The sequence below is a fragment of the Notothenia rossii genome (genome assembly GCF_949606895.1).
Source record: "Notothenia rossii genome assembly, chromosome: 7".
Lineage (NCBI taxonomy): Eukaryota > Metazoa > Chordata > Actinopteri > Perciformes > Nototheniidae > Notothenia > Notothenia rossii.
In genome coordinates this window covers 69138265-69210353 of record NC_136905.1, presented here as the reverse complement: position 1 = coordinate 69210353, position 72089 = coordinate 69138265, and the positions used below count along the sequence as shown (strand labels likewise).

Below are 72089 nucleotides of genomic sequence, written 5' to 3'. Positions count from 1 at the left end.
TATATTGATGCTGATCCCGATCCAGTAGTAAACCCTGGACTAGACTACAAACTAAAGAAGACTACAGGAAACAGTTTTCTTATGTTCGCTCTCTGCTTGCAGGTTGAGCGTTTCTGGCTTCAGAGCGATGCTGCAGTGTGTGTGCTGGCAGGCCTCGGCTTGAGCCGGACACACACCGAGCTGGAGAGGAGGCTGGGCCGGGGGGGGTTGTGGAAGACCACAGGCTGGGTCTTCACCATGGCTCTGCTGGCACATATGGTGCACACCAATCACAAGTGAGTATTGTTAGTGTAACAAATTCCTGTTTGGGTGTGAAAAAACATACATTTGTAGTCCATTAACATCAGAACATTGTTAGAGTGTAGAGATTAGAAACACAAGTTCAATTAAAAGCAGAGCATTCATACACTTACAAAGACAATTATAAAAATCTATTTCTACATTACACTCAAAATGGTCACACATTGTAGCTGCATTGTTATGAACTTCTATAGGCTGTTTTTGATTTCAACCTCTATTAGTTTTTCAAACTGCTCTTGTTTTGGAGTTTGAATTTATAAGTATAATAGGTTTTACTTTACAGCATCCCTATTGTAGTAACTTCACTAGAGCCAAATGTTTCCTAAAATAAATACTTCTGCTATAAAGTTAAAGTGGAATAAAAACTCCTTCTAAAATCCCCATGCATAAGTTTCCCCTGAGTCAACCTGATTTGTTTCTCCTCTGCGCTTCATACCGCAGGTCTGAACTCCACATGTCAGGTTTTTCCCTGCTCACCCCATGGTAGGGGCTAAAGAGAGGCACGGTTAGCACATAGATTCCACTCACAGAGCTCAGTCTGAGATGTTAGCTGTCCGAGGAGGCAGATTACACCAGCGTAGTGCTGGGAGTGCCAGACAGCCATCACTGAGCGGCTTTGATCAAGAGGGGAGCATGGCCTGTGCTGTCAGACCCATCCTACCTGTCTCCCCACGATTAGATAGGCAGCCGGAGCGCTCTGCAGAGGGGAAGGGGCGGGGGCACTGACAACTTCCCCTCAGAGCACCTTGAAAGCTAACCTACAAACACTCACGTACGCACATTTGTACAGATCCCTCACAATTCTAAGCTGGGGTAAAGATGTACTCAAGCCTCTTTTTAAGTTCCAGTAAACACAACTTGTGTTTTGATTATACTTTACAGTGTGATTGTGTATGTGCTGATAATCCTCAGGGAGTGCGATCAGAGCAGAAACAGCGTGGTGGAGAGGTTCGGCAGGGAGCTTCTGGCCTCCGTCCCAAACAACGCAATCATCCTGACCAGAGGGGATCTGCCCGGAAACTCCCTGCGCTACTTACACTACTGCCAAGGCGTGCGGCCCGACGCACGTCTGGTCGACCAGGAGGTCAGAGCTTTCATTTCTCCACTGTTTTGTCTTTGCTGAGCAGTTCTCATTTAAGTTTTAATGTTATATACGTCAAGTAAGAATTTAGTATCATCAAGAACAGCTTTATTTTAAAACCAAAATCCAATGAATTTTAAAAGTTCCCTTTAAACACAGTTAAGTTCAAGAAGAATTACACATGTATGTGTTAAAATAGCAATATATAATAAAACATAGTTTCATTGCGTGTATTGTTTTGAAAAGGAAAGTTCCTGCATTTCTTTTAATTAATGGAAACATTGCTTTAGTTTCTTTTGGTTGTCAATTAAGAAGGATTCAATTGAGAAAAGGATGATGTCTTTATTCTAAAAAATAAAGCAAGGAAGATATTTTTGACACTGATATTTGTCGGATACAATTAATATCTCTTTAAAATCATAATTTTCTGGATGGATCGATTGAATATGGACGTTATGTAAAAATAAGTTATTTGAGATTTAGTCTCTTCTGGGAAAAAAGAAAAACCCCAGAACCACAAATAAAAGCCACTAAGATTGTGTTTAAAGCCTTTCATTAGTAAATTGATCACATCACATGGATTCAAAGACTTGAACTGAGTTGGTGGTTCTCTATCTTCTTTTCAGATGATGACGTACGCTTGGTATGTGGCCAAGCTGGCGCAGCACCACCCTGGGGTGAACTTTCCTGGTCGCTGGTGGGACCCGCTCCACCCTGTGGGGAAAGACACCTTCAGTCTAGAAGAGTTTCTGTCCTACAACATACAGTGAGTCACCGAGACGCAGTGAGAGCGCCTGGAGAGAATGAAAGGGTGGTCTGAACGGTTGAATAGAAGAGTGTAAAATTAAGAGAGAGTGAATTGGGATGGCAACAATGGTCCAAATGAACAAGTGTGTGATCAAATGAGGCAGAGATCATGGTCCACTCAGCTGTGAGTGCAGAGAGGAGATAAGCCCGTACAGCTGTTCAGGCCATAAAAGGAGTTTGATGAACTACAGAAGTCGTCTAATCTTTTTGATTTGGTTAAACTGTCTCTGGCGGACTCATCACTGCTTCCTGCTCCCATCACTCCAAGAGGAATTGAGAACCAGGAACCGGCTGGAGACCTGTTAATACCAAGCCCACCAGGGGGCAGTGTTTGCCAGGCCAACATGCGTCTCTCAGTGGGGCAACACTGACCTGTGGGATTAACCCTGCGGGCCTGACCATTTTGTTGCAGGACTGGAGGGGAGCTAGATAGTGAACAAAGGTCTATATGATGTCTCTGTGTCTCATCTTCATTAGTTACCTGGTTAAAGGGGGGTGTTTGTATGGATGATAGTTGAGGATGTTTCTGAGGTCTCTTCCTGTTTGTTTTTCTGCAGTAGGCATGTGGTTGCCTGCATTGGGCTGCCTGATGGAGACCACAGCTGGGAGCATAGCTTCTCTCGTTGGCCCCTGGGTGTGTGTGACTACCTGGTGCCGGTTCAGAGGCACTTCCACCCTGAAAAGTGGGCCAACAGCACGCGCAACATCTACAACTGGAGTGAACCACACAACAGGTACATACACTCATACACAGACTCATTAAGGTCTGCTCACAGGTATGTGTTTAACCCCTAAACATACCCTTTTCCCTTTCCCTCCTCTTAAGTAGCTTTATTTGACCTATTCCACACTGTTTGAAAATAATATAGATTAAATCAACTTGTCAGATCTTTGAACTCTAATAACACAAAAATGCATTGCTTTTTTTTTCTTTATTGCAGCACCAAATGGAAATTGAAAATCTTATACATATTGTTCTAAAGTTCAGTTGGGCATATTTTGTTATCCTTTGGGACTAGAATTTAAAATAAAGTCCCGGGGTTTGAACCTGGTTTAGCTCCACACTGAGTTCTCAAAGGCTGAATTCAGCTGGTTTTAAGAGGTTAAAATAGCAGGATGTTGTACTTAAATTGCGTATTGTTCCAAACAACGAGTGAGTCCTCACCACGTTATTTCATTTCCAACATCTCGTCATCTCCCGTCTCTCTGTGGTCTTCTCACTCACTCTTCCTTAGACTCCACAGAGCTTCCCTCAGTGAGGTTGTCCTCTGTTCTCCATGCTGTGATCCAGCCTTTTGTGTATTCAACCAGAGAAAGACATTAGGCCTTCAGCAATCTGAAATGAGGCTGAAGATGAAAAATAATGAGTTTCTTATTGCACTTTGTCAATAACTGTGTCAAAAGTGGAATTAGTCAAAGCTCCATATTCTGTTGCTGTAGCCAGCAGCCCTTCATTCACTCAGATATCCACGACTGAATACTGTGACATTATTTCCCGCACCCTCTCGACAAGCGTGTCCACCGATGCCCGCAAGCCAAATATTAGTTTGGAAACCCTGCTAAAATATTCTTTTGAAGAAGAGGTCAAGTGTTTACAGTCAACAAAGTGAAGAAAGGGAGATGTGGTTTTACTCCATGTCTAATGTGCTAGCTGGTATTGTTGTGCAGTCATTTAATGTTTATGCAGCAAACATTGATGTTTAGTGTATCAAAACCTGCACAGTCGAGGGGAACAATATATTCACATACATAATCATTTAAAGTTAGTGGAACTGTGCACAAGCCAACGCCTCAAGCTGTTTACATAAAGATTTTTTGAATTTGTTTTATCTGTAAACAGTTTCCATCCTGCGTCCTGGGAGCATGTCGCTAATGAAGAGATGTGGCAAGCCAGGTACAGTGCAGTTTCTTTTTTAAATACGTTGGTTTTTCTCCTTGGATAGGTTGTATACTTTAGTGTTCTGAGAAAAAAGCTGCGTCACGATGCATACTAGCTCTCTAGGACATCTCCATAAACCAGTCTTGTGTGGTAGAGCATTTACATGTACATTCTATTTGGTGGCAGCATCTACATAAATCACTCCATTGGAGTGGTGTGTCTGTGAGTGTGGATCTGCATGGCTCATCCATCCAGCACTTAGCCCTGAGCCTGCGTGCTTTGTTTCAGGATGAAGACGGCTTTCTTTCTGTTTGACCTGGCAGAAGGGATGCAGGGAGAGGGGAAAGCTCGCCTCTATGAGCTGTCTTACACTGTGAGTCTGACCTCAACAAACATGCAACAATTCTCTCATTTACCATAATGGGGCAGATTTAAGTGCTGCACAAGAAAAAGCTTTTTAACATCTGCTTCTGTGTGTGTCTCTGTGTGTATATGTATGTGTGTTTTGCTGTGCAGCTGTATAAGGCGATTGTGGAGGCCCACTCAGACTACCCTCCAAACTGGGACAAGAACTTGGCACTGGCCTGCGAGAGACTGCTCCGCTCAGGTCACCAGGGATACAGTCCAGACAGCCTGCTGACCTTAGGTGCCCAGCACTTTAGTCTCTACTTAGAGAAGGAACCCACAGATCCCCAGACCTCAGCCATACGCTCGGCCATTACTAGTTTAGTTGAAGAAAGAGACGAGCTTCGCCAGAGCCGCGGGCAAACTCCATAACGAGATCCAGAGACCTACACGGAGCTGGAACAATGAGTGTGCCGCGAGCCCAGCCGAAGTGCAAGGTACTGGGGACGGAGTCTGAGCCATTGTGCTCTTCTCCTGGTTTGAAGATGGTGCTGTGGAAGGATAAAATGTTGGCTTAAAAGACTGGGCCCTATTGGAGTTGCGAGTCAGAAGTTGCTTACGCAGGACTATGGGACGTAGTTATCAAGCAGCACAATGGACGGAGAACTACAACTCGGCAATGCTTCATTTAAAGAACGTTTGCATTTGAGCCTGCTTTCAAGGAGCCTTAACTGACCCAAATCAAACTGTGCGTGCTCCCCTTAAAATCACCCGTTCGATTGCTTCATCGTTACATCTCTCACAGCTTTTTAACGTGCTGATTATATTGCCTCAGCTCTACTTCTCTTTTTCTCACATTAGGATGGTAAGGCTGAGATTGAGGGAAAACCAATTTGGGGGCAGAAATGGGGGATTAGAGTGGCTTTTTAATCTAGGACAGACTTGTGCTGTGCCACACAGTCCCCACTTCGCATGACTGGCACTACCCACCCACCCAACCCTCTATCCGCCCATCAGTCTATCTTAGATGGTCTTTTAAATGTTCAAAACTAATGGATTCGATGAGTGCTTTTTCCCCTCTCTTCCTTCCTAACAGGAGGGATGTAATCCCTCATGGATTTAAATGAAATGTAAAATGTCACGATGCCAGGGACCCTTTTAGAGGTGCGTTTCTGTGTGCATGCTTGTTTGCATGTCGTCGTGTGTGTGAACATGCTTAAATCTCCACCCAAGCCTTTCCCCTGCCGGGTCAATAAACAGATCGGCACATTCAAAAGGAAAGTACTTTGATCATCCTGCAGGCACAAAGTCATGCAAACTCCAGGGACACACAAAAACACGCATGACCGTCAGCCCCACAGTGTACCAGAACATTAGCCCTGTGAGGGTTGCTTGAGAGACATCGTAGCGTTCAACAGCAAGACGACCAGAAACTCAGCTACACACTGTTTCCCTAAATGCTGTTGCCAAGGTTAATGAACATTGTTTCACAGCAGTCAAACCTTTTCTATAAGGCTAATAAACACTGCTGGATGAGCCTGCTCTTTGAGACACCACTAGAAAGCGAAGGACAGTAAAGCATGTGTGGTTTTCTCAGAATGTCTGAACAGGCCTGGTTAGCCGCTGTCAGCTGGTCGGATGATGGGATTCGACCTGCTGTAGCACAGATGGTTTGGTTACCCAGAAAAAGGGAAAATTGTCCCTCTGCTTTCTAAATATTCAAGTATTTTAATAAAGATTCCGATTTTTAAACATTTTGGAGCATTTTTCCCACATTAGAACTTTTAATGTTGATAATATATCCTCAAACATTTTTTATTACATTCATACTATTATTTTTACTTTACTTTCTTCCCATCCTCTCCTCCCTCATCCCTCTCTTGTCTTCCACCCTCTCATCCCCTCTCACCCTGTCTTTCCCTAACCCCTCTGTTCCTCCCCTCTCCCCTGTCTCTGAGAGTCAGTTGCCCACCCTAAATCAGCAAGCTGCCGAGGATTGTGGGAACCCGTGGAATCGCCGTGACCAGGGATGCAGGCAGGGAGCCACGGCAACGCTGGAATGTGGGGCGGCTGAGGAGATAAGAGCTGTGAGCCCAGCCAGGGAGAGGGGAGGGATGCAGCGAGAAAGGAGCGGGGGGGGGGGGAAGCAGAGTAAGGAGGGTGAGACGGAAACAGGGAGAGCAGCAAGTCTGTGAATGGGGAAACAGGAACACAACACCATAAACAGTGAGACAGAGAAAGAGGGGAGGAGGACTTAGGGGGGCACACACTGGAGATGGGAAGCCAGCCTTATTCCTCTTTGCATTTCATTTACATCCCTGGCCGTATCGACCAATCGGATTGGGAGCAAAGCCCAGGGCTTAGGAGGGGAATAAAAAGACAAAATGCCTTTGCTGCTCTCATCCCTCCCTGATAATACCCCTTCTGTTTTTCTTTTCTCTTTTTCTCCCGTCTATAAGTAGATACTGTCCGAAATGCCAGCGGAAAAGCGACACCTCCGCTTGCTGTGTATCTCAGATAGACCGAGCGGGAGCAGGGGCTGAAAAGACAGCTTTAGCAACTGGGCCTATCTTCTCTCCTCTCCTCTCCCTGGCTGGATGGAAGCTTGGAGTGGAGGGAGGCGGAGGGCCGGGTGTGTTGGTTAGTGTTTGGGAAGAGAATAGAGGGTGTGAGAGGCATGATATACTGAGCTGGCTGCAGATTTTGCAGAATCTTGCACTCTGAAAAACTTTGCCTGCAGATCCCTTTCCTAAGCATGAGAAACCTGTTTCAAGGATGTTTACTAGGTGCCACCTATCTTTTGTAGAGGTTGTCAATGCCTGCTACCAAACTCTCCACACACATTTTTAGCTTTGGATCGTTGTTATTCTCCTGCTCTAAGCTGCAGGTTTAACCAAAATGGCACATCTTGTCAGTTGGTTGACTCCAATGTCTTAGAAAACAGAATAGATTCTCAACACAGTGGTACTTCAACTTTAAAAGTCCCTAAACATACTTAAAGTAATTGTTATTTGGCTAAGTTAAATATTTTCCTATTAACTCAAGTGATGTGTATTGGGTAGATTTAGGCCCATTAGCGTCAGTCTGTGTTGACGTGATGTCATGATTGACTGTCTCAGGTTTTTGTTTGTTTCCACTCATCATGTGTGTGTTTCTCAGTGTGTGGGAGCCACTGTTTGTATGCCAGGTACAGTATGTTTGCAAGTTTACTGAGTTTATTTGTTCAGGTGTTTGTTGTGCTGCTCGCCATGGTGTTTCCTGTTTGTATTTGGGTTGCAATGCGTCTATCGTGCCAAGAAGGGTTTTCGCTGTTTCTAAGTGTCTTTCCTGCATTTCAAGGACTGTGTTATTGTCTTGGTGCTCACGTCTCTGTGTAGGCGAACCCAGACTATTGTGCTGCCACTGGCCGCAGTGCTGGCACCGCTGCTGATATAGAGCTTATTGAAAGTGATTGTTGTTGGACAAACGAGAGTTCATCTCAATAGGGGTCTGCGGCAAAGCATTCAGACATAGAGAGGGTCCTTTACCTGCCTCCACCAGACGCATGTGAGAGATAAGGTCACCTCAGGACCCCCTCCACCTTCACAGCGCCCTCATCCTCCTCAGCCCACGAAACCTCGCCCCTCTAGTAAAACAAACCAAACAATGGAGGCAGATATGTGAAGGATTAGAGGTCAGAGGGTTGGGGAATGCAACACCAACATTTCCAGGATCAATCTTCAACCGTTCGGTAATCTCTGGCCCCGAGCCCCACATACCTCCAGTGGTCTCTGGCTGAGAGCTGGCAATGCCAGGCGGAGTGAGCTGGTGCTCCTACTGAGTGTGGGGTGCTGATAGAGAATGGGGGGTGGGGTTGTAACCTGGTGGTGTGGATGGATGGAAAAGCAGAGGGATGAGTAACAAAGGGTCCTCGCTTTATATCCCTACCTCGACTAAATCCTCACAGATAGATGTGTGGGTGTTTTTGCCTATGTATGAGACGCACACAATGTTAACGTGTGTCTGTGTACATTGTGTGCATGTGTTGGTAAAGTTTGTTTTTAATCTCTAAATGTGAAATAACTGAGTTCTTCAGAGCAAACTGAATATTATCCCCAAGTTGCCGTTGTTATCTTGTGTACACACATTTGTTTATTTGATACAGCCCCTCTCTACTACAGCACTTCTGTATATCAAAGACAGCAGTGCAGAGCGCAATTGAAAATGGCTACCGTGGAGAAAGGTCTCTCTCTGCCTTTGACTGCGAAGAGGCAGAAAAAGCCCCATTCTCAGCTTCCTTCTTAGATCTATTTAAATAATTGAGGAGTAAACTGACAAATTAGGCACCTTTATGGACGCCCCTGGGCTCTCTCTGGGGTCCTTCAGTTTCCCCAATACAAGAGAGCGCCACCAGCAACAGGATAATATCTCCGTGTGCTTTGAGAGGGGGAGAAGGAGGGTAGTGGGCCAGGAGGGGTTTCGCCAATCAAGCGGGCCACACTTCCTCCCCCAGGTTCTAATTTTGTGCCACATTAAAGAGCTCGGCCTCCATTTAGGACACAGAGAGGCATTTTCATAATTTGCCGGGTCTCTTGACTAGCTCGGGGTGCCTTTTTTCCTCTCTCTCCTCCCTCACTTTCTCACTCCGTGTCTGAATGGAAGGCCTGGGGAGGAAGAGGGGTAATTCATTCGCCTCCTTTCAACCAACCCGCTTCAGTTCTGCATAATGTTGCTGCTAGGTGTGTATTGTAGCATATATTTATCTCTTTAATAGTTCTCTATTAGACCTGAATATTATTTGCCGTATAAAAGCTAACACCGCTTATTGTCAGCTGCACAAAAATGGTGCCATTCACATTTTTGTTGATACATCTGGGCTGAATCATATGCCTGTATTTAAATTAGGAGACGAGTTAAAGAGTGTATCTAATCTGCAGCCACACAGCTGTGATGCTTGCATTGATAAAACTTGTGGTGTCACAAATGTACAGTACATCCTCTAGGTTATGGTGGTGTCATTTCTTCCTGCTGACACCATCCATTCATGCAGTACAGTATGCGTAAGCATTGATTCATGTGTGATTGGTCACATAATTCAGTCTCAGGGGGCATTTCATCGCTGACAGACAAGCTAATCTAAAATCCCCCAATTTACAAATGGAAAATCCCACCATCCAATTGAGCTAATAGAGGGACTTGAATGGGATAATAAGATGTGGTGTAATACTGTGTAAAAAGCCTGTAATGTTGTGTTGGTGTAAGAGCCTGTGTGACTGGATGTTTGACTGTTTGCAGTGATTACAGGGGCCTGCGGGCCTGGCGGCGGCTCCGTGGCTGGGTCGGGGAGCTTTTCCCTGGGTAAGGAGATACGCCTGTCTGCCCCTTCTGCTGGAGCTACAGGGACCGGGATGTCAGGAGGGAGAGTGCACCCTGTGAGCTCTCTCTCTCTTTTTCACTCTGTCTCTTCCTGTCTGTCTCGTTCCCGGTCTCGCTGTGTCTGTACTATTGCAGTGCTTGCAGATGTGCACAAACAAGGGAGGATTAAAGCAAAACGAATCTAAACAGACAAATGGAATTAGAGTGATGGGTGTCGGTGGGCTGGTTCACAGTGATAAACATAATGATGCTCTGTATGTGTGCGGTGTGTGTGAGTGTGTTCCTGTGTCTGGGGGATTATCAGTGGTTAGGTGTGTGGTGTGTATGGCTGGGTGACTGCTTCTGGGTGTCTTTGTGTGTTTGCCTCTCCGTCTGTTTTTGTAATTATGTGTGTGTATATTTACTCGGTCTCCACTTGCGTGTGTGATAAATGTGTTATTGTACATCGCCTCACAAAAACAGGTCTCTGCGCCCTCTGCATGTATGTGTATATGTTTCTATGTTTTCCTATTGGTCGGGGTCATATTCCTTTCTTGTCTTTCACAGTGCCTGTTTGTATTTGTGAGCTGCTGCCTAAGCCTGTATGTTTCTACTGGACATCAAAACCCTTCTCCCAACATTGACATATGCCTAGAAAGATGAGAGAAGGTTTGTGGAATATGAAGCTCTCGTAAACTAATCTGGCATAATGCCCTGCAGTTTATGTGCTGATGTTTTGTAGAGGCTTGTTTTCCTGTGACAGGGGTCTGTGTGTTTGTGCGCTGAGGAGGTCAGAGTGTTGAGGAGTCAGCAGGGGGGCGGTGATCAACAGACTGGGGGCTCCCCTGCCGAGGGGCTCTGGGATTAGGGTTAAACCCTGCCCTGCCAGATGGGCAAAACACATCCCCATCATCGCACACCAGCACCTTCTTCTGTGGAAGCCAGGCGACTGGAACCATGGTGATACTCACTGGTACGCTTCTCAACTGATTCAGAGGTCAATCAAAGTGCAGCACTATACATTCTATATGGATATAAAACTGAATTGGTGATTTTAGAATAACCTTTAGCCCCTGTGGTACAGTTTACATATTCTACATCTTAGCTTATTATTTGTATACATTGATTGGTCAACTAAATGTAACTTGTTTGTTCATAGCAGCCATGTTACTGAATGTATCATCAACCATCTTTCAGGGCCACACAGAATGGCGGCAGGAGAGACGACTCAGATGAGGTACTCTTCAAAGTGTCAGCTAGTGGACAGTTTGGCCAGTCAGCATGTTCAAGGGTATCTGAAATGAAACGTACAGGTTGTTTTGATGTGCTCTATTTCAGAGCCACAGGCAACACTGAAATGATAAAGTGTGTGCAGGTATATGTGTGTGAGGGTAGATTGGTGGCTCAGGAATCAGCAGAGTGTTGATTGCTTCTTGCCTGACTTTTATCACACTCAGCTGCAACTAAATAGTCTCCATTTGAGTTTATGAATCCCTACATTCCTGTATTAATGTCTTGCTTTATTCCATGCACTGCAAGATATTCATTTTGTTCAATCACTCTTTGTTTTTACCACTGGGGCATAGTCTGGGATTTAATGGTTACACGAAGGACTGATCGTCACTCTGGTAGCATTTGCCATATACTGTCAAATGTGCTACAAATGTTGTAATAAACACTTAAAATATGTTTAAAAGCCATGTTACCATCCAAGAAAGGCTGTGCTGCTTCTTATACGTACAAAAAAAAAATGGCCAAAAAAAGAATCCTGGCAGGCCTATTTAAAAAAAATAAAAAAAATCTTTGCGTGTTAAAATTCAGTCGTATGAAGCGTCAACAGGCTGTAAGTCTTTGTCCCACTACCCCACCTGGATCTGTTTTCCATGGGTTCCCCAGCATGACTCAGAACATCGTCTCAGTATTAGTAGAAAGCAGATTACATGAGGAAAGTGTACAAACAAATAAAAGATTACAGGCTGTGAACATGTTTCAGTCTAATGCCCTTTCAACAAGCAGTGCTCAGCACAATGCTTTTCTCTCCCCAAGCTAAATGTGGATTTCCCCTCCGATGTGAAGGCCTGCTGGCCAGCTATGTCTTCCACCAAGAGCACAACCTCTGTAATGACACTGTTACACACGACTGGCCTGTCTCCTCCGCTGGTATTAGTTAGGCTTTGGAGTTCAAGTGACTACGGGGTTTAAACACAGATTTCTCTTTTTTTTTTAAGAGGGAAGAAAGACTCGCTGTTGTTCTTGAAAAGCTGTGTTTATCCAGGATTAGAGACACCAACATGTTAATAATTGTTTCTCACAGAACTGCAAAGAAGCACTTTCCTGTAATCCCCTAATCAGGCATTACACCTCTGAGCGAAGCCACAACGCAGGCGCGTGGTGTGTGTGACGCAGCACGCCCACACTGTGTGATCCACCCGCGTCTTCCCCAACACCACACCCACTGTGTACCAAAGCACCTGCTCTATTCATCCCTTTTTAAATCTGCTTTCCTCTTCCCACTCCTTCTATTCACTGCCACAGACCTATTGGGACAGTAGTATTTATTTCTGTAGTGCTATTTTTTTCATGATGCATTCGCCTTGAACATTGGAACTTAGCTGTCTATTGTTAATTGTGACAAGAAAAGAGTGTTATTAGTCTTTCACATGTGACTTTTTAACATGTAACAACATGTTGTGGCATACAAAGTTGGTCAGTTTGTTGATAAATTAGAAGAAATGAGAGCAAAAGAGATCTTGCTCTAAGACCAGTTCAACAGTAATTTACGCTCAGCACTTAATAGGAGGTGGAATGTTTCCCCTCCTCTGCAGTGGTCAAGGTCACAGAGTTTACTGTTGTTGGTCAGTACAGTGGCACAGGGTCAGACACAAGGTGTATCTACATGTTGCGATGATGACAGGTCTGATGGTAGTCCTGGGAATGTGAGGGCAGCCAGTCAACACGCAGGTTCACTTTAATAAGAATATATTTTCAAGACAATGCCACAGTCAGAAGTAAAATTGTTGTCCGAATCATTTATTTAAAAATGTTAAGGAAGACAGGATAAAGATGAATTATCAATATAATGCGCTGTGAGTTTTTTTCTTTGGGATGCATTAGTGTGCACATGTTTGTTTTGCAGATGTTATAACCCATTGTCCACATATTTGCACCGCGTGCAGCGTTTTCAATCTTTTCATTTCTCCATTCTATTTAGTTTTAGAATTTTTCGTGCCCATTATAAATGTTGAATGTTTGTTCCCCCCCCCCCCCCTGTCTCAGCCCCCTGTCTCCTTGCAGGGCCCAGTTGGAGAGTGCGTTAAGGGGACTGGCAGGGATTAACCTGGGGAATTTAATTAGTGGAGCTGTCGTCCCTGCCCTTAACATTTCAATCTCCCTGGGCTGGCTGGTGGTGCTGGAGCTCGACCTGTGATGGCCAGCAGCTGGGGAGGTGAGGAGGGGGAGGTGAGGAGGAGGGAGGCAGGGGAGGTGAGGAGGAGGGAGGCAGGGGAGGTGTAGGTTGTAGAGGCAAGACACGCGTTTGACAAACAGATTAGTCTAGCACACTGGTGAGCTGGGGAGCTGATGGAGAAAGATGGAGTAGAGAGAGACTGACCAATCATAAAGTCTAAACTCACGAAGGAGTAAGAAATATTATAATAACTATAAATCTTAACTTTATAATTCATAATAACCTGTTATGGCCAATAGAGGGAGCACATTTTGTTTTTTTAATTACCACCTGCATAGACTGATTGCTCAAATGGAGATTTTAGTATAATTTCTTTCTTAAAAAAAACACCCTCTACATCTACAAGGTTGTATAATGGGAAAACAGTTTTCATCATTTTATTTTGGTTAATTAGAAAATCCAAGATTCATTTGTACACGTATAAACCCAATTTGCTTTTAAAAAGACATTGTGGAGTAAACAATAGGGAGGTACTGTAGCTTTGTTTAGTTTTTTTTAGGACAAAACATTTTAAGGACTTTAATTTATTTTACTTACATTTTTGAGACACTTTCAAAAAATCGTTTACCACAATAATTGTAATATCTGATATAATGTTTATCCAACGGCATCCTGTGTTGTTGGCCCAGCGGTGGTGTTGGTGAACATTGAGGGGGGTAGCCAGTGTAAGCGTGGGGTAATCACTACTCAATCTGAAGCCACACTGTTGCATTGTAATCCGGATGCTGAACTCCCCATTAACCCATCTGGGACCCTACAACAGCCCACCCCCCACCTGCTCCTCTAACACGCACACACACACACTCGGAGTGACTGTGGCTGTATGTGAGAAGTGTCGTCTGTCCTGTTAGCGCCTGCTGGGGGGGGGGGGGGGGGGGGGGGGTCATGTCCAGCAAATTAAAAAAACTGCTGTAGGAATGTCGCCAAGTCCCACAGGAGCCACCGGCACCCGTCCCTCTTCCAGCGCTGACCCACTGGTCACTGGTGAATCCCCTGTTTGTATTCCACACACACTCCGGCTCTGGGGAGCGGGCCCAGAAGCCTCCTGTGGGACTGCTGATAATTTAAGTCAAACATTATGTCCTCGCTTGTTTGACACCCATTTAAAGCTTTTCAATCACATGTGTTTGCTACAGTCCATTGCCCAGCCGCGGAGAGCTATCCATGTCACACCCTTTCAAAGACATAATCAATTGTGTTTGATCAGGTCCCTCTTGTCAAAACAATTGATTTTCTTTTGGAATCCAATTGGCTGGACTGATAATTCAGAATAGGTTAGGCATCCTTTTGTTTTTTTTAAAAGGACCTATTTTTGTAACAGCAAAGCCAACAGTGGGCTCATAAACTTGACTCCCCTCCCCCAGTGTGCCTCCCCATCTTCCCAGCATGCCCCTCCTGGTGCATGGCTGGCCAGTGTCAGTGTGCCACTAATTAAGGACTCTAAAGAGCTATGGAGCACACTCATTAACAGACTGTATCATCCTCACTGTCCATGGAGTGAGAGAAGAGGGGAGGGAGGGCGGATTCAGGTTGAGGGTCTGCCCATCTCGGGTCCCGCAGTTCGGTTGGTGTCCAGAAGGTCAGGGAAGAGATGCAAATAAAGTTTCAAATTAAAATCTTTCCGGTTGATCGTTAAAGTAATTGTAATTGTCATATCTTTGACAAGAGGGGTCCATAGTCTTAGTAATGAGTTTGATTATATTTATTATTATCATAGAGTGAATATTCTTGGCTAATTTTTATGTTTTTATTATTTCATTTATTTGAATTTTCCAGGAATGATTGCTTGTTAATGACGTGTCAGAAGTTGCTCTATCCAGTTATCTATTCAACACCCCACACAGAAAAAACCTGCTCCAGCTGTCCCCCTCCTGCCACTTGTTTATTCCATTTTCATAGAAATGCAAAACAAAACAAATGACTGTGTTTGTCTTAATGAAAGTAGGCCAAACAACCGCTGACAAACAAGAGGGGGAGTTGTAGGTCAGGGCGCCACTAGCCATGTGTAACCGTGCCTGACGAGAGCATGACATGATGTAGTAAGCCACAATAGACACAATAACATACAAACACCCTGCCAGGATGATGTAACATTGTCTAGACTAAACAAAAACACACACATGGATAAATGAGTTTTCAGAGCAGGCGTTCAGGGGATGGACATAATAACACAAACACCATATTATAAAAATACTTTTATAACAGTTACAAATTCTGCTATTAAGACACATCTACCTCCACTGACTGTCGACACGTGTCTTAAAGAGGGTTATTTTTAAGATTTTATCATTTATATTTAGAAGCACAGTCTGACATCTAATAGAGTTCATTAAGAGGTCACATAGGCTTGATTAAAGACGGTTAATAAACCACTGCAGCAGCACACTGGCCAGGGAACTGATGGAGCAGCTAATCATTATTGTTTGAACTGATTCATATTGATCAGTGAAGCGATATGACGGAGCAAGGGCCGCAGCAAGGAATGACCTTTGTTATATATATATATATATATATATATATAGTAGTACATGGAGTTCAAGTTGTCATTTGGCATGTATTACGGAGGCCATAAAACAATGTTTTGACCTAGAATAGTAAATGTTCAACTTTGGAGTTTTGATTTGGAGCAGAAAATTTACATTTTTCCATAGAGGACCGAAAGGATTTGAGGAGTTTTATCATTTACTCAGAGAATTACAATAACTCTGTTCACTCCAATATGAAGTTCATTAGGAGCTGAAGTTGAGCTGTTAATATTTACTACAATATATTCAATTGTAGACCTCATTTAGTGATAATAGATGCAATTGTCTTTTTCACACAAAATTGCACACACAACTTAAATTCTTTGTCTCATGCCCGCTTGTCTGGCAAGGGACCTCAGGTTAGACACACACACACACACACACACACACACACACACACTCACACAACAGATGCACCCTGACGCTCATTCTCATAAAGCGGGCACGTGATCGACAGCCCCAAGTCCGCAGGCCTGCCAGCCTCATGGCATTGTGTTCCCCTTGGGCGGGCAGCCGGCGTCCCTAAATACCCCTTTGTTTTGGGTGGGATAACAAAGCGGTGACCATGCCGCTGGTGTGGCACGCGCACAGCCACTCATCCCCCTGGCCTGTGACCTAAACAGGTGGATAGGAGGGAAGGGCTGGTTGTGGCTAGGGGGGCGAAGAGGAGGGGACACGGAGGGAGGGGGAGGGGAGAGAAGAGGCTGCATCTGTCCCCACACTCAACGTCTCCCTGGGTCAGCCACTGCCCCATATGCTCAGGAGAGAGGGAGGCACGCATGCAAACCCAGACTAACAGGTGGAGGGGGGAAAGGGGGATTAAGAGAGGTACAATCGATCAGAGGAGGATAGGGGGATTTTGAAACTGTCAAATTAGCTGTATAAAAAGAAAGAGGGAGATTTGGCTATCCTCTGAAGATTTCACTTAGAGGAGATTCTTAACCCGTTAAGCCATATTAAATGTTTGGCCTGCATTATGAGGAGCACATTTGGTCTCTGCCTTAGGCCATATTGGCTCACTCCTGAGCGTCATCTCTTCAACAACTGTTGCTGTGTTTATGCAGGTGGCTTTGTTTTTAAGCCAGAAACCAATTTGTACTGAACAATGTGGTGCTTTCTTAATAGCATAGTATTAAGTTGGGTTATATGCACTTGAGTTGCATCTATTTATTATGTGTTGTGTCTGTTTGGACCATCAGATGTTCATGCAATTTCTTTTCTATAAATAGAAGCACAACATTCACGTACAGTCATAGAGACATAAGACTGCTCCACAGACAAAGTATGAACCTCACACTAGAACCACAAGTACACACAATGTCAAATAAATCCTTGTATACTAAGAGGTGGTAGATTTTTCGTGGCATAGACTCATAACCGGATGCACACAGGTGTAAGTAATAACATTAACGAAGGCTTAGATGTACACCTAGACCCTGCACCCCTCATTAATGTTATTAATTACACCTGTGCTGTTCCTGCTGTTTCAAGTCATTACATCTGTCATCATAAAGATTTTGTATTCATTTGAAGTTGTCCCTGGTCCATTATTCTAACACCCTTTAACATCATGCGTTCCCACTGAAAAGGTAACACAATTGGATTGAGATTTGAGTTGTTTCTGGTAGAAAATCTTCAGTGCTGTCGATGTTTTGTTTCTCGAAGTTGAACTCTTCTAGAACTTGTGTGATAGACGCTTTCATGTATTCAAGGCACGTTGGATGAAGGCATACACTTGCATGCGAAGCGCTTAGCTTCTGTGCGATGACACCCTGAAACAGTTCATTGATGTATAACACTCAATGAAATATTGAAATAAGCAAAAACAGATTCCGTCTTTGGGCTGATTTGCCTTGCCTCACTCTTTGCACTGCAGTCTCACTAAAACTGTCCATCTAGGCGGGGGTCTCCAAACTCGAAATCTGTTGGATGCAGCTCATTAGTTAGTGGTTCCTACTATAGGCCCACTGTCCCACAAGAGATTGGTGTTTGCAGGAGATTAAGAGAAAGTGATTGTTAGAGGTGTGACTCATCAGTGAGGCCTCATCAATACACCTGTGGTAATCGTTGTACGGAGAGAAGAGGGTCTTTCCCTTGTAGTACCGTGTGGCTTAAGGAACCCTGTGTACTTATTAAAACATGTTATAAAACTAAACATTGTTGTAATGATGGATTACACAAAGAAGCTTGCTAATTAATTCAGTGACTTTGCTGAATTCATGGGGCCAAGGATTAAAGTGAAATGAGTAAATGATATTATTACACTTTTTCTCTTTTGTAGCTGTTTTTGATTTACCGTGTAGCCTGTGGTGAGAATACTGGCAGAATGGAGAGAATTTGGCTCCGTTCACCATGAAGTCATTAAATTTGTAAGCTATTTGTGATCAAAAGGTGTGTTTGAGGCCATTAACTATGGAGTTTGATCATGGCTTACATGCAATGTCAAATGTCAGCTGTTCCTGCTATTTCTCCCAATTTCTGTTGAAAGTAAGCATTACACCAGTAGGGAATATCAAAAGCTTCCTATGTAAATGTTGTTAAATACCACGACTGGACTTTATTATGCTGCATTGTTTCTTACTCACATTTGATGCCCAAAATCCTCACTTTGCTTCAACTCAGCTGGATTTCCAGTGGGATTACAGTGGGTTACGTCAATCAGTTATTTGGCTCAGATCACGCACCCTCATAGTGTACATTTTATGCAGAAATATTTTGAACTTGAACCAAACAGAAGCTTGGTTAAAATGTATTGGTTATTTATGGAGCTTGTCCCCCCCATTTCCGTTTAAAAGTGTGTATGACATCACCATTAAGAGAAAAGCATAATCTCAAAAAGGAGATTTTTATCAATGGTCGGGGAGAATTTAATCCAAGCAGTTTGAAAGACCTTTCAGGTCACAACTTAATGTCAACATTGTAATGTTGCCATCCTGAAAAACAATGCTCATCAATCAGTGACTGACTTTTTGTTTTAACATATATATTGCAAAAAAAAGTAGATTTTATAAAACATACAAATGGACCTCTTTAGTGCTAACTAGGAGCTTTAACTAACTAGGTATTAACTTGACCCATTATAATGTGTTTTTTAACATATGCTGAGATCTGCTAATCTTCTTATGGCTTTTCAGTGCCCCTGAATAGCTTAACAAAATATGCTTCAGTAATGGATGGTTATATCCTCATCCATCGCCCTCCTCCCACCTACTATAACTTGAAATAGGCCATCAAGTGGCTAATGAACTGATAAGCCCTCTGTGTCCTGTGGGGCTTATGAACATCATAAGCCAAATGTTTAGGCATATTTGGTAAGACTGCTTTTTAAAAGAGCGCTTATGCGGGCAAAGGGCCCTGCTGAAAAAAAGTCTCTACAGTTGCAACAGTATGATAATGTGTTTTAATAAATCACTGCAGGTTATGGAGGAAACTGTAAAATATTTAGTTTTTTTAAAATTGATCTCTTCCGTGCGGTGCTGCAGGAAGAATGTGTGGCCCTTTGCTTCGTCAGACCTCCAGCTAGTCAAGCTGTTAGTATCATTATCAGTTTTGGATCTCTGTAAATCCATGGATTTGTGTGAGCAGTCTGAGAAATTAAAATAACATGCTTTTTACTGCGCTTACTTCAAATCTCTTTAGACTTCATTTTTTAAAACATCTAAATCTGTTATTATGTATGGCTATACAAACCCCTTTTAATTTAATCTTTGATAAGATTATCAAATTCATTGATGATGTCACAAACTTAAATAATTTCCGAAAAATCTCGACTAAGCCTGGATAAACACTTTCAAGGGGATACTGCTGGATTAGCTTAAAACATGTTTATTTATGTTTTTTTTGTATTAGTTGTTGGCTCATTTTTCCACATCATTTTGTCATTGCTTTATTTGGTTTGATCAATACAGTATCTTGCAAAAATTACACATATACTTCATTTATCATGCACCCCACCATGCAGGCTATCAGATGTGAAGGCAATGTGGTCATTTGAAGCTTAATTTATGTGATAGTGAATTTAGATCCCTAAATTAAGTTATACAATTTTAACAAACTATGCCACATCAGTTTTTAATCGCTCGCTGTCTTTCTTACTTTTCTTTCTGTATAATTATATTTTTTTCTTCCCTTTTCCAATAGGCTACTTATGTTTTCATAAAACTCACGGAGAGTTAAAAAGCAGAGGTGTATATTGATTACTAATTCAAACACCTGCAGAATTTTTGCAGGAAAAACCTTGAGGCAATCTCCCAATCACAAAAATAATACACTGATTTATTTATTATAGTTTGTAAATAAAATACATTTTTCAACCTAGTCTCATTTCATTTTTTTAACTGGGGATCAGACCAAATACTGGGTGAACAATCCCCCGTTACCCTTGCAGGCGTTGCGGCCTCAGCCTCTAACTGTGATCAGGCGGATGGTTGGCGGACTCGTGTTTGTGGCCGACCGGACTGCACCCAGGCCGGGGACAAGGGGCGCTGTGCAGCCCGTTCTTAGACAAAAACCAAGAGGGATTAATGCCGCGTCTGTTGGTCCCATATGCTCCTCAGCGCTGCTTTGGTCTTGATTAAAACTCATTGTATGTATGAAGCATTGTGGAGGCCGGATGTCTAATCCTCCTCATGACTTTTGTGCACTTTGAAGACACGAGGCTCCAAGGTTACAATAACAAGCGGGCTGAAGCCATTGTGTTTCACTTGATATTGGAAGTATCAGTGAGCATTGATTAGGGCCAAGGGAGTGCATTGTGAAACGTGGAAATGTTAAGTGACAGCGAGGGTGTCTGGTGACTTTGTGTTACATCTATCAAGGGCCTTGCTTATCATTAAATATTATAGTGTTTCAGTTAGTGAGTGATACTTACGTGTGTGTGTGTGTGTGTGTGTGTGTGTGTGTGTGTGTGTGTGTGTGTGTGTGTGTGTGTGTGTGTGTGTGTGTGTGTGTGTGTGTGTGTGTGTGTGTGTGTGTGTGTGTGTGTGTGTGTGTGTGTGTGTGTGTGTGTGTGTGTGTGTGTGTGTGTGTGTGTGTGTGTGTGTGTGTGGAGGGGGGGGGGGCAGCTAATATTGGGAGGGTCATATTTAGTTTTTCTTCTTTTGGTGCAGTCTTCAAACTTTTTTTATTCTGCCTTTCAGTCACTTGATGCATCTCTTTCGTTCAGAATAGAAGTGTTTCTACAGCTGACATTTAAATGTGACCCGGCAGCCTGAAACACTTTGTTTCTTTCTTTAGTTGGAGCAGTCTGGATGGAGGAGTTGTTGACACTGAGAGGAGACGCATCTCATGAATATTCAGGCTTCCCTCAGCCTGATCTATTGTTTCCAAGTTCAATTGTTGCATTGTTTATCTCCATAAAGATGCATATGCGTTTTGCTAAACTTGCCGTTGTATTGTGGCGATTTTATAATTGATTCTTGAATATTCTAGCGCTAAAATCGGCCTGTGTTATACATTAAAGAAACATAGGCACCAGCATATAAACAGCTATTTCTGCTTCACCCTTGAATAAGTTATGGATACGGGCCATTGTGTGATTAAGTCTTTCAAAAGTACAATCAAACCCCGTAAAACACTCGCACACCTTTTTCTCTGTCCACGGAGTGGAATCAAAGTCGCCTTCTCTTTAACGCTTCGATTATTTCAAGCAACGCTTTTAATTAGTGTGCTCCTTTAGCGGAGACTCCAATGAAAGAGAGATTATTGGCAATGTCAAGGATGCTAATTGATTGTTGGACTTCTAACAATTAGCCCACTGCCGAGCCATGTCGACTCATTACAGATCCCAGAGCCGCTCTGACTTTATTGTCTCCTGTCGTCAAGCTGACTGCACCGTTACTTTCAAGATGGAGGACAACAAAAAACTAATTACAAACAAAACCCCCTTTTAAAAATAATGAAGAAAAAAAAAAAGCAACTCCACATTTTTTTAAAGAACCTGTAACCTCTTCAATTTATTTACTGTGACGAGACATGTACATAATAATCTCTTCCCCAGTTTGCACCATGCAGGTGAAAATTATATAGTTTTACTTATTAGTGTTGTAAAGCACTTTGAATCGCCACGTGCTGAAAAGTGCTATATAAATAAAATTGCCTAGCCTTGCCCTACTGTAAAGAGTCATTAAACAACCTAATAGTCCATTGAATAATTTAACTTTAATTCAGGTTAAAGCACACACTTTGTCTCTTTAATCAGAAACGTTATATGTTTAAGGGCTGAGTTCTTGCAAGTTTTTCCCTTGGATGACTTTATATTATTTTTACTTCACGACCCAGTTTCATATTTACATGTTACACCTACACTGCCAACAACCAAAAAACCATCAGCAACACAAATAACTGCAGAGATTTACACTTTCTTTTTTTACTTTGTTACTCTTATATTCCTGATGATTTGAAGCTTTTCTGCAGTTTCAGATGCTATTGGCAACATGTAATCATAGCAAATTGGTTACTTGATAAATGAATAATGAAATAGCAACGTGTGTTTTCATGTTTTCTTGTCAGATGAAATATGAGGCTCCATATTAGAGGTCATATTTGGGGATCAGGCATGTAAACCCATGCGGTGAGCTTTGATTGGGGCCACTGCTGCCCCTGCGCCCCAGAGAAACCCCCGCCGGTAAAATATTGGGATTAGCATCTCTTGGAGGCCGGGATTAAACACTGCTTTCTCAAACCGCACACTCTCTTTGTTGAGACTATTTGAATTGAATACCGGAAACTAACAAAGGAAAAAAAAGGTAAACTCTGCCACCTGAGCAGAGGCTGAACTAAGAACCCATATTTCATTTTTATTAAAGCATGTTTAAAATCAAAGAATGTTGTTAACATACTTTTAAACCAAGTATCTCCCTCATTATGTCATTTTGGTAATGATGCATGAGGAAATGGTTACCATTATTATTATTTTTCATTAAAATAATTGGATTTTCTTTTTTTCTTTAGAAAAATCTGACTTATCATAAATCAAATTGTTTTTTTTACTCGTTATTTTTGTTTTCAGTGTTCATTTGTAATTGTAGTTTTCCCATTATCCATTTTAATCGTTGCTTGCTATAGAATATTTCTGTAACTCAACTAAACTGAATTGCTCACTTAAAGTGGGCTAACAATTTGTTCATAACATATTCTCCCTCTCTGCAGGATACACGCAAACACCACACATATGCACGCACACACAGATCGTCTCTTGATGAGAGAGTAAGCTCACAGGACCTTTATTCATGTCTTTTCAGCGGTGAGGTCTAACCATCGGAGCCAGTAAAGGATCCACAATCACCGTGTTGAGATCAATGGAAGGGAGCAAGTGTGGAGCTCTCAGCAGCCGAGAGTCATTTCCAGTATGGCTAATCTTTGATTAGTACTACCATGTTCTTGGGGAGTCTCTTCTCTCTTTGTGAGGCCGGTGATTTAACCATTAGCATCCTTCGGTGTTCAAAAAGTTAGAAATCTATTCAAATCACAGCAGAGAGTCTGGTGCGAGGGGGGGGGGGGGGCTCACAAATTGCATACAATACAACAGATCACAGTTTCGAAGGCTAGCACAGATAAAAAAAAACACATATGTACCATTTATATAAGACACACACTGATTGTCTCTTAGAAACTACATAATGATTCTTATAAACACTTTTTTTCTTAAATAAAGTAGTGCACCCATGTCCACATCCGTGTCTCTGCCAGCAGCTCGGCAAAGTTGTGTAAAGGAGGTCACTTCACCAGGAGAATGAACTGGGGTTTGTTCGAGGAGAAACATTAGTTCCGTGGCTGTGGTGTACTTTTATTTCAGAGTCCACTCTGTGTTGCCCTCAACAGGTGTTTTTACGCATAGAGGTACACACTGACAGACATGGATGAGGGGCTACAACCAGTAAATGATCAGGAGAAAAATCTCTTTGCCAGTGCTAAAATAAATTAAACCTCTCCTCTAGGAGGACCAAAGACCGTCATGCCGAAAACCCGAGGCCCCTGAGAGCCTGCCTGGCCGAGCCCGGCTGACACTTTAACATGTCGGATGTGTTGTACAGAGGGAGGGCAGCGCCGTGTCTGATGTGATCGTCACTGTTTGTGCACTTTTTTGACAGCTGATTGCTCTGTTCACAGGACCTGGAATTTCCACGAAGAAGCTTGATCCTTATAATCCAAGCAATCGGCATTGAAGTTCAGCTTCCACGACGCCGCCTGGTCCTTATAATCCAAGCAGTCTGCTGTGGAGTTGAAGCCGATGCCGGACGTCCCGTAGCCCTGGGTGGAGAGGGACGCCGGGGACTGGTTCAGATGGCTTGTCACCGCGTTTGTGCTCATCGGACTGAGGGTTGAGCCAGGGCCTGACAACTGGTGGTGCATGGGAGTGAGGTAAGAGCCACAGTCCATGCCGCTGAAGTAGGAGGTTGAGCCGGCGTAGCTCTGGCTGTAGCCCGAGGCCTGGGTGTAGGTCATGGGGTAAGACCTCTGCATGCAGGAGGAGGAGGTAGACAGGGGGTCTGCGAGCGGAGAGATGGACGCCGGGCTCCAGATGGACGCTGGGGCGGTGCTAGTGGGTATGGCGGGGACGGCGGTGGTGCTGGTGGGGGGCGTGAACTGCCCGCTGGCGCCGCTCTCCGGGCTCGCTTCTCTGGTTGGGGAACTTTTCTTTTTAGCTGGTCGCACCTTGTTCTGCCCCCCGTTCTGCTGCTGCTGCTGCTGCTGTCGACACTTTGCCCGTCGGTTCTTAAACCAGACCTGGAAGAGTCACATAATGACATGTTATTGCTGAGATATTGATTATAATGTAAACATATCTCAAACCCTACGTTGATAGCACATATATTATATATTTTGTATCCATGGAAAATAAATACCATTTCATTTATTTACTGTCAAAATCAAGATTTTTCTAGAATGTATCTAATTTAATTGTATCTGTGGACTGAAGGGAATCTACGGTTAAGTGAAATTATCTCACCCCATGGCAAAAGTTTTCCACTTGATTTAAGGAAAACACTAAGCTTCTGACATTGTGTCAGTCACGCGTTAGCTTAAGTGTTTCTTGCTGTGCATTTATAAAATATGTTGATGTATGGCTAATGTTCTGGTTAATCACCTGTACTCGGGACTCGGGTAGATTTATTTTCAGCGCCACCTCTTCGCGCATGAATATGTCCGGGTACCGAGTTTTGCCGAACAACGACTCCAAAATATCGAGTTGTGCGCGCGTAAAAGTAGTCCTCTCTCGTCTCTGCTTCCGTGGAGTTGCTGCAATAAAAATAAAAATGTTAATCACATGAAACATGACACAAACGGAAAGGCAGGTGACAATATTACAAAAATGTATCAAAGGCAAATCTGTAACAACATCATTTGTTGTCGTTTGCGTAAATACGCACGATCCCGTGAGACCAATAATCTGGCAGAACATTTTTAACATTAAACGTACTTTAATATTATGTGCAAATTTGATGCAGTTTAGGCAAAAGTTGAAGCACTTGGCTAGTAATTGTTTCGGAAGGCACATCTAAAAATAACATATCACAGGAGAGGGGATTTATTTTCCTTTTAAGTTAAATACGTTTGCGTAATCTGTTTGTTTATTTTAGAAATTATTCCAAGCAACTGGTCTGCATCTCCCACAATTTAGAGCTATTTTTTTTTATTTCAAAGCCTGGAAGTGTTTCCTAATTACACTGTAACATTTCCACTCCAGTACTTTTTTTTCTTGCTCCGAGCCATTTATGTTATTTGATTTCTCTACTCCTTATTTATTATTCAAAAAGTGCAAACCCACCTGGATAGCCAACTGATGGATGCAAGAGGTCCATTCCGGAAGTTGTTAAACTGAGGCCATTGACTGTGTAAGGTGGTTGCTTTAGATACGACATCATGCTAATGTTTGTCTGAGGGCTGAAGTTGGAGAAAATCTTGAAAATGGATGGAGCTCTCGATATGTACTTGGTGTCCTCCTGTTGGCCGTGTGGTCCTTGTTACACCGGGCACCTGATCCAAAAAGGACATGAGAAGAAGACACCGATTAGGATGTACGTTGAGAAGAGATATTAGGTTTGTTGTTACAAAAATAAGCCCTCTCCACATCCCCAACTGTCCTCTGCTCCTCAACCCCCCACACAAAAGGAACTCGCCGGCACTGTAATGGCACATAACTTTAAAGACAATGGCTCTTTTTTATATGAAGTACAATAAAAAGAGATATCGTCACTTTACCTGTTCAGGAATAAATATATTCTATTTTATTTTCAGGTTTTTCGGTTTATTTGGTGGTATTCTCTGTTTGACACTCTTTTTCGTGTACAGTTTTGTTTAGAAATGTCAACTAAAGATCAATGGGAGTTATAGAAAACTAAACGCCGAATGTATCTTTCAACGAACAATCAATAATGATCATCAATTTAAAAATGGCCATCCCTTTAGGTATACTTTCTGCTGTGAAAGTATCCTGAATTTAAAATGTGTTTTTTTACAAGCTTTGTTTGAATTTTTAGGGCAATTTAGATTGACTTTTTAATTTATTTTTCACGACATTATTTGATGAAGAAACATTTTTAATCCAGTTAAAAATGCGTTCTCCTATAATACACGTAACCTTTAAAAAGAAAAAAATAGAATTACTTGAAGTTGATTGGTGAATGAGTGATTGCTGTCACTTCACTGACCCTCACCCGTTATCCCCTCTGCGCGTCTTGATTAGTTGATTTTTTTTTCTCACAACATCCAACGGTTTTAACCTCCTCATCCCAATCTGTCACACTTAAAAACACACCCATCCACCAGACACACCCGCTCAATAATGATCACTCTTTCCAATAATTAATTATGATAAATTTGTCTGTTGATGAATTAACGAGACAATCAGAGTGGCATGAGTGGAGCTGCAGTTTGGTATCAATACAGCCCAAAGTGCTGCTAAAATACTGCTGCAAACCAGCAATGGTGTTTAATTCTAATCATACTTTTGACGTGAATACTCATAAGCACTTAACGAAACATATGTTTACTCTGATTCTTTAAATTTGATAAATGTTAAAATATATTTAAATAAATGTAACCGACCACAACTTGCTATTGAGGTGCATACAAACAGTCTATAACCAGATTGCGGTAAACACGGTTGAAATATATGAGATGTGACATGTTGGTTTTTGTTCTCCAATGACTCGTCTCTGGAGGCAGAGGAGAGCCAGCTCAGAGAAAGGCCGAAACATTTTTGTTCGATAGCAGCAGCCAACAGGCCTATTTTTAGTGCAGCTTTCTGCCTCAGCCCTTCCTCAAATATTCATTGAAGGGTGTTTCGTGTAAAAATGTTTGTTGAGGACAAATGTGCAGTTTGAAATATTGAAGGGTTTATTATTTAGTGGAAACTTCGCCCACTAAATGCGGACTCGGTGTTCTCTGTCGAAGCTCTGGCTCCAGTCAGTGAGTGTGACATTTGTAAAATATAAACTCCAGGTATCACACCATTTAAATAAAAAGGCAAAGGAATATTAGAAATGTGTAGCATTTAATCGGTCATTTGATCGATTTCATTAGCAGATCATGTAACTTAATCAGTTTGCTTCTAAAATGATCGGATTTTCTATGTTCTCTGTTTACATTTTTATCATCGATTTATGTTCATAATGATTTTGTTGAGCAGACTTACTCAGTGCTCTGCTCAAATAAAAAGGCTGACTTTAAGAGGGTTTAGCCCACATCTGCCTGCAGCCTCACTGGCATTTTCTTTAAATGTTTTCGTGGATTTTAATTCACCACCACTCTTTTTTAAAGAAAAAAAAATGCATATTTATTATATTAATAAACCTTTTAAAATATGGTTTCTTCTTATTCATTTTACTTCATGCCATTCGAGATTCATTATTGTGATATAGGCTAATATGTATAATAATGAATGTGGTAACTATAACTAATGATAATTTAAAACAACAATAATAGCTATAATTTAACAATAACAGTACAATATAAATACATTATAAAACTTACCCTGGTATCGACGACTGAGAAGTTCTTTGTCTACTTGGTTTCCTCCAGGAGAAATAATAAAACTCAGTGCAGAGAAATGGCGTCCCGGCGCATAAAACACACAAAACCGAGCAGGAGCAGGAGCGGTGGTCTGCTTCAGGACACAGTGCGGATAAAAGTTAAATGTTGAGCGGCTGCATCAGGTCTGAGCGGAGCGACAGCTGCGTGTAGCCTTTAGGATGTGTTGGTGTGTTGTGAGTGAAGTGGTTTGAGTTGGATTTTGTACAAACTGCCAGCCAATGAGAGCCGCAGGACTGAGCTGAGGTCTGTCTCCGTCTCTCACACCGGTGGGGAGGAAGAGGATTTTTTCCCCCTTTTTTTTCTCTCTGGGAACAAATGTCTCCAGCTACTTTTTTTTTTGACGCACAGTCCTCAGCCAATGGCAGCGCGAGGGCGACTGACAACATCGCCACCCCACCGCAGAGAGAGTACATTAATAATAAATAAACCGTATGCCGGTGCCGTATGTGTGGACTTTAAACCGAGAAAAAAGTCACTTTTGTCGCCTTTTTAGTAGGCCTACATTTAAAATAATAGCAGTGGAAGCATTGAACTGGAGCAACTTATATAAAGACTGAGTGGGTGATATGCACTATTGAAGAGTTTCCTGAAAACATTATGTGGGCATAGTATAGGCTACTAGTGGTGTGAATACATATATTTTTTATAATATATGTATCTGCATCACTGCAAAAGTCATCCAAAAATCTTCTTTCTTTTTTTTTCAGATGTTTTAAATATTAAAAAAGTTCAATACAATCAAATAATATAAACGCATCTTAACATCGGTTTTCTAACAAAACAAATATAATAGTTTTGATGTATAACAGAGTGTTCAAATAAATATGGGACATAAGGACAGAAAGCAGTCTCCTGGACTGAAGCAGCTCTCCTGGACTGAAGCAGCTCTCCTGTGAAGGCTGCACCGTCCTCTCACATTCCAGCGCGTCGCAAAAAAAGGGGATTTAGAGCGACTTATTTTCTTAAAACTGTCCTCCCATCTGCATAGGCAGCCAGTCTGCTCCCATCAGCATGATACGGGCCTGCACGAAAATTCACCCACAATATTTACAGGGAGTTCTCACCGAGAGACACTGAGTACCGAGCTCCTGGCACCGGAGCTGCAGTGTGCACACACCCGGAGAAGAGGCGACATGTGGGGGGAAATAAAGTCCCGTTCTTCTGATGGAGACTTTCACTTACTTTACCTGACACGCGTTCTGCTAAAAGATGTGGAAGAAGAAAACTGTGAAGGTAAGTCTGTTTTATTTTAAATGTGATTAATAAGAAAATGTATTTTTAAATTTCTGTATTCTTACATTGTTAACAATACTAATACTAATAATAATCCTAATAATATTTTTTTTATTTATTTACAATCATTTATCATATTTCCTATTTACTAGAATGTTTACAAGCTGCAAGGGACAAATAGGCTTCCTCATGTCACTTGAACGTTGAACCTGCGTGCCCATCTCAAAATATGCCGAAGGTTTTGTCACGGCTTGATAAATGTATCATCTTAAGAGGCTTTGCGGAACACCTACGCACACACTACACACAATCTCTCTCTCTCACACACACACACTCCGCCTGCACGGACACACCCGCTCACTTCAGACAGATTTGAATATTGATTTAGATTTATAAACACAGGCAGACCGTGGGTTTTGTGAATCGTCATTTTGCTGCCTCTCTCTGTGGCTCGTGTGGAAGGCCAGAGTCAAAGGTGCAGTGAAGGCTGCTGGGAGCACTGGTTTCCACTCAGAGTTGCAGCTTCACACAAACTGGTACAAACATATTTGTCAACTTCACAAACTCGATGTCATCTCTTTTGACAGATTTCGATCAGAGGGAGCCGCCGAATGGATCATAATCCAGGATTTCTTTTAACAAGCAAACTGCAGAGGAAAAGTTTAGCTGTAGTCTGGCAGCTTGGAGGCGAGGGACTGCAACACATCCAGGTATCCAGTTTGCTTATTTCCGGTGTATTTTTGTTAACATGTATTTGTGTTTTTACTGCCGAATAACATGTGCATTTTGTCATCTAATAGCATGAGTTAATTGATTCCATATGTTTATGTTAAAATACATGCCAAATAAGATAACGTCTGGTGTTTTTTTAATTATGTTTGGTCACAGTTGAGCCTTTCCAAAAAATATTTGGTTACACACTCCACCTCACTACAAAAAACATCATGTTTAGCCCGGGATGTCAAGTTTAAATTAATAATATATAGACTTGTGCAAGTTGTGCTCTTCAAAAATGTTCCACGCCTTAACACGTTGGGCCCATTGGGCGATCTAGAGTTCTGCAAAGCAATAATTAGCTTGGAGCTAAAAACTGCTTTTCTTTTCAAAAAAGGAAATAAATTGAATTTGCTCATATTCCAGCAGCTGCATGGTAATGTGCCTAACGCGAGACTTTCTAACTGCTGCGTGGAAAATCATGACGTGTGATGCAGTTATCTGCTGGATCTCACCGTTTAAATTGCTAAATAATTTATTTAAGTGTAAAGCCAGGCCCTCCGCAGGGACTTTGTATCTTAAAAGGACGTTTAAAGGGAGAAGGAGTTAAACGCCTCTGGCGAGCAGCGCTCCCACTGACTCCCGGCTAATTGACGACGACGGCTTTTATCTCCGCCTCTGCTACTCAACCTGAGGGTGAGGAGGATTTCACCAGGCCTCCTCCAACCTGTGATTTCTACCAGTTAATGCGCAGCCTATTCATCTTTACCAATGCATTTACTGGCGTGAATGTGTGACCCTTGTTTAATAGCCTGATAGAAAAATATTACTTCAAGATTGGATAATTACTGGGCATGCAGCCATTTCTCCCACTGATCTGTTCCTTATAGGCATACAAGTAAAAAATCAACACATTATAGGATAAATAAATGTATGTTTTTAAAATTAAATAGAACAAATATAAACACAGCAGCCTGAGGTTTTAAATGTTTGCTATTTTGCAAAAATAAACCACAGATGTTGATTGTGAGTTGTGTGAATTTAAAACTGCATATTTACCACATGAATATACATCTGCTCAGAGTTCCTGTCCTCTGCGTTTTCCCTCCTTGTTTGATATTCGCATGGCTGCATGTGAGGAATGTGTTAGTGGAATTCATTCTGAGCTTAAAAAAAGTGTAAAAAAAGGAATAAAATCAAGAATGCCGTTTCACACTCTTTGATGTCAAGACAAATATTTTCTTATGCAATTAAAATTTGTTTTTAATCATATTGTTATTTTTTAATAAATAAATAAATATCCACAAGGGTCTGTTCACCTTCCATACATTTTGAACTAATCTGCATTTACAGTTGTACACATTTTAGTGATTATTTTGAAAGTAAAAATGGACATATAGCAATACATCATTTAAAAAACATTAAATCTAGTAGCATGTGGATGGGTAGCAGTTATTAAAACCAATGAGGATATTATCCTTATTTAAACCGTGCTATAAGATAATTATTGTGGAAAGATATGCAGTGTGTGTGTGTGTGTGTGTCTGGTTGTGTGTGTGGGTGACAGAGAGAGAAAGAGTGAGGAGCTGAAGTAGGATAATCACAAGCTGTATTTTAATTAGCCTGGCAGGTTTGATAGATACGTTGCCACTGCTGCTGCTTCCTTGTAAAAAAAAAGGTGCACTCGCGAGGAAGGTGTCTAAACAGAGGGCTTTCCCCACACATCCCTCTTATCACAAAGGAGCTAAACCTTTGTGTAATGTAACATGTAACTGACCCTAAAGGTCATCAAAACACGTCCAGTCTCCTCCCCAGGGATTAAAGGGGGAGACACCCCATTCAGTGTCAGTTTGGGGAGAGTTTACTGACACACAGACAGATTCACCATGCACCAACCTGCACCTGGGATTTTATCTCTTTACTCACAATTTTACAAATGTTGTTTTGGTTCAAAGCCCTTCTTCAAATGATTATTAAAAAACCCTGTTGAATGAGTCTGTTCTAGTTTATTTCTGCTCTGTGCCGTAATAAAAAGGTGTACTCATTTTGAAGTATTGGGTTTATTTTACTCACACATTGTCTTCGTGAATTCAAACGTGGTGTGCACGATAATGCCGGGGCTGTTTGTGTGTGTGTTTGCCAAGTTTGCACTCTCCATTAATATGACATGCCTTTTAATTAGCGCCATAATTGTTTGTGTTGTGTTTGTGCAGGAGTTCGCCAACAAACAAACGGATGCAATTAAACACACTCGCCTTCAGATCATCAATGAGGACGCAAAGTCAAGGCTGGAAGAAAAACCAACAAGGGCAAATGTAAGACGGGAGAAGACTCTGTTGCCTCAAGGTTAAACTGTGTTAAGAGCCCAACATCACACACTCTGGACGATTCTTGCTTCTTCTACTAACACACATCACCGGTGGATTTTTTACATTAAACATTCTTATTTTACAACCTTAAAAATTGATGTTATATTTTGGTGTCTTTGCTAGAAAAATATGCTTTCTCTGGTTCTTCTCTGCCAACACACTGTCCTGGAAATAATAATACAAAAGTAATTAACACAAATAAAGACTATTATTGTCAAACCACTGCTGTCTTTCTCCCTCCTCTCTGCACCTCTGTTAGAGTAGCCTGTGTGCTGAGGTGTCTGCGTGGCGTGGTAAAACCTGCCCTGCAGACCGGACCTCTCAAGTCTTCAAAGGAGTAGGAACTCAATGTGGGGGATTTGTTCAGGCTTATTTGGTAACCTAGGATTTGAATTGGATTCTGGGAGGCATTCATAACACATTTGAAAATGTTACATTGTGTGATTTTGTGTGTAATCCCCATAATAATTTTCGAAATGGTCACAGCACTTGCACAACTGTGACTATTCATGATTTATCAAATGGTTTTCTTGTCTTGCCTCTCGGGGGTGAGGTGTGTGTTGCCGGCATATAACGGCACGATCTCTGCCGCTAGTTATGAGAGCTGGTGAAGAGACAATTCCTACGTTTTACTCTTTCTCTCAACATTGCTTTTTCAATTTTATATGACCTGAATATGTGATAGGGTCAGCCACTGTGCCTCCAGGGATTCTTGCAGACCCCCTAACAGCACTGGAGCATTACAACCTCTAGTGGATTATACCTCCCTGGTAGGAGGGTTAGTGTACACACACACACACACACACACACACACACACACACACACGTGCACACACACACACACACACACACACACACACACACACACACACACACACACACACACACACACACACACACACACACACACACACACACACACACACACACACACACACACACACACACACACACACACACACACACACACACACACACACACACACACACACACACACTCTGAGGATACAGTTTATTAAACTCTGTGTATATTTGATCAAAGCCACAGTCATAGATTATTAAATCTGTCCTCTTTTCTCCATCATACATTGTAACCGGCTTCATACTTTCATTAATGCAGTTAAATACAAAAACGTACCTCGGTATTGTGTTGTACTTTTATTCAGTTTTTTATTCTTAATTCTTGAAATGCCATCCGCCGTCTCATCTCATTGAAGAATATCCAGGATCTATTTTAATTTCTAAGTTTTAACTGCTGGATAAAATATCTGTCCTTGTTTGTGCACTGTCTGTTTCAAGTCTTCACATCACAGTGACATATTGGAATATAACAAATAAAACATGGCTTTTTTATATCACAGAATCTTGAACTCTCAGAAAAAAGTAGTTGGAAAAAACAAATTTTGCATAAAACTTTACACATATTCTGCTCAGTGAAGGTATGGCTAAATATAACTTTTTCATTTCCAATAACGATACAGCCACAGCGAGTACCCACTGCATACTGCAAACCTTTTCACAATCCTAAACAACGCTGTTAATAAAACATTTGAATCGATGCACAATGCTTAACCTATAGCCATCTTAAAACATCATGCTAAACTGTGAAACAAATGCTGCTCTCCCCTGAAAGCCCACAATATGACTCACTTATGCAATAATGCTGCTTCTTTTTAATCAGGCTTTTACCACACATCATTTTTAGCAGCATCTTTTTCAGCTCCATTTGAAATGACTTTTAAAGTGCAATGTTGTGCAGTTGAGTATTTAGAATAACAAAGGAATTATAAATCCAGTGTAAACTATTTGATATAACTCAACATTCAATATAGCCTATACCTCAACGACAGTAATTGGCAGATAGTTTAGGCTAATTGATACATTACATTTTCTTCTCCCGATATCTAATCCATTTTGGTCAGTGTTAGACCGATACCTATACCAGGTATCTGATCCGTGAATCCCTGTTTTGAAACTTTCCCCATTGCCATCAAAATGAATGGTGTGTATTTGCCAAAACACTATTTGTTGGCCAGGAGTTTAGCAAAAATGAACAGTGCAGCATGGTTTCCAGATAGTCAAGAAGGAGTGCATAATGTTTTCAGTGGATTAGCTTTCTTTATGAACATGCTCCATCATGGTTTGGAGGCTCCACTGCTTGGTTTCTTGTCTGCTACATGTAACTCTCCCGCCTTAGTTTGATAAGAGCAAGAGCAGTAATGTGTGTGTGTGTGTGTGTGTGTGTATGTGTGTGTGTGTGTAGATCAGTATTTGTGCCCTGTCCAAACCCCACTTTGCTTTGAATGACACTTTGGCGATGCCCCCAGCTCCCCACTCCGTCTTCTCAAGCATACCCCCTGTTAGTGCCAACTCTGCCAATTCCTCATGTCTTTAATATCTCTCTTTGGACCTTTGGGTTTTGCCAGTGAAGGCTCCCCTGTGACAGTTGGACATTGCCCTCACATTTGGGAGACAGTGGCGGGTGTTTGTTGCTTTCCCAGCCCCGAGCCTGTGGGGAATCTGTGATGGCTCGCCTGTCAGCCGGCCCCTCCCCTGTAATTAGGAGAGTAAACACAGCGCCTGGCTCGGCTTGGGGGAGTAGGAGGGAGCGGAGGAGGGGACCGTCAGGCTCCTGTCCTACTGCTGCTTGAGCGGTCCAGGAGCAACTTCTGAGTGACGGACTGCGATATGCACCCCATCACATCTCTGTGAAGGACTGAGCGTTGTCTGTTAACATGCTGAGAAACATCAAGGATCCATTAGTACCTTGTTAAGCATCAGTGAACCACTGAAGAGGCTGTCATTGAACTGAACCTTTGTTGAGAAAATACAAAGAAACTCATTGCCTAAGAGGATCTGAGAGTATTTCAGATCTGTACAGAGAAGAATATGTTGATGACATGTCATGAACATTTTGACCAGAGTTATTCCCTTGTAGCGCCCAGGCAGATATTATACAGCAAACCACCACTAAGCCTCCGTCCCTCCTCTCCTCACCTCTCTCCTGGTTGCTGGGGGGACTGGTCAGCGGCTGGAGGAATGTGTTGTGGGCTGGAGTTGTAGCCGTAGCTTGGGACAAGCTCGGGGGGAGCGCCATCCCACCCAACCCCAGCCACTCCACTCTGCCCAGGCAGGGAGGCTGGCTGCGGGAATGTCGAGAGACCAGGAGGGGAGGAATTTCAGTGGAGGACCTGCCAGAGAAATGCCATGCGGGGAGCGATGAAGAGAGAAACCTAGATAAAAAAAGAGAGAGAGAGAGAAAAGGAGATCTCAGCCAATTGAAACACAGCCTGTCAGTGTCATTTTGGTTTTGTAGGATGCTTACTGATGATGGGCCAGTTGCTAAATGAGCTGGTTGCCACACAGACACCGTGGCACCGCATCTGACTCAGATCTCTCGCAGATGGCTTGGTGTTCAGTGGGCGTTAACTGAGGTATCTTGAAGTAAAGTCAGTGCATTTTAAACACATTTATTGTTTTACTGTTTTCAGCGTGAATCATTCATTTGTATTAACCACCATCTGCCTCCCCAAGACAGGAGCATGATCACATGCACTAGTTTTTGTGTAAGTACATTTTAAATCAGATGGTGTGCATCAGTGTGTGCATGTGGCGGACAGGGAGAGTACAAGGGGAGGGGTGCTCCAAGGCCCAGTGTACTTGCCAAAGTCTTTACGGCGCCCAGAGAGCCATGCTGCAGCATCATGGTCCACAGCATGGAAAGACATGGGGCAGATGGGTGCAGTGTAGCAGCACAGCCTCCCCCTTCTCCTCCCAAATGCGAGGCAGCAGTGGTGGGAATGGCACAGTGTGAGAGGGAGCCTGAGTTCATGGCTGAAACAGAAAAGCTGTTGGAGGGGCATTTGGGGGCTGGGGAAAAGTGGGGGCTGAAAGCTGTTTTTAGGGGGGGCATTGGAGAAGTTGGTGGGGCAGGCATCCTGCAATGGAGAGGGAAAGCCAGTCCCCCCCTGTCACATCCCTTTGAAATCCAAGTGCAGGGGCACGAGCCCAGGGAGGAGTGGCAGCGTGGCCCAGCGCCTGGGCAGACAGGCAGTCACCGCACTGGGCCGCAGTCCAGCTCTCCTCGCCTGGCCCCTTCCCACCCCAGCCCACCCCGTCTGGCCCATGCTTACAGGAGTCAGGCAGCCGACCCCCAGTGGACAGGCCGGAGCCCTGCACTACTGAGTCCCATCTCACAGCCTTGACTGGGTTTCCAAACAGCTGCAGCATACACCAGGAGGCCCTGCAGAGATGGGGAGGGGGTCCCTCTGCTGCTTCACCCAGGCCTCTGGAGGGCCCAGCGGAGTCTGCGCCTGATGATAACCCCCATCTCACCACCAGGCCGTTTTGCCTTCAGGGCCTGCACAGGTCCACATATCCCCATGGCAACGGTGGCAGGGCCGTCCACACAATGTGAGTGGGCAACAAGCCAAGTGCTGCCAAATCGGGATGAGGGAGAGACATTTTGGGAGAATGCTCAATCCTGAATCTACCTTGACTTTGTCTCTGGGTAATCATAATTTTGGCTCCAGTGATCCTATATCACGGACTTGGACAGCATTTGTTATTTTTCGAGAGGTCAGCAGCAACAACAGAGACAACCACAGATTCCTTTTGGGGATTTGTCCTCACTGCTGCACTTAAACCACTATTCAGGCTCTAAAATATGAATTGTTAATTTCTTGAAAGCAACGCCAGGCATTTATAAAACTATACTCTCAGGCAGAATTGACTCGTTACATTTGGAAGTATTTGTTGTGTGTTTAAAGAGACCTTGTCATGGCAATATTAAGCCTGCTTAAACACAAGTAGTTCAATGACATTCACAGCAGCCACCTAAAGTTGATTCCCCACCCACTCTAAGCCACTGGGAAGATCCTGTATAAGTGGTTGGGTGGTGTTTACTGAAAGTGGATATCTGCTGTTTGTTTTTTTGTGCTGGTTTCCGACCGTAAACACTGCATAGATTTCCTTGAGTGGTGTTTGAAACGTGTGTGTGTGTGCCATGTGTTATATTTGCTGATAAAAGGATTTACTCAAATTGCGAAGCACCAGTTGAGAAAGGTTAATTGTCAGTGCAACTGGTAGAATGGGTACATGCAATAATTATTAGTCTAAGTTGCTTTATTATTTAGGGATGCTAATTAGGCATTAACTGTGGTCCCCTTTTTTGGATCACAACTTCAAATGCATGTCAAATTGCATTAAGTTGACTTTGACATCCATTAATCAAACTAAAGGAATGCTGTTTTGTAGATGTCCTTAGTGTGTTTATTATTATGAAAATGATCTGTTCTTGAGGTATTGAACAGAAAATTAGCAGAGGGATTTTCAGAAATTGCCTAACGTAGTGCATCCTCAATTTATTTGCTGTGAGAACAATACACTTTATGATTTATGTGTTTTTTTGGGTGCTAGTTGTTTTAATTAGTTAATTTAAGATTCCACTAAGAAGGACATTTGATGAACAAAAAAACACTAACACTTGATCTGAAGTGTATTCTCAGCGCTCCAGTAATTACTCCTCTGAGAAGCACAAAGTTTGGTGTATGTGCCACCCATGTGGATGAGGCTGGCATGAGTCTGGCACTAAGGTGAGGGGGAAAGTGACAAGGGAAGAAAGCAAGAGATCAAGGCATAACTGCCAGTGCATGTCATTGCCCTACACTCTCATCAAATAGCCCCGTGCTGCTTATGTTGCTGCAGACGCAAATTAATTTGGACGCCTGGAAAGACTGCAGAGCCCAGCACTCATCTCTGCCCTTTAAAAAAGAAAAGACACCAGTGGAGAGCACTCTTCCAACAAGAGAGAGAGGGGGGGGGGGGGGCATGGGCAGAGAGAGAGAGAGGTTTTGATGGATTTCAGCGGAGGGCAATGCAGTGACTGGAATGAGATGGGAGGGTACAGAGGACACGGTTGAATGTGCTTGTCCTGCTATGATGACAAGATGGCTCAGCCACCACTGTGCCACTGGCCTCCCCGTCCTCCCATCCCTCCCCCTGGTACTCCCCCTCAGGACATCAGTGAAGTAGAAGGGAGTGCTGAAGGAAGATGGAGGGGGGTTAGAGGAGCTCTGACGGTTAGCCAGCGTTTAATCTTCTCCTTGGCTCACTGCAGATTCTTTCACTACATGCCCCACTCCCTCTTCTCCCCAAATCTGTACCTGCTCATCCCTGGGCCCGCTTACAGGGGGGCTCTTGATCAGTGAGGTGATGGAGAATGGCCTTCGTCACACACTCCAAATAGGATCGGATTGCCTGGGAGTAAAAGGTGAGAGCTGCATGGAGCTTGGTAAAAATAGAGGAGGGATGTGTTGGTGTGGGGGGGAGGGGGGAGATGATCCCGCAACCAGACACTACCAATAAATGAGCTCTGTTTGAGATGGAGTTTCCAGGGCTTGAAGGTTTTAAAAGGGGTGTGTGCTGGTGCAGAACAACCACAAAACCCCAGAGCATGTGTGCTGGTAAAGGGGTTAGCCAAGAGAGGAGGGGGGCAAGGCGGAGGTCTTGTTCTCCAGCGGCATGTCGTTGGCATGTCGTTAACCTCCCAGGGCTCAGGGGAAAATAAGCAAGCCCCTCTGTGTGCTTAAAACTCAGGCTGCGTTTGTAAGGTGCCTGGGGAGAGCTGGACCCCCACTGGAGGACAATGTAACAAAACAGCAGCATGCTGACTGAAGGAGGGATGGACACTGGTGTAAAGGGTAAATAAAAACACATGCTGGCTCACAGAGCCGCCCCCTGGGTTCAGTGTTATACAGTAAAGTGACCAAATGAAGTGTTTCAATTTGCTGGGGATCCTTAAAACTTCACTTTAACACAATACTTGATCCCATTGATCTCTTCTTATTTTTTATTAGCCGTGGTGAAGTTTCTTTAATGAAGTAAAAGTAGCAAAATATGAGTGTAAAAATACCACATTACCAGGAAAAGTATGATAAAAGTACAAAAGTATTATAATGAAGTCTTTATCTGTATATTAAAAAGAAAGTATAAAATGGCTAAATAATATGCCTATGGTTATTATAAATCATTAATTTTAGAAAATAAATGGCATTCTACCATAGCGGTTTGATATGGTGCTAATTTTAAGTATTGTTAGAGGTTTCAAATATATATACTGTAAGACAATCAAACGTTTTGTATGTAGGCTACATTTGTAATTAAAAAAATCAACTAAAGCTGCTAAATGCTTGGATCAGAAGGTACAGTATTTCTCTCTTAAGCTCTTGAAGATAGTTCTGGAAATGTGCCTAACAGCTTGTTAGTGAGTTTGAGAGGTGTTGGTAGAGAGATTTGTTACCTTTGGACATCTGTTCTCTCTTTAATTTCTATTTATTTTAATATAACATGATAGTGGACTCAGTGATGTTTTATTCTACTACCAAATACTTAAAATATTATATTGGTCTAAGAGATAACTGTACTTTCTGCACCCTGTCATATAATATGAATATATTGTATTTACCGCCATGACATCAAAATAGTTTCTCTTGGTTTTGAGATTTAAAGTGTGTGCGTGTGTGTGTGTGTGTGTGTGTGTGTGTGTGTGTGTGTGTGTGTGTGTGTGTGTGTGTGTGTGTGTGTGTGTGTGTGTGTGTGTGTGTGTGTGTGTGTGTGTGTGTGTGTGTGTGTGTGTGTGTGTGTGTGTGTGTGTGTGTGTGTGTGTGTGTGTGTGTGTGTGTGTGTGTGTGTGTGTGTGTGTGTGTGTGAGAGAGCTGAGTTAGTGAGAGGCTGGGGATGGAGAGAGGGGGAAAGGTGCAGTGGGAGTCAGAACAAGAGCTTGGTAACTCTTGCTTAGTCTTGTGATCAAACACAACTGGTGACACTACAAACTTCTATCCCCTCTTTCACCATTCCCCCCCCCCCCCCCCCTTTCTTGTCTACAGTAGTAATGCCCCTCACTATTTTTCTACATCTTATCCCTTTTAATTAGAAAGCAAATTCTGCAGCCTGGAGAGACCTAATCCTCTACTACCCAACAATGCACAGAGTGGCTTTGAACAGCCGACCTGCAGCCCTCTACCCCCAATGCCTCAAATCCCCCCCACACTGCTGGACCTTCAAGGGGGAGGGGGGGCTTTTTTCCTCTTTCCAGCAGAACGTTATTACTTAAGGATACATGTGCTGCTCTATTTGCAGAACGGCATATTTGCATTTGAGGAATGTTAACAGTAATTAACAACTAAATGACACATGTGACAGAAATGATACAAGTGTATGCCAGCTCGGTCTATCTCCCCCGTGAGAGATGTAGCCGCAACTGATTTGCATATATATTAATGTCCCTTATTGTATAGATTAGATCCCATTAGTTGTGGTGATTCTGGTAGAAGGTGCAGTCACTATGATGCCTACAGTCTCGTTATTATGTTAAAAGGATGTTTAAATTGTTGGAGGGCAAAGAAAAAAGAAGGGGGTTATGGCACTGATGCAAGGTTAAGGGTGATTAGACACCCTGACCATCCTGACAATAGGCCGAGATTAGATTCTAAAAGCCCCAATAAGGAAAAGGCCTCTCTAAAATGGAACTCCATTAGCCGTGAATTTACACTGACTGTATCTAAAATGACCAGCTTTCATTTCTTAATAAAAGTATATCTAGATGGTGCACACAGTCTGCTGAAATTAAATTCCAGCCTCATTCCTGAATCTGAGTGCTTTACATCCACTCTGGCAGTTAACATAGGGCAAAGCGATCATTTACTGAGCTGTTTGTCAGGAGAATTATGAAGCTGTCAGCGTCTCCTCTTGTGCCATCCGTGGAAAGAGAGGTCATCTGATAGCAGCGATGATGAGAGAGAGGAGGAGTAAATCAGGCGCACAGACGCTGACAATGGCAGCGGTTTAATCTGCTGATTGCTGCTCTTGATTTACTAGAGAGCTGAAACATTGGAAAGTTAGATTTCAAGTGTTTGTGCTGCATTGCCTCCAGTGTCCAATGCTCTGCTCCACCCATATACTTTCTTTATAACGGTAGAGACAGATGGAGTCAGCTCCATCAGTTTAAATGCAATGCAAGTCATAATGGTGATACTGTTAGTGCACGTTAAAGGTTTTCTGGTCAGAGGGTGGTGCAGCGGTCGTGGTAATCGCACCTAGGAGGAGAAATAGCAATTGTTGTTTATTTAATATTTTGGGTAAAACAGTTATCTATGCTTAAAGTTGCCCTGATCAATCATTTCTAATATAACTATTATTAATATTACTGCATTTGATTCACAAGGAGGGTTTTACCATCTTGCGGCTCAATGCTTTGGTTTTCCTTCCTGACACTTTCTGGATTAGTTTTCAGTGTAAGGCTCAGATAAACCCACTGAAAACCTCACACCTGTTTTAAGCAGATAGCCAAACATAAGTTAGAGGCTTGCTGATGGACATAGAGGAGAGTTTAGCAGCTAAAATCTAATGTTGATATGTCTGCGCAACAGTTTGCTTACTTGTTCGATCATACCAACGTTTTACGATGATAATATGTTAGTGTGAATACAGCTTGCCCCCCCCCCCCCCCCCCATCCATCCATCTGTCAAAACGTTGTGCTGTTCTTAAATAATCTTGGGCGAAACCCACATTCTCACATTCTCTTTACCTTAAAACAACAGCTTGGTTTTATATGTTGTTGCTTGTTTCCTGCAGATGTGTCTGCTGGCATCGTCCAACATATGTTGCACAGTTTTAGGCTTCAGAGAGGGTTTTTGCTGCCTCCAATGTTTCCACTCATGACTTGAAGCCTGCTGGATGAAAATTACCCATCATAGCAAATTGTTGTCTGAATTACATTATAATTGTGTAGAAACGCAGTAATGAGTAGAGTTTATGGTCTCCAGTTGATCACAATCACAGTGATTCATTGGCAACAACAATGGTACGGTCCTGCAAATGCATTTCAATTCAATTGATTCTGCATTAAGCTAAGATAGAGTTGTGTTATATGTTAGTGGGTTAATGGAATAGATTATGCTATTAATAATTTGAGTAGGCTACAAAAACGTTATTGTGATCTTTATATTTTTCGCAATGCACATTGTAGGACACTGCTAGAATCGTGATTTTTGCATTCAACATTTTGTTAAGTTTGTTTTTATGTGTGCCTCGATGCATGCAGAAAACACATGGATGTACTGCACCTACAGTTACTTTACTTGTGTGGACATTTAAGGGCCAGTGATAGTCAGACAGCAAACTGTGAAGAAGGGCGTTCTAGTTAAAATGGAAGAGATGAAAGAAAATCTGTCATGAATGAGTAAATTGGGCCTGTGTGGAGAAGTTGGTTATTTGCATACGATATTCTTCATAGCTGCGTTTCTTCTTTTTCAGTGTTTCTGTCACCTCTCCTCTCTCGCTGTAACAATGTTGTCTTACAGGAATTCCGAGTTGTGTTGACATAATGAATGCTCTTTGAAAGGAAACACTGATTACGTGAAATAACTTCATTTAGCTCCTAATCATTCCTCAGCTAATTAACATCGATAGAGATGCCCTGAGCAGGGATAGTGCTCTCTGGTGGGGGGTGCCGGGAGACGAGGGCTTTCTCCCACTTCTATTTACTTAAAGCCCAGAGGATCTTTTTTGCATCCTGTCTCAATTAGTTACTCATGCTGTCACTCTGTCTGTCACATCCTGGTGTGTCACACAGAAACAACCGGAGTGGGCCGAGATGAACAAACAAGAAGTGTGAGCGTTCATCAGGAGAGCGTGGGTCACACTCTTGCCTAAGGCCACCGTATTCCTCAAGGGTTCAATTTTCAGAAAGCTACTTAGGTATTATTCTAATCCCTACCCAGCTTTTTTCTCCCCCAAGGCCCAAAACTCAGGTTACCACTTTGGACACTAGATCAGGCGCTGTGCTAAAGTTTGAAGCCGTGGTTTAGTTTGTTACAACACTGTGTGTGGCATTAAAGACAACAGAGGTGCGACCTCTACAAACTCTACTGTCAAACTGTGTGATCTGAACTAATCTGTCTAAATAAAGGTTTGAAATGAAATGAAATGAACTACAGCCGTCAACTAATATGTGACCGTTCATGCCAATCTTTATCCCAGGCAGTAGGCACCGACTTATTAATTATACATCATCTCTTAATTTGCTATAAAAACACATTAGCATGATAAAATCAATGTCTTTGATTTCATATTCATGTATTTCTCCGAGCATGTTCGCTGTTCTCCTGGGCCTCTGCGTGCTCGGAGGTGGTGTTTCCTGAGGCTGCTGCAGATTTGGGGGGGGGGGGGGGGGGGGGGGGGGTGCAGTGGAGGTCATGGTGAGGACTGTTGGGAGTTGTGTGGGGACGTCCGCCTCTATGGGATGTTTTTCACTTGTACAGTTTTGTTGTCTAAATGATTTACAAACTTAATTGGCATCCCCGGGGGAAGTCTGCCAGCTGTCTGCCTGATGGCGAGGTTTTCTAATTTGGTGCACGGTGAAGGCTAGCTGCCGGGGTATCTAACGGAGCGGAGCAGGGTGCGCAACACGCTACACATGGTCCGATCCAGCACAGAGTTTGTTTGTTTTTCCCTCGTTTGTTCAGCAACAGACATTGCTTCACCAGGAGAGAGTGTAACAGCTGCTATCTAACAAGCAGAGTGCAGAGAGTGCTGGGCCGTGATGCTGGGCGGAAGGTTTGGAGAGAGCTGGCTGACCACCGCTGGCAATCATGGCCTCGTACATTATCAATGCTTTTTTGGCGTTACAACCTAATGAGATTTTTTTTCTTCTTTTAAGTCAAACTTAGTAGGATTTAAAAGTTACTGTTAACGTTTCAACAAGGTCTCTAAGATGTCACTTTCTCTCTCCAGCGCAGACTGTTTTTGAGCTTTTACTCTGTGACTCTCAGGTGAAGCTCCAGCTCTCCTCAACTCAAGCCAACCCTTTAAACTAAAATCTGATGCCATTGAGGGATTTAAAAGGTCAAGATACCAATTTAAAAAGTCAAACTAAGCTTGATTTCAGCTTTAAGCACTAATTCATATAATAAAAAACTTTGAAGAATTAAAGGTTTAGTTAGGACTGATGGAGGATAGGAAACTGCTGACACCAAAGTGCACTTAAAACAAAGACTTTTATTTACAAGATAAGTTTCATAAAGTTTAAGTGCAATCTATATTAGAGTTTAAGCATGCTGTAAATGTCTTTGTGAAAAGTGAAGTTACTTCACATAAGAAGGATTTTTATGGAAAACATGGCAGACTGTAAATGTTAACTTTGCATTATGTTTAGTTATTCAACTTAAGTGAAGTGGCAATATAAGGATATAAAAATACTACATTACCTTTAAAGTCCTGCACGTACAATTCAGTCCCCATCAGTTTTTTATTTTATATAGTGACTACATGTTCGCCTGGTTTTCATCTCCTAGGTATGTACTGGGGTTCGCTTTGCATGACAAAACAACATTTGTCATAAGCCGTTATATTTCTTTAATCCTTAATCGAGTTAACGTCTAAAATGTCCAATACATGAAGGCGAATAAACTGATAATATTTCCATTGGAAATGCAGGAAAGTTGGAGTTTGGAGTGATATTACCTCAGATAACAGAGATATAGTGCAGGATGACACTAGACAATACTCTATACAGAATTGCATACTCTATCTAGCATAGAGGATGATAACGGTGGGTTTACACCTTAGACACACACACACACACACACACACACACACACACACACACACACACACACACACACACACACACACACACACACACACACACACACACACACACACACACACACACACACACACACACACACACACACACACACACACACACACACACACACACACACACTTACTTCACCAGCCATAGCTTGCCTCCAGCTTAGCTAACAGAGGTGAGCCCCGCTGCAGTGACCTGCATGGCGGGGGGGGGGGGGGGGGGTCTTGTGCTTGCAGAGGCCAACCCCTGCCAGCAAGCTCAGTCTGTGAGACATGTTGACTCTGCACACATTATCACCAATGCATGGCGCTGCATAGTCACTCAGGATAATTGGCCTGCAGTGGCAGCACAGCAGCGGGAAATGTAAAAGTTGCTGGTTTTTCAAGGGTAAACAGAAATCGTCTTCCTGACAAGGTTGGGACAGCTGACTGATTTATAAACATGCTCTGGGAAAGAGGGACCATATTCATGATGGGGCGTATACCAGTACCAATAGTGCCTAAAACCAGCCTCTTGTTGCTATCACATATCACGTTGATTATGGTATATAATATATATATATATATTATTACAATACCATGATTCTTAGAGGTGAAGACCATGTGAAGAATGGCTTATGTGCAGCAGAAGTGGCATTAGATGTTGTTAATGTGCTCCTGTGGTGACCAGAAGCGTGTCTGAAATACCAAAGCTCTCAGTTTGGTAATATCCACCGTCTGGCTAGAGATAAATATCCCACCTGAGACGCTTTTCCTCTTCACTTTCCTTGGGATCCTTTAACTGTCCAGGTTAACAGAAACAAAGACATCTCAATCGTCCTCTCAGTGTTTTTCTTGTCTGAAATATCCAACAAATATTGCTCCAGACGACTAACAGCTGCCACCTCTCTACCAAAGATGGGCCACTTCGCAAAGGTCTTGCCTCCATTTTTTTTCTTTTTTTTCAGTTTTTCAAGAGGCCGGATGTGGAGGATGTAGAGGATCAAGGGATCTAAAGCTTAGTAAGAGCACTGCATTCATGATGCATGTGGCCAGGACTCGAGCGAACATATGCCGAGGTCTTTATTGGCATTCTGGAGGACATTGGAGGGACAATCAATTAGCCATGAAGCTGTGGGTCCCCATGGGCTCCCGGGGTTTCCAAATGACTTGGTGACCATACACACACCAAGATGCTAATTGACCAGGTTTGACTTCATGGGCAAATGCCACTGGATGAATACTGCTCATTGTACTGATTTTCTTAGTAATAAAGGACTCCTCATGATCAACAGGTGTATGTTGATAAAGAGAACATCCAGATGGTATCTGAACCTGGGTGGCACAGTCCGACCTGCTGTTTGTGACGTTGATTGGCCCTGTTATACTCTAATTGATAAGTGTTGTGTGCAGGACAGGGAGGGGGCACCCCTGGCTGCGGTGCAGACTTGAGCGGAGCATGCAGGGGCACCGCTGATTATTCAACATGTTTCTCTAATCCCAGCCCTTGTGGTAGGAACCTGTGAAAGAGCCTGGTCTTTGTGCCGGGGGGCTAATCGTGTTTTGGAAACGCCGATCGAGGCTAATCTTCTGGCCTGCCTCTAATATGGAGCCGCTGATATCCTCTGCTGCGATAAATTAAGCTACTTATTAATCTAATTATGGCACATTCATCCCCACAAACTTTCATGTGACTTGGAAAGCTCCCCTTCACCATTAACTCCCACACCCCTCCATCCTCCCCTTCTCCAAACCCAGATCTTGAGACTGACTCCCCTCTCTCTCTCAGACTGCCTGGCCCTGGCCGGCCCAATTAGGAGCCCTCAGGATTTTGCCTCTAACGAGCCTCCGGGCTCCAGTTGGCCTCTCCACACAGATTGCGGTTAATTCTCCGCCTCTCCCCCCCCCCTGCCAAATCTCCACCTGCTTTATTCTGTCTTTCATGAGTCACTTTTGGTTTGACCCACTTTGGAGGGCAGTGTTCTCATGGGTTTCCTGGTATGTATGTATATACTGTATATATATCTTCTTCACCAAACTAACACTTGTGCTTTTGTCTTTCTCCTTCATCTATGTCCTCCATCCATTCATCCACTTACAATGAACCCGCTCTACATTTTGACTCGTTTTAAAGTGAACTCCTTAATTGCCTCCCTTCCTGTGAAAGCTAAAAAAGGCCTCTTTCTAACCTGCTTCAGGTCATGTGATGCTTTAACTTTCTGCTGCACATAGTTCCTTCTCCTGCTGTGTCTGCTGGGCTTTCACAGGGTGCCACCTCTGTTAGGTGGGAATCTTGAGGAGCTGGGAAGCTCACTGTGGAGAAGTGAGAGCAGGATGACAGGACCCTTCCCTCCATGGACACTGACCCTGAAGGGAGATGAAAGCAGTTCACGTCTGCACTTTAGCAGCTCAAACTGGGCTGCAATCATCCGTGAAGGCTCTCTTACCCGTCTACCCCCGCTGTTTCTCTTCTTTGCCTCTCCCCTACCCCTCTTTCTTTGATTTCAGGTGAGGTGGAGGAGAGTGTCTGCATACCCTGGTGTTTTGACTCTTCTTTCTCCCCGGCCCCTTCTCATCCCTCGCATGCTTTCGCTTTTTTTCTTCCTTCCTGAGGCCAGTGGGAAACATTTCCTTTGCAGTATTTCACTTGTAACAGTGGAGCTGACTTTGTTGTCACAAAGAGCTTTGTGAACTTCCTCTTTGTTGTAATACTGAGGAGCCAAAAGCCTGATTGTTCATACAATTCAAATATAAGTCTACCTTGTTTTGTCTCAGTGTACAACAAACATTATCTCTCTAGTTGTATTTTTCATTTAGTTTGTATTCTCCGCCATGCACTGCAGCTCTCTTTATTGCTGCTATAACGTGACCCTACCTTGACCTTTTTTCATTTATGTAAACAAAGTTTGTCTTCTTTTTCATTTCCTTTGTAATGTTGTCATGCATGTCTTTCTTTTTAACATGCTTTTATGCAATACGTGTGTAAAATGTTCTTTATAGATAAACTTGCCTTTGCTGCCGAAGCACACCTTCCACAGGTATAGTGTGTGTGGCAATAGCCTTCTAGTGTCCTTGTATTTAATTGATGATGTAGATGTGTTCCTTCCTCAAAGCCAAGTGGAGCGGCGCGACGACAGGGAGGCGCTCACTGTCATTTGTTCTTAGAAACAAAGGTTCTGTGCTGCTATCAAACTCCCATTAGATGTGGAGAATTGAGTGTGCGGTCTGCACAACGTACCAAACAGCGAGGTGATAACACAACGCAGAGGCAGGCCAGGACGCTAATTGCATGCCGAATATTTATAGTCCAGACAATTAGCTGTTGCCTTTTATATGCAAAATAACAACAGCAGCAGTGGCAACAGAGAGAGGGATGGGGGTGGGTGGAGGGTGGTAAGTAATTAAGATGCTCAAAACAGGACAGGGACATGCAGGCTGTTGTGCTCTGATTTGTTGCTAACAAACACAATAATTAGCCTGTTATTGTTGGATAATGAAGTTGCCAGTGTCCTTTTCCCTCAGCCAAGTGCCATCCTGAAAAAGGACGTTTTCTACCACTGCTGCTGTTATTGTGGACTGAGCACGGGGGTGTTCAGAATTTCAGAGGTCAACGAGTGTGTCAGAGATCTGAAGGTGGCTTTTGACAGGAAGTAGTTTTAGGTTTATAACTTGTAAAATGTTTTCCAGACTTGTAGTGGTAGCAAAAAAAGTAATGATACAGTGCTTGGAAAGCTTGGAGACCTGTGTTTGTCTAAAGTCTGTGATACTTGTAAATGAAGTACAATGAATGCACTTTAAGTTGTTCAGCAGTCAGAACAGTATGAATGAGGGCGGGACATGAGACAAAACGAGACATATTGTTGCTCTCACCTCGTGTGCATGTCAGGGTGTGTCTCTTTTGCACATATGGCAGTGTATTTCTCTGACCGCAGGTTCATTGAATCAACAATGCTGTCTGGCAGGATTAGGTGCAGCTAGAGCTGATTTGATATTTGTGGCTGATAGTGCTTGTAAGTACGCCTTTGTTCCCTTCCATTGTGGCTGAGATTAAGGCGAACCTCCTCTTCATCATCCTGCTTCAGTGTAGTAATAACCTAGATAAAGCTACTCTTTGATTGAATCATTTTTGCTGGCGTTCAGGACCTGCTCTCGCTCACCCCCTGTTAGCTGTCACTCGTGCATCAGACGCTTCGCTTCTACTCTTTCTTTGCCTTCATAACTCTGTCGCTATGTAATTCATCTCTGTTTTAATTTCCCCCACGTTTGATCTATAATACCTGTCAGTCACACTGCTAGACGCTAATGAGAATGTTTGTGTTGAATGAGTGTTGGTTTTGCACTAATGATGACTTGGACGTGTTTGAATATGATTTGTAAATATGTAAACTGTATCCAAGACACAGGAATTAACTTTGGCAAGACATTTTAATAACTTCATTAAGTTTCTTGGTTTGTTTTTGATACAGTTTTGGAGCCCGGATGATGTAAGAAGCAACAACTAGTTAGGAATCTATAAATACATGATAATGTTGTATTGTAGGCACAGTGTTGCGTAGGAGCTGCGTCTTTTGACATGTGAGGACTTATGATCTTTAGTGAGAAGTGAGATATGGGGTTCCCATAATCTTCAGTAAATGTAAAATATGATTATTGATTATGAGTTCTCCTATTAATGGCAGAATGGTAGAGATTTGAATCCAAAATACAAACACAGTGACACTTTTCATTAATTGATAAACAAAGAATAACCAATCTGGCTCGGTTTGTTCAAACATAATAATAGGTACTTTAAGCATCTATTGAATATAGGTGTTTTTGCTTTACCTTAAGTAGGTATTTTTCTCCACTTACTTTTGGGTTGTTTGTGCAGCATTGACCTGCTGGCACCATTTCTCTCTTACACACTTTATAGCAGAGTAACATACATGGTCACAAACACACCCTTCCTGTTTGCTTCCCTGCTGAGGGGTTGACAAATGACAAAAGACGACCAAAGTCATTTATATGACTGTGTATCTTTCCACACACACACACACACACACACACACACACACACACACACACACACACACACACACACACACACACACACACACACACACACACACACACACACACACACACACACACACACACACACACACACACACACACACACACACACTCACACTCTAATCTCTACAGGTATTTCTCCTCGCTGCTGTTATTAGAATGCAGCAAATGCTCTCTATTGATGCATGTCAGAGCCTCATTCTTTCATCTCCAACATTTAATTTACCGTCCTGTTGTGCCACTAATCCTGTGTCGTGCCATTTCCTCCGCTCCTCAGATTGCTCTCTCAAAGCCCCCTCTCTGCCAGATAAAGAGGAAGGTAATCGCCATTGTCTGGCTACAGATACACCAGTGCCGACCCCCCCTTCTCTCCGCAGCCCCAAATTAAAGGGCCGTCCTGCCCTTGCGCCCCCTTAATTACTGGCCTCGTCTCTCTGTGCGAGTGGACCCCAGTGCTGCTGCACTTTCAACCACAAATAGGCTTTCACTGAGAACCACCCAGGGCTGGCCTCCAGCAGGAGATCCACACACACTCCTCAGCAGATCCACACACACTCCTCAGCTCTGCTCCGCTCCCTCTCTCCTGCAGCAGTCTCACTTCCAGCCTCACACTCTTGCTCTTCCTCAGGCCCCCCTCCAGTGGTTGGACATGAAGCGTATTCTACTTCCACTTATATTGCACCCTGATGAATTGAGTCTTTCTCTCTCCTCAGGAGGTCTGACCCACAAGACTGTTAAGGAACTTCAAAGTGAAAGTGCACCGAGTCATTTCAGCTGTTTCAAATGTGAGCGGAGCCAATAACAGCTTCCTCTGAGTGTCTGCAATACCACTGCTAAAAATACTTTAATATTGAAATGATTTGCCTTTAAGCATTTCATGTTCACTTTTACTCGGTAGCATGCATTCCTAATATGTTTCATACACTGGCATATATGTTGACATATGTAAGATATTAGAGCCCAGCCCCTACTGTAAACATGTGTACACGGATCTGTTGAGGGTTAATTGATGATGAGGGAAAAATCTATGAAACTCCACAGATGATCTCTTAAGAGCTACTTGGATAATTGACTTGTGCTCACAATCTTGAAGTTGGCCTGCAGCAGTAAATATATAATTGATTGGCAACACACTGTGTGGTGGTAAGGGTCAGCACCCTGCCCTCAAATACACAGAGCCACTCAATAGCATTTAGCTAATTTCTGTTAATTGTGGCTCTTACTTCCCTCGGCTGAATTGACATAACGCCGGAGGGCTCAGCCAAATCATCACCATTATGACATTAGCAAGGGCTTATCCAGCGCTAAGAGCTTGAGCTGATACTAACACTAAGGAGTTTAGGATGCTAAGATGAGACCCAGCTATTGCAGAAGCTGCCGTAAGACTGATGGACAACAATGCAAGTTTACAATAAGGATCAAAGATCCTCGCAGGGTTAAGGGAACTATCCAATTAAGAAAGCGCGCCTTTCAATGCATTCACACAACGTTGGAGGCTCACAAGCGAGGCAAGAGATGCCGCTTGAGCTAATGCAGAAAAGCTACACCCCCTTCTACTAATAACAAGCCGTTTAGCTTGAGCAACTGCTGCCATGTACAAAGGAATGACTGCTCTTTGCTACACGGTTAGCCTCTCTGCCCTGGACTTAATAAGACTCCTGTAAGAGGGATTCTCCACTTTGACTTGGGTGAAGAGGCTGTTTAATACACACACAGAAAATGAGTGTGGAAATAGTATTGTGCCTTTCATGAAACGTGGAGGAAGGGGGGCAGCGACCAGGTTTTTTGGGGGGTTTGTGGGGGAAGATGATTGCTTGTGATTTATCCCAGGTTGTAATCCTCGGACAAGAGATTGTGGGTTCCCTTTTAGCCAGTAGAGAGGCGCTGGCTGGCTTAATTGGACTTGTCTGGGGAAGAGACGGGCTTTAGGTGTAGCTAATTAAGATCATAGCTTTGGCTGAAATGGCTTAAACTGTACCGCAATACCAGTCAGGTCCCAGAGGAACCTAATAATGCTTGTGAGACGCCATCTTTCTGCAGCCCATGAATGCACATCTTGGTGATGAGGGTGAAGGCAGTTTTAGAGGAGGGTGTTCGGAACACAGGGTGCATGACTGCATACATTTTCCTTTACATTGATGGGTGTTAACAAAGCATGAAGGAGAACTGCTCCCAGTTTGGTGGTCTAATGATATTTGATGAAGGTCAATGTCATGATATGTTTTTAAAGAAATGTTTGAAATTGATAAAAATGAGTGCATGGCACTGTACTGCTCAAGTGTTTAGGTAATATAGCTAAAAATAACAGTCATTGTAAATCAGTCTACAGTACATCAATAGCCACATCTCTGTCAGTCAATCTGCTAGGGCCTGGGCCTGTTAGAGCTAGCGACACTTGACAATAAGAGTGGAACTGAATCAAACTGGAGCCCTCTTGTGTCTTCTGGCGGGCAAAATGGTTGGAGGCCAAACAGCCGTTCCCATAATCCTCACTATTGACAGGGCCTGCTCTGTTCTCTGCCTGATCTGTTTGGTCTGTCAAGTTAAGGGAGCCCCTCTTGTGCTTGTGGGAACCAAATCTATAAACAAACCCTCAACCGATCTGCAAGCCTTTCCTATGTATTGTCCTTGGCCTGCGATCATCCCCGCTCCTTCAACGGGAATCATTATTTAATTGAGCCCTACAACAAAATGGTCATTTTTTTTGTTCCATATTGGAATGGAAGGGATTATATTTCGACACCAATTCATTTGAGGTTTGGCAGTATCTCTGTAATAAAGTGTGAGGCTCACTTCACATTGTGAGATGCCTCAGAGCAGAATAGAGGTGTGAATGAATAGAGCAGTAGAGAAATACATAAGATATTTCCCCTGAGCTTTTTGGTCTTTTCATCATTTCATTCATCTTTGTAAGTAGCAGACCTTTCTTGCTGTGACTTTGTTACAGTTCAGTATTTTCGCTCTTGTTCATTTCAGCTCGGGGTGAAGAGAGGAGGGAGCGTTTTAAATGTAGTCGCATAGCTGTGATAACCAGGCGCTCTCTCTCTCTCTCTCTCCCTCCCTCCCCTCTGACCAGCCGTCACCTTTAAATCTGCCTTTTCATATTCCTCTCAAAGCATCTTGTCCAAAGAAAAGGCGCCTGCCAAACCGGATCTCTGGACAAACAAGAGATGAGGAGAAAGGGAGACGGCAAATGATTTAACCACTGGTGGGGAATAAAAATGTGTCCTCTTATTTCTGCCACCCACTGGTCCATGTTACTACTGGTTGTGATGGAAAATCATGGGGGAATTCTGACTAATTATACTGTGCTATAGAGGTGATATTAGAAAAAAATCTTTTATAACAATTTTTTAAATAATTGTAAAGCATCCATCACACCTGAAAGCATTTCTCGTAAAAGGTTACTGATGCGTGCACTTTGTCTTTATGCTTCAATCCTCTATAGGGAGAGTGAAAAGCGATGTGAGTAAGGAGTAGCGTTTCTACCTGGGTGGCTGTCCAATGACGGGCTTTGGGAGAGCATCGGCCGTCCTGAGGGACAGGCCTGCGATGGGTGACGACAGCCCGGCCTCCTCACCCATGAATAGCCGGAGGCCCAACAGCACCTAAATCTACATCTGCCAGCACTTTATAAAAAGGAAATATTCAAATGGTAATCGGAAGGCCGTGAGTCATAAGCCCAGTAAGCTATGTAATGCTGGTAAGACAGTGAGTCGTGCTTTATTGGTGGAGAGGGGAATCCCTTTTGCCATTCAGGAGAAGAATTGCAACCATAATACCATTAACGTGCACCCTGGATCGCCAAATGCTATTTAATTGCCAATAGCAGCCTATTGTTTGGAGAGGTTGAATTTAGGCTTGTGTGGCTGTGTTTATATGAGAGGGGGTAGCGATTGAAGGGTTTATGTTGCAGGGGGGTTGTAGGGTGTCATAGTATAAACCGTCTGAAGAATGATGTCCTCTAACACATGCACAATCACACACAAGAAACTGACGCCTAACTAAAGCTCCGCAGTAACTAGCTTAACTAAAGTCTTTAGGGAAACTAAATTCGGACAAACTCCTCACTCCTTAATACCTGATTTGTTCAACAACATGATTTGGGGCGCGTCTATTCAAGGCCCTATTGGGCCAAGTCGAGGTCTTAAGGCTCAAGGCTTGTACCTCGCGGTTATTGTGGGCTGTTTAGGGTTTGTCTCAAATCTCCTTGTGCGGATGTGTGGACGCTTCTAATGCTGGCTAATGGGCTTCGGCAGAGTATCAGTCTCCTAGCTCCCATTCAGGACCCCATGGAAAGCAGCATAAGCTCCATCGAATAAAGGCTCTGGCCAGACCTTTTCTTTGGAGTTTTTTATTATTGGGAAGAGGCCACCCTCCATCACCCCCATTTTCACCCCAAATCTCCTGTCTATTCTCCTTGGATCTTCTGTGCCCGCCGACCTCCCTCCAACCTGACCAACACCAGCACCCCTTCTCTCGACTATGAGCCCAAACCCATCAGCGTTGTCATTACACCCCTCCTCCCGGTGAAACCTGCCACCGTCCAAGACATTGGCCTCCACCCCCAGCCCTGTCTCATACCGCCGATGCTGACCCTGACAGCCATGTCCCGGGGAGGGCTAAATTGAATGTGAAATGCATAGTGGGTCCTCGCAGACTCCATTGAGCAGAGGGGGAGTCTGGGAGGCGAGCAGCGTCACTGCTCCTCAGTGCTGATCGAGTTTGACAGCACGACGGGAGGAGGCAAGAAAAACGTTCTCTAGCTCATTCAAAACTGAAAGAGGGCCTTTTTCAGTCCACCCCCCCCCCCCCTTTTTCCAACTACCTCTGCCTTCCCTCCATCCTCCATCGTCGCCCCTCTTCTTCTTTTCACCACAGGCCAAACAGGCCTTAGGTTTCCCTGGACCATTAGCTCCTCTGAGACCTCACTGCTTTTCATTGAGCTTGAGGCGTAAACAGAGGAGTTACTTTTGGAGATACTATGATCATCTCATTGCAATCTACTGTTTTTAAACCCCGCCCACTTCCACCCAAAACATTGTGTCTCAGGGTCAAAACTCTTTGGTTTTATGGAGCTAAAACCTTTTCCACATTATTACACCTTAGCACAACAACCAGCCGTGTTGGTATATGTGGTATTCAGGATTGGCATGTGTGCATGCATACAAACCTGTGTGCAGGCTAGTGTTTGTGTGTGCACTAATGCATGCAGGTGTGTGTGGCTCTCAGTACATTATGGAAAGTGCTATTCAGTCTGTTCCGCTCGGTGTCAGGCAGCCCCTCTCCCCTGGATGCGGCAAACACCTCATTTAATGCAAATGACAGTCATCTAGAATCCAATGCATCTCTCATCGCTGCACATTGCCTAATCAATGTGAAGTGCTGTGTAAAAAAATACATTGCCTCCCTGTAATAGTTGTTTTTGACCGAGTCAAGTGCAGCTCCTAGAATTAATCCCAACCTGAGATTCAATTATTGGCGCCTGGCTAAGCAGAAGAGGGATAGCACTGTGAGCAGGGTGAGGGGACTGTGATTGTATAGGGGAGCTTCTCTGTTTGTTTCTGTATCTGTGTGAAGTGTATGTATGCGTGAACATTCCTGCTCTTGGACCTGTGGGTGAGGTATATATGACAGCTTATGATGCAGTGTTGTTTCTGCCCCTTGCTCGTTTGAATCGGGGGCAAAGGCCCTCCGATCTCTCCCTCCAGTACTCTCACCCTCATTCAGAGGCAGCCCACGTTTGCTCTGGGTTGCAAAGGGAGATGTGGAAAATTGGCTGGTGGAAATACAGAGTTGTGAAACCTCATCGTCACCTTTTTCTAATGAGTTCCCTGATCATCAGATGTGATCTCGCTTTTGACATTGCACGAGGAGGTGTAAACTTACAGCCTGGCGATGGGAGGCAATGGGAGCTACACTGTCGCTTCATCAATGTGCATGAAAGCTAGTTTTCCGGAAATGTATTTCTGCTGCCTGTGCCACATAAGCATGTTTCAGGTCAGTGTTTGTGCTGTGCGTTTCTGAGGAGATGCTGTGTTCATTATTAGGTGTTAGAGTGGCTTTTGTAATTTTCATTTTCATTTACATATTGTTGTTGTTGGGATCTATCAACACCTTATTGTGTATAACGACCAATTTGAGGTTATTAAATGAGTCAACCCAGCATGCACCTCCTCACAGAAGACAGGTGGGAATTTATTTCAAGAGCACAAAGTAAGGTGTAGTTTTTCTGAAACAGTCAAATGAGCACACAATATCTGATAGCAGCAGATGTGCCCTTCTGAATGTTCATATGCATAAACATCGACTTAGTTATCTGATGCACACAGCACACTTGCGGTATATTTGCCTCATACTATACAATAAAAGTTGATCTTCCATCCAGCCCAAGGACATTGCTGCTGTCTGTCCCCCCCCCCTCCTCTACCCTTCCCGACTGTGGGCCAATGACAACACAAACACAGAAAAGGCAATTTAGCTCCCTCTTTTAGAACTACTTTGAAAATAAAGGAATTTTAATTATGGACACAATGAAAAAGAAAAAAGGACTAAAAAGGGAGAAAACATTCACGCACAGTAAACAAAGCTGAAACAATTATCTTCTGGTGACCAGTCGGTGTTTTTAGAACAGTCATTTTAATCTTTTATTTACTGCAAAGAGAGCGAGAGGGAGCGAGAGAGCAAGAGGCAGAAAAGGGAGAAGAGGGTGTAAGAGAGAGAGAGAGAGAGAAGAGAAGAGAGGGAAGAGCAATAGGGAAGAGAGGGGGAGGGGGTGAGAGAGGGTGAAAGAGAGAAAGATAATATGCATATATTTAAAATATCCCCACCCTCACAATCAAAAGATGCATTTTTTTTTTTATTAGAGAAACAATTTTGCCACACACACGCGGGTGGAGGAGGGGGTAGTTTGTCATTTGTTGTTGGAAATTGCTCACTGTCAACCCCCAAAGACAACATTTCATTTTTCCATTCATTAGAGAAAGAGAACGGAGTGACATTGTGAGTTTCCTCTGGTGGGATAAAGCCAACCAACAACAACCAGCGCACAATGCAACGTGGTGATGGCAGAGTGATTTTAGACCCCGGCATAATTGAACCTAGAAGTGGCCTTTTGTTGACTTGTGGTGCAGTCGTGGAGTGACAGGCAGGTTATAATAGTCAGGTAATTGACATTCACATGATGCAGATGACCTAGCATGCACAATACATAGCATTATGTTAAATGGTCAATTTCAGATGAGAAGCACTTTCTGTCCCCTGCATAGAGAATTACAGTCCTGCTCCGCTCAGTGAAATGATGAGGAAGGAATCGAGGCCTGTTCAGCATTTTGGACTTGTGACTGCTGCCTGTGATTTGCAAAGGCGCTGTTCTGTGGGACGTCGGTGTAAGTGAAATATAATTAATCTATCACATCTATTCCAAATGAGCCATTGACACCTTCCCTTTGAAGCTGTGCTGCTGCGTGGATGTAGATCAGTATCAGCTGTGTCTGGCCCCTGGGTGCCTCAGATATCAACATTCACTCCACCGGATGCTGTTATCCTCTATTGAGTGACACTGATGCGTTATGTGGGATTGGCCAAGATAGCAAGGCAAAAGCTACAAATCTCCATTTGCAATGAGGAGAAAATTCCATAGGATTAATTTTCTGTATAAGACCCCCACCCAGGCCCCCAACCCCCACCCCATCCACAACTTCAGCTGTGCAGCCCGGTGTTAAAAGACCCCGAGGAATACTGTCTTTGTCATCCTGCCGTTTGGGGCCGAAGAATAAGAGAAGTTTTAATCCCCATTGTCCACGAGTCTGGTGGGGGGGGGGTCGGCGGCTGTAAGATGATCCAACCGGCCACACTAATCCCTCCATACCACTTTCGCCTTCACATCAAAAACACCCCCACCCTCCCACAAAGCAGCGGTCTTGTGCGTTGGACCCCAATGTGCAAATTGTAAAGAGGAAAATGGAGCAAAGAAAAAGTTGCAACAACAGAGCAGAATAGACTTAAAGACAGTTGCACAGAAGATAGGGCGAGCTCTGGGGTGAGGGTGGGGGCACGGCATAGGCTCCATCGCTGCGAGAACACACTCTCCCTCCGCCGCCACTCTCCCCCTCAGGTCGGGCCCTGATGCTGCTGCAGTTGCTCTTTTATAGGTCTCCCTGGCAACCAAAATATTTTCCGAATCCTCCGTATTTTCCATTTTCTAGAAAGACTACAAGCCAGGGGGAAGGGGCCAGGTGCCACTCAGCCGAATGCACATGGGCTTACCGTTGTACAAAAATACCGACTGTGATACACAATATTGTTTCTTTTCTAAATCCGGCTGGATTAGCCAGTAAAACAAAAAGACAGCCAAATGTGAACAAACAAAAAAGTGGGGATTGTGGCTTCCAAGGGCTCTTTTTGCTGGTTGATCAAAAGTTTTTTTTTTTAAAGAAATGATCAACAAAATGGGAATCTCACTTCAGGCTCCTTAAACCAGAGCTGCCTACTTGGATATTTCCACACGGGGAAGGCTGGGTGTATGCTTTTGTAATCGCGCTGTAGTAATTCATAAATGTGTAGTTTTACCCACATCTTATGTGTTTTGAGCCATCTCTAGAAACCAAATTGCATCAGAAATTCCACCCAAAAAAGGAACTTGAAAGATGTTTTGCCACAGCATCTGATAAGAGTCACCATGACACTTTTGATGATGACGATGATGAGACTTTAATATTAAATGTGACATCTTGATGAAGTGGGGTTCCCTTTCTTATAGTGGTAGGAGCCGGTAAGGCCAGAGGAGAGAGAGAAAGCAGATGAGCTCAAGGCCACCAAAGTCATCGAGACGATCCACTGTGTGACCTCTGGACACACACACACACACACACACACACACACACACACACACACACACACACACACACACACACACACACACACACACACACACACACACACACACACACACACACACACACACACACACACACACACACACACACACACACACACACACACACACACACACACACACACACACACACACACACACAGGCACTGCTCTGATGAAGTTCACTGTAATAGAGTGTGTGAGGAGGAGTCAGGGTGGGGGCAGGGAGAGAAGACACAGGGGGGTGGTGTGTGTGTGTGTCTGTGTGAGGGAGCCAGGAGACAGCCGTTTAAAATTCTGTTTCCTGCAAGTGAGGAGGCTAATCCTGCCCCCATAATTCCCTGCAGCCACAACACCCCTCCTTCCTCAACATCACCACTCCCTTTTCCCTCTATCTTGCTCTCCCTCTATCTCGCTCATTCTCTCTCTCTCTTAGTGCACGCTCCATGAGTGACAGCACAATGCCTAGGCCCTCGCACGCTTATCTAACTCTAGCAGATGGTCGACTTGGATCAATGCGCACACGCCACGATCAATGGCTGCGATAAAGAGCAGCAGGGATGGTACCCTCTCCCTCTCTCCTTTCTATCTGCCTCCCCTCATGCCCATCCCGCTGCCCCCTGCCCAATTGTTTCCCTCTGACGCTCGCTCATCTGCATCTGCCCTGGCACCCACCCGGCCGCAGGCGTTTCGCCGGCGCCGGGGTCCCGCCGATGGCAGGGGTCCCCGATGAGCCGTCTGCTGCCTGCATCCACCTCCCTCGACCTGCTCCCTGGGAGAACTCTGAGCCCTCTTTCTATCAGGCTTATCATGAGATCACTGCTTCATCTCCTCCTCGCCCACCCTCCTCAACTTTGCCCGCGCTCTCTTTCTCTCCTACACTGACTCCGGCTGTATCTCACATGTTAATCTCTCACGGCTGCACTCCCTCTCTTCAGCCATACAGGCAGCCTCTCTGCTTTTGACCTTCTGCGCTCTTCTTGAATGCACTGTTCACCATGTAGCTGCCATCCTCTGACGATGACGTAACCTCATGCACATGTCTTCATTCCCCCAAGGGAGCGAAGGTTTCCACTCATATATCCATAATTCCTTCAGTTTTGTTTTATCCAGTGTCGGCACGGTTCAGAGGTTGGTTCTAATGGGATGCTGAGGAGAATCAAAGTGGGTCAAAGACAGAACTGTGAGGAGAAAGTGGAGCAGAAGCCTGACAGAGTGAATCCCCATCAGGAGCTATGGGTGGAAATGGGCCAGGGTGCACGCTGCTAAACAAATGTAAGCAAAGATTGTATTCAGAAACAACAGGGGGATCTGATTTGCTGATAAGAGTCAAAACACAGGTAACAACAAAATAAAACTACTGTTTAGTTGTCTTTGTTTATCACTGTTCCTTTTCTTAAACTTTAGATTACTTACCACTCTGATGGCAAGCACTGCTTTCTCTGTTAACGTCTTGTAAAGATGTACTGCAGCGCTCTACTATTTAAATATTATAGGGGACTTGCCAGAGACATTGTGGAAATCAAAGCAGCATAGACTGAGATATGTTGACTCTTATTCCTTAGCATGCATCAACCCTATTTTCCCATAATGCAGTTGGATAGCATACAACATTACACTGCTGAGTGTTCTGCTAAGTAAATGCCCATCTTCTTTAAAGTCCACAGCCCTATCTTGTCACACAGGCATCCCTTTTAAAAGACTACCTTCAGAGCCAGAAACAACATAGAACAAATGTCTTTATGGTTGAGTTGTACCCCCCGTTTCTTTTCAAGAACAAATATCAGAGTACTGTGTTTATGTGGCAATTGCTGTCTGCTAAAGATTTTCAATATCAAGTGTACCAGGGTAAGTTCACTAATAACACTGCATATATTGAGCCAGGCAGATATGTTTGGTTTTATTTGCCCAAGTTTTCCTGTCACCATTGTAGTCAGCCATTGTCATTTTTATATAACCATGGTCAGTAAGATAAGGGTACTTGCATGCAGGTGAAAACCAACCCCAGATTTACTCTCGTTTGGAACAAGCTTTTCCTCTTGCCATTTCACCTTGATGTATTTTTGTTTTTTCTGCATGTCTGCCATTCTTATAGTCTCCTCTTGGATGTGGGCTTCAGATCTGACACCTGCTGGCTACATCTTTATAGAGGTTGACACCAAGAAACCTCCCAAACAGAGGAAAAATAAGATAAGATATGGCAGAGGGCCGTTGTGCCTTTTGAAAAGACAATGAAGTAGGATACAAATGGTGTTACATTACAGCTTTTAAATGGCACCCGTAGGACTAATTTCTCCACTTAAACCAAAACATAGGGCCATGTGACTTGTCAGCTGCATAAACTTTGCCACAGAGTAAGCTCTCCCTTTCCTTCCCCCTTAAGGAATTTGCAATTTGCCGTTGGTGATGTAATGCGGTTCATAATAAGCCCATTAAAGCCTTTCTCTGTGCTGATGGAAAACGCAGTGGCAATATGGACACCTCCGCTATTTATACCTCTCAAATCCTCATGCATATTCACACAGTGCAGAGACGGGGAAAGAGCAGGCAGACACCCTGACAAATAAGTGCCTGGATCTCATTTCTTTTGGGGCCTAAGCTATTTCAGCACACTGGGGCCTCCTCCCCTCCTCACACTATGACTGCAGCCTCATCTATTCTCTGGGTCTGCCTGTTTTCATTTGTTCTGGGTCAACATGAGCTAGGGATGTGAGAGGGAGAGTGAGAGGGTGAGTGTGAGTTAGGGCTGCTCGATTATGGCAAAAATCATAATCTCGATTATTTGGGTCAATAATTGATATCACGATTATTAAAAACGATTATCCATTTACTTTGAAAACATCAATTTATTGAGAAAAAAAATGTGAACAGTATGTTTTTAACAGTTGATTACCCTGAACTTTAAGTATAACTCAACTGAAAAATTAATTTAATTTTTTTTTAATAAAGAAAATACAATAATAATAATACAAAAATAATCGTTTTATTTCGATTACGTTGTTTTCGTAATCGTTGCAAGCCATAATTGTAATTGCGATTAAAATACGATTAATTGAGCAGCCCTAGTGTGAGTGTGAGAGTGAGTGTGAGAGTGAGTGTGAGAAAGAGAAATAAGTAGGGAGAAGAAAGGTAATAACGGGGCCTGGCTGAAAAGTCTTATCTGTTTTAGGCACAACTCACTCTCCTGCACCTTTAGAGTACACCAAGCTATCAGTATCCTCAAGTGACTGTATCCTCCTTTGGTCACACTGAACATTACTGGCATATGAAGTTGTTGCCTTGCACTAACCATTTTTTTGCGATGGCTTGCACCATTTATTTCATTATATACCTTCAGAATTAGTTCGGCTTCAGGGAAACATAGGTAAACATTGCTTTAATAGGTACCAAAGATCACTATAAATGATGTACTGTATATATTCCAATAGGGACCTCGTGTTTTTGTTCCTTAAAGTTCCAGCATGTTCAACACTTTCATAATGAGAATAAGGAGTTGACAATCTCAATATTGCAGACATCATCAAAACACAAGTTGAGAGAACTTCATGATTTTTAAGATCGCAGCTCAAACCTTTGCTTTTTTGTGCCAAATGTTTACACTAATGCAAAACATATTGGTGGTTTGACGAAAAAGGGATTTCATATTCCTACATAAATAGTTAGCTTAATGTATAAATGAATTAAATGAGAAATATTAATAAGTTTGGAAAAGATGGACCCAGATACAAACTGTTTAAGTCAACATAAATAAATAAATCGACATATATATTTTTGATAAATGGGAGAAAAATCAGTTATTAACAAACATCAAGGAGAAAGATGCATCACCTAATTATTGTCCAGGACAAATCGAACAAAACAGTCCTTACAGCAACAAATGGGCTAACACCAACATGATGTCCTGTTGAATAAAGCAAGTGTAGTGCAATGGCAGTTCAGTCTGATTATCAGCCTTAAGACTTGAAGAATCTCTGCCAAAGTGCATTCAAGCTGTTCTGGCAGCTCGTGGTGGCCCAAACACCTGACTTAGACACTTGATGTTGGTTTATCCTTTAATTTGTCTCCCATCTGTATGAGTCATTGTTGTGAGGTTGTCTCTGTGTGCTAACACAGGGCAGCCTCACAACTCCCACGTCTGCCTACTGCTGGATAGTCTGGCTGACCACACTCAGCTTTTGTCACATGAGCTGTAGTCTGAAGACGCCGGTGTTCCCCCCTCTGTCCCTCTCTGTCCCCCACCCCACACTCCTTAATCCTGCTTAATTTGAGTGCAAAGAAATTCACATGTGCCAGTAAGAACATTTACAGAGTACACTGCCTCCATTTTCCTCCCTAAAATAAAACAGAGCTTAAGCACTAAGCTTTATTGATCTTACAACTTGATAGTGTGATTAAGGGGGAAGATGGTGCCTCTAAAAGTGCACTTTTAGATTTCAGGCCACACTGCACCACTTTTAATTGGGGATTCATTAGCATGGCTGCAGAATCTTTGCAGGGAAATCCCCCTTTATTTCAGCATGGATACCTCTGTTTGGATTCCTGTGTGTGAATGTGATTAGTCTTATACCTTTTTAAGCGTACGTAGAGAAAGGTATTTGATTGCTATATTTTGTTACCCCCACCAACAGTTTGAAGCTTCTTAAAAGGATAATCTGCAGAGGTAGCACTAACTTCTTCCACCATCACTACCACTTAACAGCCGTGTGTGTGTGTGTGTGTGTGTGTGTGTGTGTGTGTGTGTGTGTGTGTGTGTGTGTGTGTGTGTGTGTGTGTGTGTGTGTGTGTGTGTGTGTGTGTGTGTGTGTGTGTGTGTGTGTGTGTGTGTGTGTGTGTGTGTGTGTGTGTGTTTTTTTTAGGGAGAAGACAAAACAGAGGTATAGAGAGAGGAGGGAGAGAGGGAGCCGTGGGCCAGAGAGATGCAGATTTGTCCCAATGGAGATTTGAACACCTCCATTCTGTGGGTGGGCAGACCCATGGAGAGACACAGAGCTAAGGGGCTGCACGGCCACCCGGTAGGAGACACTCTACACCCTGGCGATGGTAGGCATTAGTTCAGCACCAGCTCTCCGGCTCAGACACACTGACAAACCCAAAGGCTGCAGAAGTGGCAGCTTTGATCACTGAATCCCTGGCAGTGACGACACGAACACATCTACCAGTTCCATTTAACCAATTTCCAGCAAATCAAAACTCAAACTCATTTTTTCCCTCCTCTAAACATCAAAGCATTATAACAAAAAGCACTAGGCTGTTTCATCCAACCCCGTTTAAAAAAAACAAACAATGCCCCATTCAGTGTCTCAAAATAAATGTCATTTTGGAACTAAAACTTCATATGTTAGATGTACTGACAAATCAAACAAAGGTAAAACCCTCACCAGGAAGCTGAGTAAAAACTGTGCCATATTTTCCAAAGATTGTGTTCATATTAAGCCAAAAGGTAAAGAACGGAAACTAAAGATCCTCAGCTGACAATGGCACTATCTCATTGTTTTTGATACTGAATGTAAAGTCTCAGATCTCATTGGCATCTTCCTCTGGCAGCCTCGCTCGCTTCCTTTTTGTATTTTCATTGTGGATTGTTGTTTACTGGCTTCAGCGTGTTATATCAGCCTCTCTTTCCTCAAAACACCTACTCATTTGAGGTCTGATTCATTCCAGGCTAATTCATATTCCCAAGGGATTAGAGACATCTAATTTGGTGATATTTCTGTCATGCACACTTTGGATGTAGTATTCAAACGGTCTTCCCCTCCCCCTTTTCCACAAGCACAAAAACACAAAAAATACCTCTCAAATACACTGCAACACAATGTGTAGATATCTCGCAAGCTGAGTATTTTCTCGTGTTGAAAAGTATTGATGTTCATGTCTTTATTGGACATCTACATTGTGGTGTGATAGGCAGATATGGGACAGGAAGAAAAAAAGGTCTCAACAACATGGAGATGAATCAGAGGCACACTGGAGAACTCACGCGAGCCAACGGGTCATGATAAGATGGAGAAACTGAAAGTGTGAGAAATCTGGACAAAACTGTAACTGATTACAGACAAAGAGAGCAATTCATTGGCTGACAAAATAAAACTGAAACGATTTGTGTTAAAGGTGAATATCCATGAATTCATTTTTGAATACATCAACATACTGCACAAAAAGTTATTTGTATTTGAACACTCTAGGGACCTCCGTCATAAAAGTAAAGATAATAGGATCAGCTAGGTGTTTTAAATTGTAGAAAATCTGACAAAAAGAATATCAGATTTGGATTTGGTCTAGGATCTAATTAGTTAACAGTTGGACTATTATTATTTTATTATTCATTTATTTAACAGGGACAGTGCACATTAATGAACATTTCTGTAAATGTGCCAGAGTTAGCCAAGAGGCTATTTTTCATCTGTAGTCCCTGGACAGATTTTAAAAGTCAACCTAAAACTTTGTGATGATCAAGGACATATTACACTATTGACTGTCTTAAATTCAGAAATACATCATATTTTTAAAGGAATAATTACACATTTAGCAAATACACTTAACCACTTTCTTTCCAAGAGTTAGTTGTGAAGATCAATAACACTTTGTACGCTCAACTTACGCTAGCCTATAGTTTCCCGTAGAATCATTTTCTCAAATAGTGACTGAAATCATAGAATTGTGTTACAGCTGGGATCAAGTAATATAACAATCACTTCACTAATACTAAGACTATAAACCAGATAAATAAAGCAGATACAGAGTATTGACCAGAGTCCAGAAAGTTACTAAGCCTTGTAAAGAAGTGGTGCATGAAATAACCAAAAAAAGGTTATAGGTTAAGAAAAATATTTCTCAAAATGTTTCCTTCAAGATTCCAGCAATATGTTGTTTAAATTACCAAAAAGACAAAAGTCTAATGTATCTCTTCATGCACTATATATTAATATTTGGTTTAGTGGTAGTTGTACAAGGGGGAAATTTGGTGCATAATTAACAACTAAGAGGTATTCTGATTTGTTTGTTTACCCTCCTTTTATCATCAAAAAATTACCTTATCTGTCTCTGATGCAGCACTGAGAAAGATTGTATTGGCCTATGAGCACATGTTCAATCTTCAGCCCTTGGGGTGTAAAAACTAAAACAAACATTTGGGGTATCAAGAAATTCACTTCTGATCTGTTAATGGAGCAGCTCCAAGCTATGCATCAAATGAACAAAACAGTCATATTTTTCTCACTTAGAGAGAATTGTTTTGTTTTTTCACATACAGAAAAGAGTCTGCAGGCGCAGTAAGAAGTTTATGTTGAGTTTCAGGTTCAAAGCAGCCACCCTGCAGACAGTGACTTCTAGATTCCTGAAGCCACAAGCGGTGATGCAGTTTCTCCCCAGTGTGCCCTGGTTTTCGGAGGGTGGCGTGACAGTGATGGATAGCTGTAAGCTTGGTACCAATAAGAGCCTCCAAGTCGTCCATTTGGGGCCCAGGGCTCCAGTAGATGGGCCCTCCAGGAGACCCACTCTAAATTAAATCCTCTGAGTCTGCCAGGCTGCTATGACGCTCTCACTGTGCCCCACGCCGGCCCTCGACCACAGCCACAGCCAGCCTCACTTTTGTTCCCCAAGAACAAGTTTTTCCTCCTTAATTATTTAAACAGAAAGTAATTAAACCTTTGCATTTTGCCGACATGGCTCTTTTGCCCCCACCCTCACGAGACACAAAGAAAAAGGTAGGATGGAGCGAGGGGGGGCTAGAAATTAAGAACACTCAGTGCCAAATGACCGTCGGAAGCAAAACAATATTAGCCCCCCGAGTTAGTGGCCCAGCCTCATAATAAAGGAATAACAAGACCAGGCATAGAGCTGAGATGAATGCACTGCGGTGCTGGTGCAGGTTGTATTGTTCGGAGGGGGGAGGGGGGGGGGGGTGGCTGCTGAGGTGAGAGCCCGCACTTAATTTGCTGAGTGATGTAAGTCCCCAGGGGTGCGTGTTGTTGGCCCTGAGGGGTAATAATGTACTTGGCAGCTTCCCCTCGTCCCCCCTGCATTCAGCACTTTATGTGGAAATTTAAAAAAAGAAAGTTTCCTCAGTACTAATAAACTGCCCTTAAAAGCTCAACATTTATATTTATTACCTTGACGTTTATTAAAAGTACATAAAAAAGCTGGTTTAGAAATGAGTGTCTGATCTGATACAGTGTTGGCCTGAAACTAAATGAACATTTCTCAGCATAAGACAGTAATGATCTATTCATATAACTTTGATCAATTCAATATTAGGTGCCATGGTCCCTGGTAATGATCAACTTAAGTACATTTACACAACTACTGTATACTCAAAGTACAATTTTTGAGGTACTTCACTGTAACTGAATATTTCCATTCCCTGCGACTTTATACTTCAGATTCAAATACTTTTCACTTCACTACATTTATCTGAAAGCTTTAGTTATAGTTACCTTTCACATAAAACATTTTCTGTATACAATTTTCATCCTCTTAAGCCCCACGGACCCGCTGAAGGGGCCGAAATCACAACATCTGCAAGCAAAAGTGTCTGAGGGCTTCTTAAGATTTAATAAACTATGAATGTTTCATATCTATGTAACGGGAAGAAACTCAGCTAACTGATCTTTTTTTTTCAAAAAAAACCTCAAAGCTAACGCTGAGCCTCTGAATCAGCCACGGGCAAAAAAATCTTAAGGCCGTTAGCACAGAACTTTAGCTATACCGATCGATATACTTATTGGATCTGCACAAACAAGCTTAGATAACATCCTGAAGCTGTGTCCCAATTCAGAGGCTGGGTCAGCTTGGGTCCTCCGCGGACTGCGAAATTAGACGGTCTAGGGAGCATGTCCTTGTACGTCACCGGCAGTTACCCCTACATTTTGCCGCCCCCGTCACCTAGCAACCAGCTGCAGTCACAAGTGCCGGTAATAATTTCTGACACTAGGCAAAATATTTTCAAACTGTTTTCAAAACTGTTTTCAAAACTGTTCAATATGGAGTCAGATCTAGCTGTACTTATTTTGGTGTTATAGAATATGTTTAAATTATTTTCCCGAGGTCGCAACAGGCCCCCGTGAAGAGGGCTTCATTCTCCCCGCGCATCTGGATAAATTGCGCAGTCTGCTCCTTGCTCCCTATCAAAATTAAATTGTTGCAGTAAGATTTGTATAACAAAAGCAGTTAAATAAATAAATTAGCTTTATAATGAATCCCAACAATATGAAAACCAAACAGGGTTTAGAAATATTTTCACTTCATATTATTGTATGTGTGTAATATAAAGAAGACATCTCCAATTGCCCGTATATTTAAATACACAAATTAAATAGGTTTACTTTTCTTTCATGTCGTTTACTATTTGGGTGAGTACATTTAAAAACGAATCCAGCTGAAACCGTTGTAGCCGTTGATGGGACGTTACAAGCCATATATATTTTTTAAAACTCATTCGTCACCGTCACCCGTTGCATCCTGGGATATGGTACACATTGGGACAGCCTTCGTTTGGCGGAAGTGACGTATGCGGTCTCCGAATGCATCCTCAGGAGGATGCGGCCGCTGAATTGGGACACAGCTTGAGATTCCACATATTATAGAACTATAACTAGGATCATCACTGAGCGATCAGAACTCGTGACAGGGGAAGCAAATACAGACAACAGCTTTAGGTAGCAAAAAACGGAGATATGCTCACCTTAGCTGTTATTCTGATCAAAAGTTGTGTTCAATGGCATTAAAACGAGAAAAAACGCTGCTGAAGGTTAATCCATAGGTTAATCCAATGTGTCTGTCACTTTGAAACAATTATTGATAATCCAGAATTCAATTTTTATACAAAAAACGGAGAATCAAAATGAGCTACTAATGGTAGCCACCAGAGGCTAGCCCAGCTTCCGGTTTTTCTACGCGTCACTATCACTCCTTATTTGGTAACCTGTGTTTGTATTTGGAACTTTCTTTCGATTCCATTGACTCTGACGGTTAGAAAGAGATGTCAATCATCAAAATCGACCAAGGGGGGCCAGAGATATGGAAAATCCACCCAAATGACCCCAGGAGTGGTTTTTTTGTTGCTAAACCTCTCTAAAAAGGTCAAATGTCACTTGTTTTGCATCAATCTTGATACAGGGTACTTATTATATGCTGTACTTTGGATTCCTAAAGCTTTTAGTCTACTAACCCATCTTCCAAGGGTAGTTTTCAATAAGTAAAAAATTATATTTGGACTGACACTATAATTTACAGTTTTTACTATGTTCAATCTGAATTTTCTTTCAAATAAAAAACATCTATATTGATTCTGACTTTTCTACATCCAACTCACAGGTTTATCATTACTTGGAGAAAAAATATTATTAATGTTCCCCTTTTAGAAGTGTAGTTATGCATGGTAATTTGTTCTGGAAATGTCATTTTCGAGCCTGAGACCTGAAAAACAGGCTTGGGGTCTAACAGGATAACTCAGTACTTAAATGGCAATTTTTCAACTTTTATATTATTTTATTTTAAATGCGTAAAGCACATTTAGCTGATGTTACTTTTCACTTGAAATGAAGTAACACTTAAATGCACAAGCTTTATTTGTAGTTGAGAAGGCTTTATACCTTTACTCAGATAAAGGGCGTTATTCTTCCACCACTGCACAAGGTTTGTGTTTCCAGCAGAGTTTGTTCCCAGTAATCCTCAGTAAACATGTTTATGCTCTTCAGACCCCTTTAGTAAATACCTGAGTTTCATGAACCACATGTCCCATCAACACCTCACCTGCATTCTCAACATTATACATGTAGCTCTCTACAAGCGGATTCAGTGAGAAAAGATGATTTTTTTTGTTTAAACTCAAAGCATTTCATGAAATTTGGATTTGATTCTCAGTGGAGGTCATAAACAATGAATGGCTTTTGTACTGGGTGTGGTCGGGGGATGTCTTGATGGTTTGTCGAGTAAAGAGAAAAGTTGGTTAAGCCCGTGTCTTTGAACTGTGATGTTGGGTCAGACAGCCAAGGCAGATATTTGCCCAGCAAATATTTTAATCCCCAACTAATCACTTGGTGGGTCCAGTGGGTAGAGGTTTGGGATTGGAGGGGGTTGGGAGGGGGGCTTCTGCGGTGGCCTGGCACATTCTTCCTGTCAGTGACACGCCCTTTTTTCTAAGGGGATTGTGGGAAGAGTCAAACAGGGCGACCTCCGGAGTGAGGCTGGATGGCAGGAGGCTTTGACTCGTGGGTGCATGCATGTGGCACCCACATCCGTGCTGGTACTTACAAATCCTCCTAAACCCCCCTGAACAAGTGGCTGTAATCAATAAGACATATGACTCCATTTGTCATTGATCTAAATGTGAAATCTGAGAAATAACTGAACATTGTGAGTGTGCGTCTCTTTCATCTGCAGCATAAAGAATCTGCCCTCAAGAAGCCCCACTCTTTCTGCACTTTGGATTACATTTCCTTTGAGTGAAAATGCTGTGCATGCACTGCTCACTCTGAAAAAATATCCACTGATGCAGAGGAACACACTCTCTCACACTGTGGCACTCCAGATTCCTCAGCCGTTCGGTGACTCTTGGCATTTGCTTATTATCAGAATATTCTTAATCATAGTGGAGACAGTGCCAGTGGAGAGAGCGAGCCGAGAGAGACACGTCAAAACATCTTCAACCGTAAAGGACCAGACAGCAAGCGTGATGGGCAAATTAGTCAGAGGCGCTGCCTAAATGGATGGCGAGGGCACAGGGGGAGAGATAGGGAGTGCAAGTGTGTGTGGAAATCAGCGAGGGAGCAGAAAACAGAACGAGAGGAACCTTCTCCATTTCACCATTCAGCGGTGCCTCCTATTCCCGAAGCACTTCGCCAGATCACAACCCACTAACTGATAGAGAAATAAATTAAGGAAAGGCTGCTCAAAAAGATATGATTCTGAGGGAGATTTAAGGAGTGGAACTGATTGTGCATGTCTGATTCCTGCGCTTCAGAGTCCTCACCCGGGGGGCTTGGCTTTCAAAGCTGAGTGACTTGCACAGAGAAACACTCCATTAACAAAGTTCAGCTCTCCTCTGAGCCCCCCCTCTCCCACCACTGAAGACCTCTCCCTCCCAGGCAGCACAGCTTTTTTTTTCATGATGTTTCAGGGTGCCGTGCCTTAATAAACAGGAAGAATGTACTACGAGAGCAAACAGTCGGCTGAGGCAGCTCCAGGCCTGGATAGAGTCTGAAAGGATAATTCCTATTTATCACAACCTGGGTCGTATTTTCCTAGTGTTTACCATTATTTCTATCAGTTATGATAACATTGTACCCACCAAGTTAATTGCTGAGATTTTGGAACATCATCAAAAATTGTTGTTGGGGCAAGAATCACAAGCTGTCAGATGATTTGACAGATTGTTGAAAATACAATAATTTCGCAGTTATCGGTATCTGTGCGGATACTGAAGTGAGAGATCCACAAAAAGGCAATTTGTTCGTCATGTCACATTATTCAGTCTTCATTTACATTCCTGCAGTCCCAGAAGGCTGCTGACTCAATATTTAGTGCCACCACACAATCCCTTGCCTCATATCACCTTACATACAATGATTATAATTACTTCCACACAGTGAGGTACATAGATTTCAAATTTGGGGGAAAGTAGATCAGTATTATTGGATTGTTCATAGTATATCAGCAGGTACAATGAGCTGTGGTTTCAGAATATCGGTATAAGCAGTGACGGCTGGTGGAAAATATTTGAGGTGGGGCTATGGGAATGGTGACCAAACAATAGTAGGGGGGTCCGGGGGGATGCTCCCCCGGTAAAAGAATTGAGAAATTACCCCTTAAATTATGACTTCTGGTGATGTTAGAGGGGGGGGGGGGGGGGGCAAATTGAGGCTTAAAAATATGAGAAGACTGATCAATACCTCCATAATCTTCAGTGTGGTTAGCTATGAATCTTCCAAAACTTCGAAACACCTTGTCCTTGACATAGTAGCAGTAGGCCCACACAAACTGCAGAACACCAGGGCTTTGGGAACACTCAAATGATTTAATTCCCATTTAACCTGTTAAGGGGGAAACGTTTTTCTCACGAAACTGTGTCTCAGGGCTTCTTAAAATGTAATAAACTATTCATGTGTCTTACTCATTTAACGGGAAGAAACTCAGCTAAGTGATGATATGAACCATTTTCACCGAAATAAAACACAAGTCTCGCAAGAAGCTAACCTTTTGCTAAATGAGCCCTGAACGCACTCTAGGTATAAATCGATCGATATACTTATTGGATATGCACAAACAAGCTTATGCTAACAAGCTGATATTCCACAGATTCTAGAAATATAAGTATCATCACTGAGCAATCAGAACTCGCAACAGGGGAAGCAAATACAGACATCACACGATGTAGCTTTAGGTAGCAAAACATGGAGATATGCTCACCTTTTGCTGTTATTCTGATCTAGAAAAACGCGGCT

The 72089-nt window shown here is 43.0% G+C and overlaps 3 protein-coding genes across 4 annotated transcripts in view; 2 read left to right on the top strand and 1 right to left on the bottom strand.

The window, feature by feature from the left end:
• tmem260 (transmembrane protein 260) overlaps nt 1-6164 on the top strand; it is a 24186-nt gene extending 18022 nt beyond the window's left edge. The window contains exons 10-16 of the mRNA XM_079692267.1: nt 103-275; nt 1213-1384; nt 2008-2147; nt 2746-2922; nt 4029-4082; nt 4356-4440; nt 4584-6164. Coding sequence (XP_079548393.1) covers nt 103-275; nt 1213-1384; nt 2008-2147; nt 2746-2922; nt 4029-4082; nt 4356-4440; nt 4584-4844 — 1062 coding nt within the window. The 3' untranslated portion in view covers nt 4845-6164. The remainder of the gene's footprint in view (nt 1-102; nt 276-1212; nt 1385-2007; nt 2148-2745; nt 2923-4028; nt 4083-4355; nt 4441-4583) is intronic.
• A 15522-nt stretch (nt 6165-21686) lies between these two features.
• Nucleotides 21687-27948, bottom strand: otx2b (orthodenticle homeobox 2b). 2 transcript variants are annotated; one of them, XM_079692269.1, is made up of 4 exons: nt 26346-26468; nt 25507-25715; nt 24826-24977; nt 21687-24464 (listed from the first exon to the last, which is right to left on the bottom strand). In XM_079692269.1, the coding sequence occupies exons 2-4, from the start codon at nt 25601-25603 to the stop codon at nt 23841-23843; spliced, it is 873 nt and encodes a 290-aa protein (XP_079548395.1). In that variant the 5' UTR covers nt 25604-25715; nt 26346-26468; the 3' UTR covers nt 21687-23840. The 2 variants fall into 2 exon arrangements, with proteins under 2 accessions (XP_079548395.1, XP_079548394.1); XM_079692268.1 differs by lacking the exon at nt 26346-26468 and adding an exon at nt 27714-27948 and having other exon boundaries at nt 21688-24464.
• Nucleotides 27949-28503: 555 nt separating this feature from the next.
• On the top strand, nt 28504-59919 carry LOC307013450 (uncharacterized protein; the record flags this gene model as incomplete). Its single annotated transcript, XM_079640849.1, has 4 exons — nt 28504-29006; nt 29594-29716; nt 31934-32035; nt 59764-59919. Exons 1-4 carry the CDS (start codon nt 28983-28985, stop codon nt 59917-59919), a joined length of 405 nt encoding a protein of 134 aa, XP_079496975.1. The 5' UTR covers nt 28504-28982.
• Nucleotides 59920-72089: the final 12170 nt, after the last annotated feature.

Excerpts from the sequence above, each read along its gene's own strand:
- otx2b (XM_079692268.1), bottom strand. The coding sequence starts at position 25,603 with ATGATGTCGTATCTAAAGCAACCACCTTACACAGTCAATGGCCTCAGT. Across the intron at positions 24,978-25,506 it reads TCCATCAGTTGGCTATCCAG|CAACTCCACGGAAGCAGAGA; the intron begins GTGGGTTTGCAC and ends TTTTTATTGCAG. Across the intron at positions 24,465-24,825 it reads TACCCGAGTCCCGAGTACAG|GTCTGGTTTAAGAACCGACG; the intron begins GTGATTAACCAG and ends TGACTCTTCCAG.